A 72,089-nucleotide genomic window follows, 5' to 3' on the forward strand; every position below is an offset into this window, starting at 1 on the left:
AAATAGAATCTGAAGTCAAATAGTGTGCACGGGGGCTATAGTGAGGGAATCTGGATATTATGAGGGAAATTTTACAAAAAAAACTTTACCAGGGGCTAAAAACAAATCTCGCTAATATTACAGGGGGGATTTATATATTTAACCCAAAAAAAATTAGATAGTATAATAAGGTTGTTGAAGTTTGACACATGTGATGTTGCAATAGGATATGAAAATGAAAAAGACAAACATTATTTTATTATTTAAATATTTTTTTAAGATAAATACTCCCTCTGTCCCAAATTATAAGAGAAAATCATTTTTTAGATTCATTGAATAATTAATGTATCTGATCTATATATAGACTAGATACATTAATTATTCAATGAATCTAAAAAGTGATTTTCTCTTATAATTTGGGACGGAGGGAGTAATTTATTATGAAAGAGTAATTTAGGGAGTTTATACAATTAAATTAAAATTTAATAGATAATATTGGTATATACTTTGCATTTATAATTATGAAAAACACATTAATAAGTAATACTAATTTTCATCTTCTAAGCCACATGGCAATGATAATTATTTTAGAACTGATTTCAAGAATTTTTATTGTCTAGTTATAAATAGGTTCATTCTACATTGGATTCTTGAAGTTTAGAACAATGAAACCAATTAGTCTTGTTTCTAAGGAAGGTCTCTGATGTTTCTGTCCCATTGTATTTATCCTCAACTAATTACTTTGGATCCATTTTGCTGTTTATTGTTTTTCATAAAGATTCTATCTATCCACTATACTAGTATTATTATTACGTTAAAATAAATAGTACAATTCTGTGAAAAGTGGCATATCAATGAGGAAAGTGTGTCAGAGAGAACAGCTATCATCAATTTGGATAATAATAGGTCATTTCTTCTCTCTCTCATTCCTATTTTTTTTTCACTTTTTTGTTCTTTATATCATTTTTATTTGAATTATATACTTGAATATTAGAATATAAATGATAAAATAATATTTTATTTTTGTTTTAAAATTTTATTAAATAGTTGAGGGAATTGAGGAACTGCAATGGCACGTGATGGCCAGTAGGAATGAAGAGAAATTATCATAGTACTGGTAAATACAGCAAAGAAGATAAGGGAAATTATTAAATAAGATAATGAAAATGACATTTAGTGACTAGAATTATTCCAACAAGAAGCTTTGAAAGAAGAAATTTATTGTACATTCAAACTGGTCTGAGCTAAGCTCTGAAGATTCTTTCACCAATGGCTAATTCATTGAATCTTATGATGTCATTTCTGGATTGTGATTATTATTGTTTTTTTAGAAGTTATTTGTGAGTTTTACTATCACATCTAATTTTATGAGATTCTTAAGAAATTAAGTAGTAGCATTTGAGTTATGTGTTTGTATTAGGGTGGCACAGTTATTTGATGGGAGGTGAGCTACCACTTTTTCAAACATAAGTTGTTATTTTATGTAACTAAGTTATTTATGAAAATTATAATGATAGTGAAAAAAATTTAATGATATTGGACCGGCAGTGTAAAGAATTAATAATATCAATTCAATTAAAATATTTTAAAGTATTAAATAATATAAATAATTTAAAATTTACAATTTAATTTAGCGTGGTTGTCATTGATTAACAATGTAAAAATTCCTATATTCTCCATAGAAATTCTCGATATTGGACCGTCAGTGTAAAGAATTAATAATATTAATTCAATTAAAATATTTTAAAGTATTAAATAATATAAATAATTTAAAATTTACAATTTAATTTAGCGTGGTTGTCATTGATTAACAATGTAAAAATTCCTATATTCTCCGTAGAAATTTGAGAATGATTAGAATTCAAATTTTGGTTATCAATTTTCATTCATTAACGAAGAAACTAGTTTTTTCATAATAGAATTACTTAATTTTAATGATTATATCAAATTTTTAAATTTAAAACAATAGTGGTATGACGTATGTTATTTATGTTATTTATTGTAGTGTAAAATTTAATGAAATAAAATAAAAGAGTGTGATAGTTTAATTAAAATGTATTATTTGGATTAAATAATTGCTTTAAAATAGAGAAAATTTGAATAAAGGATGTTAATGAAGTGAACAGTCTCAAATATAGTTCAAAATTCAATTCGAGAACTAAATCGTTGAATTAGATTAATTAATCAAAAGAATTTAATAAGAGCAAAACACTAAATTCGTTAACTAAATAAGTTAAACTTGAGTTATATATATTTTTTGGGCCACGATTTGCCACAATCTTTGGAAGTGGCACAACAAGGAGATACATAATGAAACCTTTTATAGACCTTCTGCATGACATCCCACATCATCAAGCTTGTCTCTAACTATGATGATGCGAAGGCTACTAACCGTATACGCATTATGCGTAAGAATGGAACTAGACTTATCAAGTGGGAAGCTCTACCAATGGGATGCGTAAAGTTGAATATTGATGGAGCGGGAGACAAAGATGAAAACTTGGGATGCAGAGGCATTATAAGAGGAGATGAGGGGGAGTGGTTTGGAGACTTCTTTAAGTCCATTGGAATGTGCAACATTTATATTGCGAAACTATGTGGTGTGTATGGATGATTACATCTTGTTAATAAACTTGCCTTCAAATAAACTTGCTAAAATTTGAATAAAGGATGTTAATGAAGTGAACCATCTCGAACATAGTTCAAAATTCAATTCGATAATTAAATCGTTGAATTAGATTAATGATTAAATGAACTGAATATGAGCAAAATACAAAATTTGTTAACTAAATAAGTTAAACTTGAACTATGTATATTTTCTGGGCCACGACTTGCCATAATCTTTAGAAGTGGCACAACAAGGAGATACATGATGAAACCTTTTAAAGATCCTCTGCATGACATCCCACATCATCAACCTTGTCTCCAACAATGAGGATGCGAAGGCTATTAATCGTATAAGCATTATGCATAATAATGGAACTAGACTTATCAAGTGGGAAGCTTTACCAACGAAATGGGTAAAGTTGAATATTGACGGAGCGAGAGATAAAGATGGAAACTCGGGATGAGGAGGCATTATAAGAGGCAATGAGGGGGAGTGGTTTGGAGGCTTCTCCAAATCCATTGGAATGTGCAGCATTTATATTGCGGAACGATGTGGTGTGTATAAATGATTACAGCTTGCAAATAAACTTGCCTTCAATTATATCACTATTGAGAGTGAGATAGTCAAGGATATCGACTCTGATAATCCTGGTAACATTTTGGATAGAAAGCTGATTTCCAAAATCAAATCTTTCATTCGTCAAGACAATAAGCTTACGTTTTTACACATCTTTTGTGAAGCAAACATGTGTGTTAATGCTTTAGCGAAGAAAGGGGTCTTACATCCGAATTCTATGTGTGTTTTTGAAGTTTGTCCTACCTTCATCAACCATGTCATAGCTAGTGATCTGTTTGGGAGTTCAATTTTCCGTGCTAGTTTCATTGTAGCTTTTCTCCTTCTAGACTTCGGGGCCCTTGTAATAAAAATAATGAACAAGTGAGATATTGTGGATTCGAACTCGCGTTCCTGCACTTAATTTCACCTACACAGCTACTATCTGAATTGGTCATAACGAAACTCTAAATCCAATTATTTTAAATAAAAGAAAATTTTAATTAAGTCAAATTATTTTACATAAATGTTTTTTAACAAAATATATTATTTTTATTATATTTAAATATTTTTTAAAAAAATAATATCTAAAATGTTATTTTAGATAGTATAAAAATTATTTAAATATTTTAAATGAATGTGTATTAGATCTAAAAAGTTATTTTCATTTAGTGGTATTTTAAAGTTTTTTTTTTATATGAAACAGGTTTAATCCTCCACTTTTATAAATAGTTTTTTTTGTCTATAATATAATATGCAATTAATTTTTTTTACTTTAAAGAATCATCTTTTTCTACTATATACTAAACTACTATATTTCAAACAAAAACATAGCATGCGCCAGATTAATTGGTTTCTATGTACATTTGCTATATACATGCAGCATGTGTCAATTGGTCTAACATGTAACATCTATGTGTATATGCTATGTGCATGTTGAATTGATCTGGCATCAATGTGTATTTATTTTTATTTTATTTATTATATGCATGCGCCATAGTCGTTTAAGTACAATTATGAGAAAGAATATGCACCAATTGATCTTGACACATATTCTTTATTGTGATTTTTTTAAATATAGATAGTTCAATTTATATTTAGGAAAGATAGTTATTTTAGAAGTTAGGTTTGGAAAATACGGTTATTTTAAAATATTTTATGTAATTTCTTAAAAATATATATATTTATCCTTGGTTTTACTTTTTTGTTTTTTTTTTTTAATTTTAGCCGAAAGTGTGATATTGTTTTGTTGAATTAGCTTGAAGAATAAGCTTAAATCTATTACACATTCAACCAAAAATTTGTTTGATTCATATTGAAGGATAAACTTAAAAGTATTTTCAAGGTAATTAAATTTGGACTCAACATTTAATAGATATATTCTTATTGAATGGTTATAAGTAAATAAATATTTTTATTTATATATACGAATAATAATATTTATAAAAATTATATTTTTGAAATAGTATAAAAATATTTATTAATAATTTTATAATAATTAGCTCTTAATATTTTTTTAAAATTTTTATAGTTTTTTATATTTTTAAAATGATAATTTAATCATTTCAAAATATTTTAAAAAATTAATAAATAAAATAATATAAAAGTATTTAAAATGTTGTGAACCTATTTTTTTCAAAAGAATATACTTTATTCTACAATAAATTAACTACTTTTAATTTTTATGCAAGAAGGTAAGCAAAATTATAAAACTAAAATAATAGGTGAACCGGGTTGGTCTAAAATTTCATTTCAATATAATAATAATAATAATAATAATAATAATAATAATAATAATAATAATAAGTTAATAACTTATTAATATTATAAAGGAAAATATTTATTAGTAAGAAAATATAAAAATAAGAAAAGCAAGAATAAATCTAAATCATTCATTATCATCACAACTTCCGTGATTTCTTTTTTTTTTTTGGAGCAAATAAGAATAATTTTATTCCAAAAATAAACGTTTGATACAAGCCAATCTCAAAACGATCCAGGCAACATAAAAGACTATGCTAAAGCATACAGAAAGCTAACAACAAAAACTACTCCTCAAGCATGTTGCAGTAAGCTTCCGACTTCCGTGATTTCTATTAAAAAGAAAATTATATTTAAAATTTATTAAAAATTCACCTTTAAAATAGTGACATATGTGCATTCCTGTATTTGTTTTTTAAATTGTTTCTTACTAAATATCACTACTCTATTATAAAATTTACTTTCATAGAATAAATAAAGATTAATAAAGAAATTAAAATAATATTTTTTTTTACTTTCTTATTTGGTTGCCTTACGTGTATTAACTACTAGAGTGTTATTGAAAAATGAGAAAAAAATTAAATTAAGCAACACTTTTATTGAAATTAAAACCTATATTATATTTTGAGTGAAGATCCATTTTGGTCCCTCACAAAAATCACACAACCTAAATTAGTCCCTCACAAAAAAAAAAGGATTTGATTTAATCCCTTACAAAATTTAGCCGGACCATATTAGTCCTTCTGTTAATATTTTTTTCAAATCGGTTATTTTTTCATACTTGTAAATCGTGACTGGACTACCACGTTTCTTTTATTTTTTATTTTGAATTTTTTAAATACTAATTATAATTTCATTTTTAAACAATTCTGAATTAATAATATCAAAAAAGAAAAAAAATTAAATGAAATTGAACATATGACCTTTAACCAATATCTTAAGTCCTTACCACTAGTTCAATATACATTCATGACAAATAAATCCTATAAACTTTAGAAATACTAAATAATTCTGAATTTAAAAAAAAATAGTTAAAAAATATAGTCAATTTACAACTAGACAAATCAATTTATAATGATAATATTGTTAATAATGAATACTTAATTTAATCATTCAGAACAAGTATTTACTTATTTCAAATAACAAAAAAATAAATATTTACAAATTTTCAATAATATAAAAATTTAAAAATAAAATTAATAAAATATAAATCCTAAATAAAATTAATCAAATAAAAATAAATAAATTAATATTTAATTGAATTACTATTAAATTAATTGATCACTGTTTAGTTTGAATTAACTAAATAATTTTAAAAATTAATTAATTATTTAATTTAAATTGATTAAATATTTTAATAATTAGTTGAATTACTATTAAATTAATTAATTATTATTTAATTTGATTTAGTTTGAAATAAATAAATATTTATTTGTGTGTTATTTAATTTCAATTACATATAATTTAATTTATTTATAATTGATTAAATATATAGAGATTTTACATTTAATAAATTTTATTTTTAAATTTGTGTATTATTTGAAATTAGTAAATTAATAAGGTTCGAAACCCCATTGATATAAATTTTATATATTTTTTTTAAATTCATATTTATTTAGTATTATTAAAAATCTTAGAAATTATTCGTCATGAATGCAGATTGGCCTAGTGGTTAAGACTTAAGATATTGTTTAAAAGTCTCGGGTTCAATTCCTTATAAAAAACAATTTTGCCTTTTTGATATTATTAAATCATAATTGTTTAGAAATGAAATTATAATTAAAAATTAATTTAGTTTTTAAAAATGAAAAATAAAAAATAAAGGCCAACGTGGCAGTTCAGTCACGGTTTAAAAGTATGAAAAAACCGATTTGATAAAAATATTAAGAGAAGGACTAATATGGTCCGGTTAAACTTTTTATTTAGTATTTAAAAAATGAAAAATAAAAAATAAAAGTCAACATGGCAGTCCAGTCATGGTTTAAAAGTATGAAAAAACTTATTTGATAAAAATATTAACAGAAGGACTAATATGACCCGGTTAAATTTTGTAATGGATTAAATTGAGTCTTTTTTTGTGAGGGACTAATTTGGGTTGTGTGAATTTTATAAGGGACCAAAATGGGTCTTCACTATTTCTGTAAATTAAAAGAAAAAATCGGTATGATCTTAAAAGTCATTTAAATTTTTTTTGATCGGTTTTTTACTGATTTCTCGATTTAAATTCTTTTGCAATCTAATTTTCAAATTTAAACAGAAATACTAAAATTCAGATTTCCAGCTTGATCGATTGAGCCGTATGGACGATGGTATGTATTACACATTAATCAAAATTTTAGATGTCATCCTATCCGGTATGAATCATTCAATCACTTTAATTTAGATATTGTAAATTTGTTAATTGATTTATTATTTTAATTTTGCTTAATTTGAACGAATTCCGTTATTAACAATAATACTCAGTTAAGAGTAATTGATTTAATAACTATTATATCATATAATAAAAATAAAATAATTAAACAGTAAAAAAAATACACTTATTCTAGAATATTTCTATTTCTTTGTAATTTATTATGACATTCATTATGATCGGATTGAGTAACTTAGGATGCCGACAATTACAATGCTTGCTAGCTAGACGACGAAGCTGACGACATTGTACTTTTGTTTTTCTTCACAAAGTGATGACCTTGTACTTTCTTCTTCCATTTATCATTATTTTCCACCTAAATCATCAGAAATTAATTACAAAAAGACATTTTATATAATTATGTTCATATATTTTGTATTTTCCATCAAATATTCAGAAATTAACATATTTATATCTTGTTTAATTTATTTTTTTTACGGATGATTGAACCATTTTATTGATAAAAATAATATAATATACCTTGTCACCTGCCAATTAATATGAACATAGAAAATATTAATTCAACACCAATGAAGCTCCAGCATCAGGTGCCTCTGCATTGTAGGGACAAGCAATATGTATAATTAAAATTGGAGAAAAATGTATACGAATAATGAATCATATGAAATTATTAATCTTTGAGTCCTTACATTTTTTGCAAATGATCATTAATGTTCCCCAGCTCTCTATGACAATTGACAAATCCATGTTATGAGCGCACTCAAACCACTATACTATTGATTTGAGTTAATACAGTAATATTGCCTTTAATCATTAACTTAATTGTTCCCTCTCATGTTTTTATTTTGAATATATATATATATATATATATATATATATATATATATATATATATATATATATATATATATATATATATATATATATATATATATATATATATATATATATATCAAATTATAAGTTGTACATTACATTAGCAATCAATTATTAGTCTTATTTTTATTATATTTTAAATATTTATTATTCTATTTTTTAATTGTATTTTCTTCATAATTTTGTTAAATAATAATTTATAAAATAACTCAAAATTTTTACAATATTAATTTATATTTTTAATATATATATATATATATATATATATATATATATATATATATATATATATATATATATATATATATATATATATATATATATATATATATATATATATATATATATATATATATATATATATATATATATATATGGAATTTTAAAATAATATATATAATAATAAAAAATAAATACAGTAATATCTTTCTCCTCTTCAATTTCTTTATTAATTTTTTTCCAGTTAAATATTTTTTTAATTCTCATAAATTTACCAGATTTCGTTTTAAGTCTCTCGAACAATCCCAAAAACTTTCAACCATATCTCTGACGTCAAGTGAGACTAACGGAGTCTGATGTGGCAGTCCACGTGGATAAATTTTTAATTGTTTTTTAGTTTAATATGATTACAAAAATTATATTTTAATGTACGTGGACAAATAGATTGAATTGCCCCCAAATTTACTCTAACGTGTCATTTTCTCATCTCTTTCATCGTGACCTCATCGTTTTTTGTGTGTGCAGAAAATCAGCTCCCTTCAACAACGTCAAATCCGGCTCCGTTCAATGGCTCCTTCGATGACTAACTCAACACAAGGCATTTCATTTTCTTCTTCTTCTGTAAAATCTCGATTTGGACATTTATGTGGATGCCATAGTTGAATAGTTTCGTACCAATGCAAGAAAGGATCAAATAAATGAATGTTGCTTTTGGAGACATCCCTTTTGGAAGAATGATGAGAAGTGTAATTTGTTCATTTACGATGAAGACATTTGAGAAAAAACTGAGAATGAAGATGAGGGCATTTTGAACTCAAACTTGGAAGCTTTAAGATATTTGAAACAGTTGTATGAGGATACAAAGAAGAAGAAGAATAAGAATCTGAAGTCCAAACTGAAAGTAGAAGAATTTTCTAGAAAATTGAAAATGTTTTATTTTTTAGTTTCCTTAATGTTTAATGTGTATTTTGTTGTGAAATGTAATTGTTAATGTAATGTAGTTTTTATGGAAATCTATGTATAGGTTTTATTGTGTTAATAAAAAGTTGGTTTTCTGTTAAATAATTGTTAACATTTTGGCATAGTAACATTTGGATTTCTGGAAATTTGTAACAACTTGGATCTGTCTAAAATTTTGGCATAATAACATTGTTTATAAACTACTTTGTATTGCCTTAGTTTAGCTTGATTTAGAATCTTTCATCACATTTAAACCAAATAACATTTAATCAAAAAATAGAGGTTTTCAAGGTACACAAAATAGTACATAAGTTTGATTTTATGATGCTACAGAACATAGTAACATTAAGGTTGAAAACCCTTCAAAATACATAATACATAACTAAGTACAATATCGAATGTAATATGTAGATACTACTCTTTGGCATCCCTCCCAATAGAAATCAACAAAATTCCACCATATTTGTTCTTAAGGTAACAACTATTTAATCCTATGAATGGTCTACAAGCCTGTGTCTATGCCTTCTTTGTCCCATCAAAAACACATGTAACATTTTTCAAATATTGGTTGCAATCTAGGTCTTGGTCTGGTAATGTTTATCTTGAATGTGTTTCCTTGAGAAGCCTCCTTAATTCAGCACCATATGACCATCACATACTATATTGTTTGTTGGCATCCCCTTCAATAACTTGTTTAGCCAACTGCCTAGCTTTGAAAGCCATGCAACCAGTTATCTCAGTAGCAAACCTCAACCTTACATCTGCTACAACTTCATTTAAATTCATCTTAGCATTATTCTTAAATTTGTCTACTATCATCCTAGCAACCCAATCAGCCTTGGCACTCTTATTGAAGTATTGTCTTCCACACATATGATTATGATACAAAGCTTTGACCTTATATGTTGTATTCCTTACAACTCTATAGTAAAGTATTGTGTAGTTACATTGTTTTTTGTTCTTACAAATAAACCTACACCTATTGGCATCATTTTTGGCAAATCTTACCTCCCTGCCATTTAAAACATTGTGCTCTATTACAACCTTTTTAAATTGATTCAAATAGGAAAATTTATTCCAACCTTGAATGTGAAATATTTTGTAAGTGTTTCCTCTTCATTGAACCTAACCACTACAAGCCTGTCATCACAACTATCTTCATCTGTCTAACTATCAAGCTCATATGTCATGTAATCTTCTTCAATGACATATTCCATATCCATCTCTTCTGTGGTAAACCTATGGTTGGTTGGTTGACTTGTATCAGCACCATCAGCATTCTCCCTTCTAGACTCACCTTCACCCCCCTTAGTTAAACCCTTTATCAAGGTTTTCATCAAAATCATACATTGTCTCTTCTTCATTGTCTTCAAAGTGTATGTCATTTAAGGGTCTTAACTTGATTCATTATCCTCACAATTTTGATCCTCACCATTTTGATACTCACCACTTTTATGTCCCTTTTGTTTCTCTCTATACCACTCCATATAAGTCAATTCCCCTTTAGATGTTTTGGGCTCGGTATAAATCTTAATTTCACAATTGTTGTTCTCAGCAAGCACAACAAACAATGATGCATCCTCATCACTTCTAAATGGTTTCAGATCTTTTTCCAAATAATCGTATTTATGTTTCCACTACATTTTGACTTCATCAAAATTAAATGCAAAGTTCATCCCATTAATTAGGTCACGGGATTCAAAGAATGACCAAAAATTAGGGTCTTGTCCACTGAATGCATAAACATCCCCACCTTCATACCTTAAGTTTGGGTCTTTTTCAAAATAATCCTTTGTATAAAATACAACTCTAAACAATCGATCATGTACATTACAGATATGGCAAAGGGTAAATTAGGCATTATAGACATTACGACAATTTCTCAGGTGGACCACACACAATGCAAAATCCTTAACTATGTCAGACAAAAATGGAAGAAACTTAAACAAAGAGTACCATAAACAAATCGAAAAAACAATAAAAAAATGTGCAAACAATTACTAGCATGTCTTATGTTGGGACCACAACTTTCAGAGAAAGTAAATCGTTGTATGACACCTAAAAACGTGATAGTTTCGCACAACAAAGTTAATGAATTCAACGAAGTTGCAGACGTCTTCAATGGAACGCAAATGAGAGAGATGATGATCTTTATCAAACATGCATTATAGACATTCGAGGGTTTCCAAAAAATATTAAGTTAAAGACTTTTGGTATTTTGAAAGTGATTCTTGTAGTTATAACCGTATAAGCCACGTATTTCAAAAGCCTCAATATAAATATAATTTGTTAATCAGATTAAAATAAAAACAATCAATAACTTATTCACATAGACTGTTACATCAGAATCCGTTAGTCTCACTTAACGTTAGGGACCAATTGTATGAATGAGAAATTTTTAGTGGACTCGTTTAAAGAATTTTTTTTTAAGGACTAAAACCAAAATCTGATATATTTATGAGGCCCAAAATTATATTTAATTATTTTTCTCACAAGTTTTTTTGTTTGTTAACCCTAATAATCCGGATTCGACCACAAGATAAAAAACATGGGCAAAAATTATTCCTTCCTGAAATTAAATTTGAGTTCTCCCGAAACAATTCGTCCCAAGAGGAACTTATTAACCACTTGAATCCAATTATTTGTTTTCTCACGAGCAGTGGCGGTTCTATAGCCCGGCGAGCCCGAGCACACGCCCAGGCTCAACCCCTATTTTCTTTGTATTTCTCCCAATTTAATAATCAAATTCTAGACAAAATTAGGGGCAAAATTAATAATAATAAGGGTGTCAAAACTAAAATAGATGAGTACCCAATGGTCCAGACAGGCCCAACCCAATTAATTATATATGAATTATAACAAAAAAAATTAAATTAATTATGCTACAGTGTTATAGACCGGCTGGTGTTTCATCTTTCCCCTCTTTGTCTTTGAGGGTTGGTGCTTCGAGATATACATATTTAATCATTATTATTAAATATTATAATAATAAGAGTTTTATATTGTTGATAAAACTCCAATCAGCTAATTATCTTCTTAGTCTTTTTTTCTTGAATGATACCATTTTCATTTTTTAGTCTTCTTACAATTCATGCTTTCAAAATTTTATAATTGATTAGACCTTCCCTAATTTTATAGATTTTTTTACTTCTTTTCTATTATAGTTTTATAGCAACATTATAATTTTCCATATATTATAAAATCAAACAAGAAATCATAAGCGTTTAAATTTAATTAAAAGGTAAGAGTAATACAAATTGAAATGTATGAAAATGATGAGTTTTACTATGTGGTCAAATTAGAGAGTTCAAACAAAATTAATTTGTCAATATGAGAAATTATCTAAGTTTTCCACATAATAAATAACATTAAAATTTTTGGGTTTTTTTTTTTTTAAGAAATAAGTTGAAAATGTCCAACTATTATTTTGTTAGCTTTTGAGGAATTATATTTTATGTCCCTCATTTTTTATTTTCTTTTTTATTGAATAATTTATCTTTAATAAAAATAATATTAAAATTAATGTATAAGTAAATTTATAGTTATAAAATAAAATAAATGCATAATAATTTGAAATTTCAACTCAATTATAGATATTATAATAAACCAATATAAAAACTAAAGTGGAAAAAAAACTATTTGAATTTTTAAAGTTTTTTAGTTTCCTCAAGAGCACACACGTTTACAATTAAACATTTACTATTGTTCACTATAAATAGATCTAACAAAAACTAAAGACAATTGGAATACTCTTTATTTCCTTATCATTTTTTTTAGAGTACAAGTTAGAAAAAACAAGGTCCTCGAAATCATGGGCGGAGCTACAGCCCAGCGAACCCGGACACGCGTCCACGCTCAACCCCTCCTTTCGTTGTATATTCCCCACTTAATAGTTGATTTTTAGACAATACTATGGGCAAAATTAGTAATTTTTAGACAATATTAAGGACAAAATCAGTAAAAATATGGTGTGAAATTTTTGGACAAAATCAAGATATTTTTTTTAGATAAAATCAAGAGCAAAATTAGTAGAGACTGGATCATTGGTGATGGTAGCAAAGTTAATGTTTGGTTGGATCCTTGGCTTGGTGAACCTTTGGTGTTTAGGTTTAACATTCCTGACTGTTTTCATAAGAATTTGAAAACTTTAGCTAAAGACTGGATTGTGGATAAGAATTGGAGCATCCCTGCTAATGTGTTGGCTGCCTTCCCCATTCTGAATACTCTTGTTGCCAATGTTAAAATACCAGAGTTGACCTTAGAGGATCAAATTGTTTGGTCTGATGCTGTGAATGGTGACTTAAGCCTCAAGCATACCTTTGTGCTTCTTCAAAAACCGGTTACCTCCAGGCCTGGTTGCTTAACTCCTTGGAACAAGAATGTTCCTCCTACTCACTCTATGCTCATTTGGAGAATTTCTCACGACAGGATGCCTACGGATGAGAACTTGATGGTTCGAGGTTTTCAGCTTCCATCTATGTGTGTGTTGTGCTGTAAGTGTTCAGAAACAACATCTCATCTCTTCTTCCAATGTCAGTATGTTTTGAACATCTGGAAGTGACTTGGGTAAAGGTTGCAATGTGGGGTTCATGTTAATTGTCTGCAAGAATGCTTCTCTTTGGTTAACTCATCGTGGTCCCAACAGGCTAAGGACGTGGCGATGTTATGCATTTGCAGTGTCTTCTATCATGTGTGGCATGCTAGAAATCAACGTTTGTTTGATGGAAATTTGATTCATTGGAAGACCGGTATTAGCCGTATTATCTCTAGGGCTAAATTGGTTGGGAACTTTACTGCTAATAGCTCTAACAATAACATCAATTGCTTTTCCTTCCTTAAGAGCTTTGATGTCATTATCCGGCCCAACAATCCTTTGTTTTTTCTGGAGGTTTTGTGGAATCCTCCCCCTCTTGGTTGGGTCAAAGTTAATGTTGATGGCTTAGCAAGAGGGTCTCCTTCTTTGATTGCTTGCGGAGGCATCTTTCGCAATCATCTTGCTTTGCACTTGGGTAGCTTCTGTGACTTCATGGGGGAAGGAGATGCGTTCATGGCTGAGTTATGGGCGGTTATGGTGGTTCTTGAAAAAGCTAAAGACTTGGGTTATGGTAAGCTCTGGATGGAGACCGACTGCAGGAAGGTGGTGCAAGCGTTCTCAGATTTTTCTTTAGTTCCTTGGAAGTTTAGATCTCGTTGGCTTTGCTGTATTGATTACACTCGCTCGGTCGAGTTTATGATTTCTCACGCTTTCAGAGAAGCCAATTTTTGTGCTGATTTCCTTGCGAATTTAGGATTGTCTTTAGGTTGTTTTTTTTGGTTCCCTTGTGTTCATTCCGCCATTGTTACAGATTACTTGTTAGACAAGGAAGGCACACCTCGTCTTAGAATTCGCTCCTAAGGGGTTTTGGCTTGGTCCCCTTGTGTATCTGGTTTTCCTTTTTTATTTTATATAATATTTTCAGCGTAAAAAAAAAAGTAGAGACATAATATAAAATTAGTAAAAATAAGGTGTAAATTTTGCCCAAACTCCTTAAAATTTCTGACTCCGCCACTGCTCACGAGTATTTTTCTTCTCAAATACTAGCAAATACTATTAAATATAGATACTTCTATTTGTTGGAATAAGAACACTCATGTGTGACTAATAGAAATTCGTTCGATTGATAAATAATTAATTTATATTCTGCAAATGCATGGATTTGACTTTTGCGGTTGATGAGCGGAATCCAACTCATTGAAAAAAAATTCAATAATTTTTTTATTAGTTATGGGATATCACTTATTTGGCTAGACACTGTTTTCAGTTGGTTCTGTTTAAAATTTTCAAAAGTAATTTAAAAAGAAAAAAAAAGAAAAGTAAATGATGTATTTACAAAGTCTGTTTTGGAAGGGTACAATTGACAAAGTGTGTATTGTATTGTACTATTAGTAACAGTATTCTCCTTCTAGCTTTAATTTGGACACAATGCCACTTTCACACTCCCATGTGATTGTATACAAAAACTGAGAACATAAATAAATTATTCACTATTCATTTATTTCAAATTATAATTATTTTTGTTTTATTTTTGAAAAAGAAAACACTCTAATTATAGTTTACTAAATTGATAATTATCAATATAGATGAAATTTTAATGTTATACAAACAATTAAGTGAATTTATTATTATTATTATTATTATTATTATTATTATTATTATTATTATTATTATTATTATTATTATTATTATTATTATTATTATTATTCATCAAAATTAATATTTTTTTCTTAGGCTGCTTATAGATGTAAGACTTTTAAAGGGAAGAAAAGTGGCAAATATGTTAGCTCCAATGCAATCACTAAGAGGCCTGTTCATATTTATTTATCTATTTATTTATTGGGGACAACTTTTCTACCCATCACAAAAAGTTGGGTAATATACCTCCAACCAATCACATGATTTCATCTCATTTAACACATTTAATTATTTATTAAAATACTATAAATGTTTGTTATTTCCAAAGTATTTTACAAATGAGGTAACCTTACCCAACTTTTTGAGTTGGGTAGATAAGAATTTATCTTATTTATTTATTTTTAGAAATAATGTTCACTATTTTTTTACCTATATTGGAACATAAAATAGGAGTTTTATGGGTCCCTCTGTACCCTGATTCGTTGAAAATCTTCCCTGAAATAGAACAATGGCCCATAATGATTAACTTTTGATGGGCCAATAATGGGTCCATCATGAGAGGCCCATATTTGCACCACTAATTACGATTCTTAGGAACTACTTTGAAAACATGCCTACAATATCTCATTTTATGACATTGAATGATACCCAAATAAGATGCTTTTAGTATTAAAAAATGATAATTTTTCTAAAAAGCATTAAGAAAAATAATATTAAGAAGCTTGACTTAAACGAAAGGTGACACCCACTTTCCATTGTGAAAAAGAATATGCAACATTAATTTTCAAGTTTAGGTCTCCACTATGACACAAACTAGCATAATAATGGGGTCCAATTCCTTTTTCTTTAGGTATAGGCTTTCTTTAATGTCAATATATTAATTTTTTTTTACCAAAATGTCAATATATTAATTAATTAGTGTTATTTCACACACTTTATTTATGCAAATTATATGTCAAGTAGGCTAGTTTAGCCAGCAAAGTTATTGATGCAAGGTTATTGAATGGAAAAGAATGGTGTTGGTTGTTTAACTTTATTATAATATATTAGCAACAATTTGGAATCAAATTTTGTTTATGTGGAAGAAAATATAGATTTTTTTTTTGTTTAAGAAAATGACCTCTGATGAAACTTGGAATAGGAAATAATGGAATATCATATACCTTGAACATCCACAGCATATGTTTTATTATGGTAACATAAACTGGTTTGCTTCAGAATGGGGAGAATGGTTAGAGAATCAATTAAAATTAATTCTGAAGTATAATAATTAAATCATGTCTACAGATTTTTACTTTCGAATTAAAACAAGATTAATATTAAGGCATATTGTGTGTGCTATAAATTTTTACTTTCAAATTAAAACAAGATTAAAATTAAGACATATTGTGTATGTGCAGCCTAGTGATAAAAGTTTGGATCTTAAAGTGTGTTTTTCTCGATATCTTAGGTTTGGTAAATGCAAATTACTTATAACATATTAAAATGACGTGTTATTAAAAACATTTAATTTATAATAATTACTTTACAAACTTGTATACGTAAAGTTTTTTTTTTGGGCTAAATTACAGTTTTGGTCCTTCTGTTTTGGTATTTTAACGATTTTGGTCTCCCTATTTTCTTTTTAAAAAAGTTTTGATCCCCATCCCAATTTTGAACCAACTGTTCATGTACTATTCATGTACGGACCATGCACTGTTTATGAACAAAATTCGGATGGGGGACTAAAACTGTTTAAAAAGAAAATAGGGGGATCAAAATCGTAAAAAAATACCAAAACAGGGGGACTAAAACTGTAATTTAGCCAAATTTCGTAAAAATACCAAAACAGGGGAACTAAAACTGTAATTTAGCCAAATTTCGTAAAAATACCAAAACAGAAGGACTAAAACTGTAATTTATCCAATTTTTTATAGTTATGTATCTGTATAAATTTTACAATCAAAATTAAACTCAGAACTGTGCTATAATCCTTTTTATCTGACATGCTAAAATTTGACAAGTTAATTGTATTTATATTTTCAAATTTTTATCAAAAGTTGTTTTTTTTCCTTTTTGGAGGGTATCTTCTTGCTCTAATTATATTTAAACCTATTTATTTTTTTTATAAAGTTTTGAATCTGTTTGTTTGAACTTTAAAAAAAATTTCAAAAAAAAAAAATTTTTTATAAGAGTTAAAAAATAGTGCATTGACAGTGTAAAATAGTTTTACACGATCATCCAATAGAGAATCATCAATATGTTATGTCATTAAAATTTTTTTAAATAAAAGAATGTTTTAATTGGATACATAGTGGTAATTGATTGACAGTGTAAAAATATTTTTGCATGACTCTTTTTTCTGTTTTTATGAAAATGTTTTTAAAAATATTAAAAGTATTTTTAAGTTGATTTATAAATTAAAAGAGTAATTTTAACATTGTGTAACATAAATATATGTTATTGAAAATTAAAATATAGTCAGAATTATATATATTTTTTAAAAAGATGTATTTTAATAATGATTTCTATAAAAAAAAATACCTTTAAATTTAAGTGATTTTTTATGAAATTTTAATATGTAAAAATAGATAAAATACTTAAATAACATTTTTTGATTTGAATTTTTTTATAAAAAATTTTAAACAAAAATATGTAACATTATAAAAATCATTTATAAAAAAAAAAAACTAAAACAAACAACACCTAATTTCATCCATAATAAGAGATAAATTGATTTGTATAATTCCCACTATTGAAACCATGAATTCAAAAGGCCGCTTAACACTATCATAAGTCATAACTCACTTGTTCAAAGTTCAAACAAAGGCTAATTTCATTATTTTTCAAAAGAATGACGTGAGTTTCTTGTACATATATAAAATCTAAACAAGAATGTCATAAAAATTGGAAAACAAGTATAGTAAAATTATATCATGATTCCTAATTATATGTATTTTTCTCATGCTTTACATAAAGGCTTCCTAAAGAAGGTAAGAGAAAAACTTACAGGAAAAAAAAATTCACATCAAAGTGTCCTCTGTTGACATGAAGATATATAATTAAAAAGATATATTCTAATCATCAGATACCGTAGTTGGACTCTGAATGCAGCTGTCCATTTGATGAAGTTCCAACATTCTCTGTTCTGGATTACAGAGGCCTGTAGGTAAAAACAGCACCCATATGCATATCATTCAGAAACAAGACTTTGCTTTGATTTACACTCATGTATAATTTATAATATTTTAAGATATTTTATAATATTCAAACATCTATCATCATTATTTCCTAAGCTTTGTTTCCATCATTTTCTTCAATAGGTGCTAACCCATAACTCTGATATTGTCATTTCTAGTCTTATCTCGCCTAGTCTTGCTACACATCCAACACAACATCTTATCTCTGCTACACTTAGTTTATTTTGGTATTGGTTCTTGCAGCCTAACATTCGATCTTGTACAACATCGGAGATCTTACAATTGTCCAATAAAATCTTCCGCTTCCGTTTGAGATAATTAATAGATCTACAACTAGGGCATCTATAGAGGGTGGAATAGACAGGCTCCATTTTCATGTATAAAGAATAGGAAATTAGTACAATTTATTTTTTTTAAAAGGGAAGCTTCCATAACAAATATTAAGTTGGAATGTGTATCCCTGTTGTGTAAGGGTTCATGCGACGTGGTGGGTGTATATGGGAAAATGGTGCAAAATGCCAAGAAGGTTCTCCTGCATGAAACTGAAATTGAAAGTGGGCATATCATCGTGTGAACAAGAACTAAGGTTTCAACCAGGTAGTGATATTATTTTATCGCAGGAATGGTAAGGAGCAATAAAATGAGATAGATGGTAGTATGATGTTTGCGATGATAATAGTACATCAAAGATTCAGGTATCTCCATATAAGGGAATGGATAGTCTTCATGGACATGCATCAAAAACCGAAAAATGAGTACAATTTATCTTTAAAAAAATAGATGACTCACCTAGTGTGAAGCTGCAATCCGCATCACTTTCCCGTAAGCATTTGGATAATGTGGTTGGGTATAGGTGAAGATTATCAATTTATGGATATCTGACTAAATTTGGCTTTTAACGAATCATGGGGGATAAGGATTAGAAAATTTATGTTTCTGAACATCAAACTAAAATTTAGGGTATGATGAATGTTAGACATGATGATAATCCATCTAAAGACTCCGTCCTCTATTGGGCCTTTATCGTTGTCGTGTAAGAGTTCTTGTAATGTTGTTGGGTATATGTGAAGATTATTATTTTAAGGATATCTACTAAATTTTTCTTTTTGATAAGAGTTTTGTATAAAAAGCATAAAATTGAAGGTTTAGTGCATCTTTTATTCCGCAGATAGGACGCTGGATATTTCATTCATTGGTACGTCTTAGAGCAATATCGCATGGCAACACCTCTTAAAGTTTTACCAGTCACATAAGTAAGCTCCTAAATAAAGTATTATTAACATATAGTGCAATAGAAATACAAACCTGAACACTTAGGAATATCCCACACCGCAATTGATGTTGATGTACACGCTGGAGCACAAAGTTCGTGAATATTCTCATGTTTGACATTCATTGCAAGCATCCAAGCTCCAATGGTAACATCCTCATTGCTGAACATCCGAAAACTGTTAAAAAAAAGATGCATGCTTTAGATTCACAGTTTTAGAAATATGGAAAAGAGTTGACTGAACAAGGCTCACATCATCAAGTATATGCACTGTGATCTTTGTTCCTTTGTGAAACAAAAATAAAATCTAAAAAAACTTCATGGCAAATTTATAAGGTCTAAAGTATGATACTTTATGAATAGGATGCACAAAAATAGAGAAATAAATCTGCTCAGTTCATGACCTCAAACTCTCCAAGCAATTGAGTGATTCATTTGAAAAAAATAGTAAGAAACATTCACAATTGGATCATTACTTGATATGGGGGCAAAACTAAGATGATAAAGAATTAATGATCTACGGAAGTAAATCGAGCGAAGAGTACAAATGTACATCTTATACAAGATTGACCAATGAACCTCAGGACTGCAATATATTGATATCTTATACAAGGCAGATAGTCTACAACCCAGACAACAAACATAATTCTGACAAGATGTGGAGCAGACGGTATCTCATTCCAGCATGTGAACTAATAAGCAAAATCCAAAAGGTGAAATAGTGGAAAAGCATATATGTAATATGCAAATAAGGCCATATCGATACATCAAATCTAAAATCTAAAAAAGGAAAAGAATATATGAATAAAACTTCAACATCTGAATATCAGAAAGATGTGTTACTAGTTCCTACAGTGAATATCAGCAAAACAAATATACTCCAAAAAGGGTTTGGTAGTTTTTGTGAAGCTTGCCTGTTATTCCTAAGAGCAACCAAGCTTGATACAACATCAGCTGAAAGAGCATAAATAGGACCATAAGCATGAAGAAAATACTCCTTTCCAAGCAAATTAGATAGTGGCTCATACCTGCAAGATTTACAGGTAACATTACTCAATGGAAAAGAAGCCAATATGCTGGTTCTAAAATGAAAACAGAAATTTTTTGATCGTCCCTAAGCATGTGTGTGTGTATAGCACTATGGATAACCCAAAAAGGATAAACTAAAATGACAAGATGTGTATATATATATATATATATATATATATATATATATATATATATATATATATATATATATATATATATATATATATATATATATATATATATATATATATATATATATATAGCACTATGGATAACCCAAAAAAAGGAGGAAAATAACAATTTAGGCCCCGACAAATATTGGATGTAGCATGATTTGATCCCCAATGTATAGTACAATGTTTGGAAGGTATGGGAAGTAATGAAATCAAAAAGGAAAAAGATAGAAAATAAATGGGAAAGCACAAGAGATAAAGGGGTGATTTTCCTTCTCTTTAAAGCTGAGACGGTTAATTAAAATCCGATCTTGTAAAATTTCCTACTTTGATCTCTTGAACTAGTAATAAATGATTCATAAATCCCACGGATAATAGTTGAAATTTATATTTCATTTTGAAGACAAGAACAACATAATGTAAAAGTGCAAAGTTCTAATATTTATGGTATGTGATGATAGAAACAATTTAACAATCGAATGTTCTATTCCTATCATAAAGTGAAATGGGTGAAAATTGAAAACTCAGGAAAACTAAACCAGGAAAGGTCACAATTAAAGTGCTGGAAATGAAATATACTCGATTTAGATAAAGCTAACCATTTGAGTTTCGGATCAGTGAAAACGGGGCCCTTTTTCATGCATCCTATGTACGTCTGGGAATGAGATCTCTCTTTTGCAAGTAGTAATGAAAGCCGATCTAACAATAAAGATTGCAAAGCTATTAATTATTGGCCTCTTAAGAAAAGGTAATCACCATATATAAACTAGAATAAAGCCTAGAGGATATTACACCTGGCCTTAAATATATGTCATCATCAGCTTTAACATAAAATTCGGCTTCGAAAAGAGCATAAGCAGCTTTAAAGAAAGCCAACCTGTAATATTTGACCATATTAAGCTTAGCAACACATTACAGACATCAAGCTCATAAGTTAATTAATTCTCAGAACACACGTTTTGTATGGGAGCTTACTGTACTCCTCTTCAATATCCAATTGAATGAAATCGTCGTATTCAGCTATTTCGCTCTTAAGCGCAGACATCTTCGACCTATCATTTGTTCTACCAATAACAAACCTAAAAGCCAAACCAGTGGCTTCTTCCAGGCTGCAATCAATAACTCAAGATGAGAATAATTACATTACATCGTTTTCAGACCCCAAATTGCACCAGTAACAGAATTACATCAAATAGATAATAGTTCAATAGTTAGATACAGAATGAGATCAAATAAAATCTTATATGAAACCATTAAAAAAAGATTTGGATTTAGCCTGTCATTAGTGATAGAGGATATTATGATACAGGGAGAAAAAACTTTGCTGTTTTACATTTTCAAACCCAAAATCAATCAAACTCACTAACATACACACACTGCAGTTTGAGTACTTAATGCATACTACTAGCTGCTACAGATAAAAACTAGATCACAGATGGGAAATTTTCATTTCTTGCAATACACATATACACCTCACAACTTAATCAAACATGGTACTTCAAATCAAACCCCAATGCAATGCTACGATATAAACAATCACAGCATATTATCCTAAAATCAAAACATTGATGATAATTTGATACAGTTCTGCACAATTGGATACTGATACAACCTCCGATTAGATCTGTTTGGACGGTTTATATCTAGTTAAAGAACTTGATTTATTTTTATTTCTATTTTTACAAATCCCCCCGATTAAATCTGATCAAGGAACTTATTTATTTTTTAGGAACCCTCTGATTATATCAAATCGACACTAGATCTAATCGGATGATTTATATCTGATCAAAGAACTTGATATATTTTTATTTTATTTTTTACAAACCCCCGATTAGATCTGATCAAAGAACTTGATTTATTTTTATTTTACTTTTTACGAACTCTCTGATTAGATCTCATCGGCGTGAAGGTAGGGCTTTAATCTCAATCTTCTCCCTCTTCCTCTCAAGATTTCTATCGGCTTTCAACTGAAGTAAAAAAAAAAACTAAAAATGGAGATAGCTTATTTGGTTTCAAGATAATAAATTCACATAGGCTGTTAATTACAGCTTCTGGCTGCTAATTTCATCGGTATCATCATAGTGCTGTACCTGCAACTCTTTAATCCTAAACTCCATCTGGAGTCGGGCCATTTCTGAACATGTTCTATGTCATTGCTAATGTGTTTTTTCTATATTCTATTTTGGGCACCATCTTCGGCACTCCAAATAATCAGAGTGATTCCTATCATTCTTAATAGTCTCTTCATACTATATGTTGAAAGATCGTCGTAGCAATACTCTACATATGGAAAACATTTGCCCTATTGGTATTCATAGTTGCTCTGGAGCATTCTTCAATGCGGTGAAATCTTCTTACACCATTTTTATTTAGATTTCTATTTGGTTGGGTTATGGGTACGTTGGGATTTCTACCTATCATGTTGCAGCATCATAGAGTTTCAGTAGCCGAATTTGCGGGTGCAGCAGTCGTATCTGCTCGTAATATCATGATTTCATTCAACACGGAAAGCCAATGCACGAGCCTTTGCGTCTTCTCTATTCGCGAGCACATCTTCCCAAAATGCACCAATCTCAGCCGATGCCTCCAAATTATCAAACTAGAATGCCAACGTGATTAAAGACGACGCATACTTCTGGTGAATTTGCGCATTAGAAACGGTCGCATTATGAGCAGCATTATGAGCCAATACAGCCGCGGATTGTGCCGCTGAAATTTTATGATGCACTGCTGCATCATGATTGGCAACATACTTACAACCAATAGAAATCTAAATCGAAGACAAAATGCTACGAATATTTCACCGTATTGAACAAATGTATACTCCAGAGTAACCATGATTACAATAGAGAAAATGTATTCCATATGACAATCATCTTCAGCTAGAACAATAGGAATCACTATGCCATTATTTGGAGCAGCGACGATGGTGCCCATTTTGGATGGAGTTACGGCCAGAGGTAATGGACTAGAGAGTTGCAGGTAGAGTACTATGATCAGCCAGAAGTTGTAATTCACAGTTCTGGTTTAAAAAGTAAGAGTTTGTAAAAAATAAAATAAAACCTAAAAAAATAAGGGTTTTATATATGATCAATGAACTGGTTAATTTCAAATCAAACCCCAATGCTACAATATAAACAATCACATCACATTTATGCTAAAATCAAAACATTGATAATAATTTGTTACACTTCAATAACATAATTATTTTTTATTGACTAAAAAAACAAAATTCAATTGGATAATGAAAACTAGAAAAAGGAAGAAGAATAGAACCGTTGCAGTCCATCAGGATCGGAAGGAAACCAAGTCTTCCTCAAAGATTGCCGTCTACCAACGGATCCAAATCCGGTCTGAATTCCAACAAAGGCCATTACCTTATGCCTATCTTCAACAACCGCATTTCGGCCACCGGTACCGTGATCCCATAGGACGCGAACAGATCTAGGGTTTCTATTTAGGCAGCGATGGTTGTTTTGAAACGGTCTGAGAAAAAGAACGATTCCGAAGAAGAGGACAGAGATGAGGATGAGTAACGAGGATCTGCGAGATGAAATGGATTGACGTGCGTTGAAGAATGATTTGGGGGGAAAGGAAGGCATTGTTTTAGAAGACCGGAACTTGAAGAAGCTCCGGTTGTGGTGTTGGAATTGAGTATTGGATCATATCATCAAAAGCATTGATATTACTTGTTAGGTGTGGAATTGAGTAATGGTGGTAGTGAGAGAGGGATTGAAGGAGATGTAGATTAGGTAGCTAGAGAGAGATTTGAAGAGTTGGTGAAGGTGAAGGACAGTTGAACTGAGAAAGATGACAAACTTGAGTTATACGTTTCTTATATATTTAATAAATATAGAAACGTGTAAGGAATATACGACAACCTCCAATGTTCCAATCTAAAATTGGTGTATTTGTGGGAACCACCGTGCCAAGATAATCGAGATCTTGAAGAGCTTAATTTTATTCGTCTATTTTTTATTCTAATGGTGTAACTTTAAAAAATTAAGAATGGATTTCATAGTTTTAATTTACTCCCTATATTCCAAATTATAAATTACTTTCTTTTTTTTTTTTAAGCTGAAAAGTATCAATAAATAAAAAAAAAAAAGGAAAACAAGATACACAAGGGGGACCAAGCCAAGACCCCTTAAGAAAGCATTCTTAGCCTAGGGGTACCAACCTTGTCTAAAAGGTAATCCTTAACTAAAGAGGAATGCACATAATTAAACCAAACAAAACTACCAAAAGAAAGACCTAAGTTCGCAAGGAGATCAGCACAAAAATTGGCTTCACGGTACACATGAGAGATCATAAACTCAATTTTGCGAGTATATTCAATACAACTGAGCCAACGAGATCTAATCTTCCAAGGAACGATAAAAGGATCCGAAAAAGCTTTAACAACCATACTACAGTCCGTCTCAATCCAAACTTTCTTATACTTTAATAATTTGGCGTTTTCAATAGCTAAAACAACCGCCAAAATCTCCGCCGTAGCAGCATCACCTTCACCCAAAAAATCACAGAAACTTCCCAAATGAATAGCTTGACTATTTCTGAAAATGCCCCCGCACGCCATAATTTTAATATATCATTAATGATTTTTACCTAATATATCCAAGAAAAAGCTGTCAAGTTATTTTATAATTTTAATATATCATTAATGATTTTTACCTAATATATCCTCTCAATATATATTTATCTTTTTTCTTTCAATTTTTTTAATTTTGTTTTTTAATATAATTATTGAAGGGCAATTTTGTAAAGTGTATTATAGTAAATTTAGCACAATAATAATGTTGGTATTAGTATTCATTATTAATCAATTGTCTCGGTACAATTTAGCGCTATGTTAAGCAATTTTAGATGTAGTTAGGTAGAAGTAGCATCTATGAGACCGGTAAATAAATTTATATACCATACTTGTTAGAGAAATGATTCATTTTCCTAAAACACGTAGCACAAGTAAAAACCAAGGGTGGATCAAGCCAAAGACATGGAATTTGGTCCACCCCTTTTAAGCCCGTTCAAAAGCGAGGTGGGGCGGGCCTACTTAGGTGTCCGAGCTCAAAAGTCATGCTCGTCCCGTTTACTAACGAGTTGACGGGTTGGCGGACCGGCCCGCCAATTTTTATTTATTTTTTTATTTTACAATTTAATTTACCACATAATTTACAAAAAAAAAATTAATTATAACCAAAAAGGTCGATAAAATATTTTTTTTAAAAATGCACAATAGAACTTCAACATATCTTAAGTCCAAACAGTTCAAACAATAAAACAAATAAAGATCAATTATAACAAAAAAAAATAACGAAATAAACCCAACCACAATAAAAAAGCGTATCAAAATAAATAATACATATCACTTTAATCCTATTTAAAACCTAACTACTAAAAAACCCAATTAAGAGTTTACATAAAACAGATAGTGATAGCAATTACACCGCACAATACATCATATATGGTGCATAAAATAGTAGTGCATAAAATATCAACACCTAACTTTCTCACTAATTACTTCATATAAATTTTTATATTAAGCGATTCCTTAATAGTTAAATCTAAAATTTGTCACACTTATAGACTCATCAAATCCCTCTTTTTCTTAAAATCAACATCTATTTCTAAAGAAAACATGTGAGCTAATGTATTAATAACTTAATAATTATGCATGTTATACAACTGTTCTTTTATTTCAAGTTTTTCTAATCAACACATGTATTAGAAAGTTATAGAAAGAACGTTACAATTATAATTCAATTTGTATGTATAATAATTTAGAATACAATTTATTCAATATAATTCTAAGAGAATAGTGTTGTTTTTATAGTTAAAGTTATTTTAATTCTAAATAAAAAATAATTTTTTTAACAAAAAGTCCGCGGGCAAAACCAGCCCCGCCCCGCCTCGGCTCGGTTTTTTAAGCGGGTTAGGCGAGGCGGACCTACTTAAGGTACCGAGCCGAAAACCTCAGCCCAGCCCGCCCAAAATGGCGAGTCAAACGGGCCGACCCGGCGGGCCTGGCCTGTTTGCCACCCCTAGATTACCTAGGACAAACTTATCACTAATCCAAAGTACCTCAAATGATCAATGCTCAATTGAAAGGTAGATTTGAAATGATGAAAGTTCATCAAGCACCATTCCAAACTTCATGAATAAGATGGACTTCTAGTCATCCAATTAATCAAAAGAAGAAAAGAAAAAAAAATGAAGAGAGAAAGAACAACCCAATGGGATTGCAACATTAGATCAAGCTATCATCAATATCAATCACTTTTCTTGGTTCAACAATTGTGAAAACAAAATATCACCCAAAGTCCATTGATATTGATGAAGTATTTATCAATCAATCATGATCCAAGGCAACTAACAATCAAACAACATATAAATAAATAAAATAAAATAAAATCAAGCATTAAAACATGTTTTAAAGGATTTTTAAATGGAAAACAAAAAGGAAAATGCATAAGAAATATCTAAACATCAAATAAAAACTCAAGAAAATCATGAAAAGTCAGAAATGACTCCAATCATCTTTAGGAATTTTTGGAGATTTTTAATGCCTAGAAAATATTTTTAAACTAATTAAAATGCATGCAAAAGGAAAAAATTAATAAAAAATAGCAAAACATAAAATAAAGTTGTGAAAATTTAACACAAGGTGTAAAATAATAAAGGATAATTTTTTGATTTTTTTTGGGATTTTTATGATTAAAATTTTATTTAAAATTAATTTTAGAATTTAAAACAAAATAAAGAAAATAAAATAAATCTAAAAAAGCCAGAACCATTAGATCTGAGTTAATCAAGCCAGGTAAGCGCATCAGATGGATGTGGACAGATGGAACACAATGGACCTTAAGTAAAAGCGCACATCGGATCCAATTTAAATGAACCAATCAAATTAAAACAAATGTCAACATGTGATTGGTCCAAGCATAAAAAATGATTTAGTCACCACTGTTACAACTTTGGTCATCTTCTACGACGTGTGTCACCGGATTTTTGGAAAATGGTAACGTTAGAGAACAAGGCCACCACTATTGTGACCGTTACCTCATCATGAATCCAACCATATGCTTCACTTCTATTTATTGGAAGTGAGTAGAGAGAATTTCAGAGAAAATTGTGAAATAAGCAAAAAAACGAAAATCAAAATTAAATGATGTAACTCAACAATCAAAGCAAGCAGATGTATGGGAAAGAATCAGGGAGTGATAAGCAACACATTAGTATCTTATTTCAGTCAAAAAGATGCTCCAAACTACCTTGTCTAAGTGTGATCAGAAGTGCTTGAAAGATAAACTTAGTCGTGGCATTTCAGATGGTATTAAGCTTTAGTTCTTGTTGCTATGACTTCATGAGATGGCAAGGTAGCTAATGGAAACAAGAAATCAAGTTGAAAGAGCTTAGAAATGACTCACGGTCTCTGAAAATTTGTTAAGGAATTCTGAGTTTGAGTATAGCTTAGAAATGAGTCACTACTACAATTTTCACCTTTAATAACATCAATGTAATGTTGCTTTTCTATAAAGGGAAATTAAAACTTTCAAATAGAAATATATGATAAATCTTGTTTGTTAAACCCTATTAAAGGGTGACTCTAACAGTAGTAACTTTCCTAAAAATTCTATAATAAGTTATTAACAAAAAAGTTAAAAGTAATAAGTAAATAGCACAGAAATATAATAGCACTTTAATGTAAAACGCTAACAAAGATGTACCCTATAATAGCATTTGTCTAAAAAACTGTTGTTGTAACGCTTTCTATCAAATTAAGAAAAATGATGAATAATCTATGATCCACAATCACTGTATTTATTAGTTTATTGTAACAAAAATTGTAAATAATATTTATAGTTTTCTTTAAAAGAATTGCATAAAAAATACACTATTTTTTCTGTATTATAACTCAACTTCTCATTCTCAATGCGTGACATTCATCCTCATTGAACTCCAAATTCTCTCACCTTTAACTTCACATTTATTAAACTCCGAACTTTCATAATAATTCTCACTCCAAATGAACTTTGCATTGTGAGTTCTCAAATCCTTCTCGGATAAACCCTTGACCTTCTCTGCAAGAATACCAAGAGACCATTGTGTTTCCACAAGACTACCACCATGAGAGTCGGTAAACACAATCTCAATAGCTTTCACATCACAATTCTAAGACTTATTTGCACATATACTCCCTTAAACCGATAAATATTTCTACCTATCTCAGTCTTACTCCAAATTTATTTTCGAAGTCACAATTTTTCTATAAAGAAAAAGTTAGTTTAAAGTTTACCTCAATGAGACTTTTAGGATCTCATTCTTTAATAGTTCAATTTCAAAGACAAACAAAATTAGGTATAGAAATTATGATTTTAGATATTTTTCCCATTCTTTCATTACTCTCTATCTTTCTCTTAATTCACTCGCTCTTAATATCTTTTTCTATTTTAAAAAAGAATTCAAATCAAACCGCTATAGTTTATGCATTTTATAAGTAATTAAAATTCGCTTATAAAAAAAATAATAATTAAAATTCAAATACTATGATTATTCTTACTTTTATTTAAAGGGTAATGCTAACGAGTGTCTTAGGGGCACTGGTTAAGAGTTTAAAATGGTATATTTTGCTTATTAAATACTTTTAACAAATGTAGTTAAAATTAAAATAATTGACTATTGTAAGAAATAAAAGATATGTTTTTCTTAAAAACACTTGTATTCAATGCATTGAAAGTTTAAATAATTGATTTATTTAAAGAATATTTACTATATTTGAAATTCTTATTTAAAAGATACTATAATTTAGAGTTTATATTATTTCTTTCTTCCTAAATTCTTTCTATCATAAATCATTTTCAAGTTTCTGCAATTAGTGTCATATATGTTAAAGATTGGAAGTTCATTTTCTATCTCGAATCCAAACAAATCTTAGAGTATTGTCAATTTTGTGGTAGGTAGTAAATTTGGAATTTGATGGCTATATGTTGAAATATGGTGAAGGGACCAGCTTAACTCATTTAAGAGTTATAGGACCAAACTAAACTTAAAAACTAAGTTAAAGGACCAAACTAAACTTAAAAACTAAGTTAAAGGACCACAAATTAATTAAACAAATAATCTTTCTGTTAACAATTTTTATAGACAATTTATTTTGTGTTTATAGACAATTTCAACATGAAGATATTATTAGAATTATAATCAGTTTAATCTAAAGTTTTTCTACACAACTTTTTAAAAAATTTAAAATTATCTATTTGTTAAAAAAATAGAAATGCTTATTTTACTTTCATATTTGTATAAGCTAATTTTATTATAATTTTACCGAAAGCTAGCATCACTATAATAATATAAACTATAAATCTATGAATTAGCAAACTATATAAAATGAAGTCTAATCAATTATTAGATAGTTCAGTGGTGATTGACTCTGAATTTGACACCGAAGATCACTATTTGATTCTAACTTCCAAACTAAATTAGACGGTCCAATAAATCGAATATTAAAATTGATTTAAATTATCATTTGAGTGAAGACCCATTTTGTTCCCTCACAAAAATTACACAATCTAAATTAGTCCCTCACAAAAAAAAACTCGATTTAATCCCTTATTTTTTAAATACTAAATTAATTTTAATTTTTAATTTCATTTTTAAACAATTCTAATTTAATAATATCAAAAAAGCCAAAATAGTTTCTTATAAAGAATCGAACCCAAGACTTTTAAACAACATCTTAAACCTTTACCAGTAGGTCCATATTCATTCATGAGTCATGACAAATAATTTTCATGATTTCTAGTAATACTAAATAATTCTGAATTTAAAACAAAAATTACAATTTTTTTATCAATGACGTCTCGAACCTAAGTTCGTTAAATGATAATCACTATACAATTAGACAAATGATCAATTTCTATTTTTTTAAGCCAATTAATTTTTACTAATATTGATGAGGGGAACAAAACAAATGAAAAGAGAATATAATGTCATGACAATGATTATACCAAAATAAACTCCAACTACATTCAACATTAAGCAAAACAGCAACAGAAAAACAATACCAACCAGAATCTACTTGATCTTCTTCTTTGGCCTCAACTGATTGTTGTGTCCACACTTCTTCTTGCGGCAGTTAACAGCCCTATGATGTAGACTAGCATAGCATTTGCGGCAAATGGTTTTGTTTTGGTTGTATTTCCTCGCCAAAGCCATCAAAGAAGGTTCAATGATTCCACCACGAGGCCTGAGAGCAAGATGAAGAGTAGATTCCTTATGGATATTGTAATCAGCCTAGGTGCGTCCATCTTCAAGCTGCTTGCCGGCGAAAATCAAACGCTGCTGATCCGGTGGAATACCTTCCTTGTCTTGGATCTTTGTCTTGACATTGTCAATGGTGTCGCTGCTTTCGACCTCGAGGGTGATGGTTTTTTCGGTTAGGGTTTTCATGAAGATCTGCATTTTGCGGCTTCTTTATTTCTTCCTATCAATTTCGATTGTTAATATTATTAATCATAAATACTTAACTTAATAATTTAGAACAAATATTTACTTATTTCAAATAGATATCATACAAATAAATATTTACTAATTTTAAATAATACAAAAATTTAAAAATAAAATTATATATTTAATTAAATAAAAATAAATTATATTATATTTAATTAAAATTAAATTACACATAAATAAATATTTAACGGATAGACTCTATTGGTACAAATTTTATAATTTTTGTTTTAAATTTAGAATTATTTAGTATTACTAGAAATCATGAAAATCATTTATCATGAATGAATATTGGCCGAGTGGTAAAGACTTAAGATATTGTTTAAAAGTCTTGGGTTCAATTTTGGTTTTTTTTTATATTATTAAATTATAATTGTTTAAAAATAAAATTAAAAAATAATTTATTATTTAAAAAATAAAAAAATTCAACGTGACAGTCCAATCACGGTTTAAAAGTAGGAAAAAACCAGTTTGAAAAAATATTAACTGAATGACTAATATGATCCGGCTATATTTTATAAGGAATTAAATCGAATCTTTTTTTTGTGAGGGACTAATTTAAATTGTATAATTTTTGTGAGAGACCAAAATAGATTTTCACTCTAATCATTTTAACAAGGTGATAGTGTAATTCAACAAACTTTATGTGATACATGTAATAATATTTTATCCCGTTAAAAAAATGTAATAATATTTTATATTTTTAGAATAATCTATACTTAAATACCTTAGTGGTCTCCTCCTTAACTTAATTTGTAAATTTAGTTTGGTCTTATAATTTTAAAATATGACAAGTCTGTCCTTTAACTCACTTAAAAGTGTGTTTGAATTGGCGGTGAATAGAATTGATTTTGAGAGAATTAAGTTTGGTAAAATTGATTTCAATAGAATTAAATTTAAAAAATTGACTTATGTTTGGATACAATAATATAGAAGTGATTGTTATCAATTAATGTTGTTTGGATAGTTTTAACAAAATTGATTTTAAATTGTATTATTAGCAAAGTGATAATAAATTTTAATACAAACAAAAAAGAAAAGAAGTAATTGATGAAAATTAAAGAGGGTAAAGAGGAAAAGTTTAAAAGAGTTGTAGTAAATAATGGGGCCGTTTGTTTTGTCTTTTTTTAAAAATGATTTTTATAGTGTTATATAATTTTGTGAAAAAAATTTTACAAGGATTTTTTTATAAAAGCTTCAAATGAAAATTTTGTTTGAATAGTTATTCTTAAAATGTGATTTTAGGTATTTCATTTATTTATGAAAAAATTGGATATCAAAATTTCAAGAAAACACTTAATTTTGAAGCTATTTTAAATAGATTTTCATAAAAATCATTTTTGAAATATAACTTTTTGAAAAAATTGGGATTTTGACTAAATTGTGGTCTTCAATAATGTATGTTTATGTTATGGGGATGTCAAAATTAACATTTCATTTTAGAAAAAACGAATACAAAAAAATTTCTAATATTTTGAAAAATAACTTTAAAAGATCTATTTTAAAACATACAAAGAAAAAATTCATTTTTTTTAAAGCTGAAACAAATAGGCCCATATAATAAATGTAGAATTGATTCTACTAAACTTAAAAGTTAGGAATTGTAGCTTCTATTAAAATTTGTTTTGGAGGAGGAGAATTGATTTTGAAAAATATCCAAACAAAAAAACAACCAATTTTCAAGTTGAAGTGGACTAGAAGTGCTTTTGGAGCTTGTTGAAGTCAATCCAAACATGCACTAAGTGGACGCAAGTTGCTATTTTCATAAAATGTGATTTAAACTGTATTAAGGCTTAAATGGAGTTTTGACCTCCCAAATTTCTCAATTGCTTGATTTTGGTCCCTCATGTTTCGATTGCTTGATTTTGGTCCCCTTAAATTTTTTAATTGCTTAATTTTGGCCCCTTAAATTTCAATTGCTTGATTTTGGCCCCTCAAGTTTGTCTCCTTTTGCATTTGATAGTCTTCAAATGACATGTAGACTATTTTTTTTTTTAATTTTCTTTTTTACAATTTTATTTTTCTTCTCTTTTTAATAGTTATGTTTTGAATGGAATATTTTGAAAATCTTAAATATTTCGTTCAACTTAGATTATACGGACAAGTATGCAATATTTCTTATAAAAAATTGAAATTTTATATGACTAATAGGATTGTTAGACTTTGGGACTTTATGCTTAACTATGAGAGAGTTATTGGCCAAAGAGTTTATTATTTTAATTAGGTAGTGGTCTATTTTATTTTGTCAAAATAATTCGCCATTACGCATAAGTTGAATGAAATATTTAAAAAATTTAAATATTACATTCAAAATTTAACTATTAAAAAGAAAACAAAAATAAAATTGTAGAGAAGAAAATTTAAAAAAAGAAAAGATAAAAAGCAAAAAAATAAAAACATAGAAATTTAGTCCACAAGTCATTTGGGACTATCAAATATAAAATGGGGCAAATTTCAGGGTCAATATCAAGCAATTGGAATTTGGGGGGCCAACATCAAACAATTACAAAATTTGAGAGATCAAAATCAAACAATTGAAACATGAAAAACCAAAATCAAACAATTAAGAAATTTTAGAGGCCAAAACTCCATTTAAGCCCTGTATTAAAAGAATGATGGTGTGGTATATGGTGGGTATTTAGTGCAATATAGGCTCCGGCCTTCATCTATTTACCTAAATTAGTTATTTCCCAAAATCCATATATTTAGCCGTTGGAATAAATTTATTTTCTGTAACCCAATTCAACAATTTCACTAAAACAACATTGGCATAGAGAAAAAAAAAAAGGCTAAATTACAGTTTTGGTCTCCCTGTTTTAGGTTTTTCACGATTTTGGTCCCCCTATTTTCTTTTTAAACAATTTTGGTCCTCCATCCCAATTTTGTCCATAAACAGTGCATGAACAGTACATGTCCGTACATGAACAGTACATGTTCGTACATGAACAGTGCATGAACAGTTGCATCAAAATTGGTATGGGGGACCAAAACTGTTTAAAAAGAAAATAGGGGGCCAAAATCGTGAAAAATCCAAAACAGAGGGACCAAAACTGTAATTTAGCCAAAAAATAAATAAATAAAGAAAACAAAATAGTAGCATTGTTTTAACAAGTTTTTCAATGTTACCCAACTAAGCAACTTTTCAACTCCCACAACTAGTAAAGTCACTCTAAAACTCATCTTGTTTCAACTATTGAATTTGTGACAATATTGACAGAAATGTTTTCTCCGTGCTTCTAGAGAGACTTGAATTTTCTCATAGAGAAAACAATCCAAACTTGTATTGACCATGAAGTCATAAATAATCATTTTCTCATCTCTCTCAATGCAGCAGCCAAGAAGTCTAACTAGATTATTGAGTTTGGAGTTTTACAATCAATGAGGCAGTACAACAATAATAATATTGCTAAGGAAACGAATGAAGAACCCAGTGCCATATATGATGATAACTCACAGTGCTCAATTTCAAACTCTCTTAGCATAATATGTTGATGATAATTTGTTTGAGGAGGCTTTGAAATAGTACATCTTCCATTTCAGCATCGTTTTTCCAATAAATTATGGTAAAATAAGTTTAAAATTTTAAGTGGATCAAATTTTTAGACCCAAACTCTACCATTGACCATATAAAACTTGAAAGATATAATAAAACTGGCTCAAATTGATTGGAAAGATTAACTACATAAAATTATTGGTTAATTATGTACTCTAAAATTTATTTTTAATAGAATATATGATTGAAGTGTTAGATTAATTATATAATTAATTAATAATAAATTGAAATAATTAGTTATTAATTAATTATATTATGGTCAATTGTTATAAAATACTAATTTTTTATGAATTAGTTAATAGAATTTTTGTGTATGAATGAAATAAATTGTGATGAGTAGGATTATTCAATTAAACTTAATGAAAAGTCATACCCATAAATTTTAATCTGTTTAAACTTATTCAATTAAACTTAATGAAAAGTCATACCCATAAATTTTAATCTATTTAAACTATTTAAACGTTGTCTCATTAAACAATTATTATACTTTTGTAAAAGCTAGACAGTAATATGGGTTGAAGGTTTAAGAAACACAAAAAATGGGGTTGAATTGGGTTTCTATATTAAAACTTTTTCTATACCCAAGAACACAAACAACTACGATTCAACAAAATTAAAGAACACAAATATTTTTATCCTGGTTCACGGTTAATTAAGTTAGCCTAGTCCACCCGCCAAGGTGATTTTGCCCTCTCAATAAAGATTTAATCCACTAATCAAAGACTTGATTACAAACTCAATGACAATATGTCAAAGATTTCTTGAGAATTTTGACTATACTCTAGTCTCTCAAGGAATATAACCAAAAGGTTAATACAAGAAGATTGTGTTTACAAGCTGCTTCTCAAAAAGTTGATACACAAGTTTAATACAAAAGAAATTTTCTAACAAACAAAGAATAAAAGAGATAAAGCGTTTTAAAAATGGTGTTCTTCTTTGTATATTATTTCTCTATTTTTCGTTCCTAGTTCTTCCACACTTTTTTCAAACTTCTAAGACCTCTTTATCTAGATGAAGAATAGATATGTTGAAAGGTGGATTTGTAATATCCTCTATATCACAACTTGCATGAAGGTGCTTGATTATACAATGGAGAGTGGCGCTTGCAGCATAGAGTGAGTGAGAGGATGAGACAAGTGGAAATAATGTTGGTACAATAATACAATCCTTTTCCTGATATTGTGGGTAGTATAAAGGATATTTGATTTTGTATTGATTGTGGGTAGTATAAAGGAAGAGGGCTAACGAGCATAGGGTCCAGCTCCTGACTCAATCTTTTTGGAATTCCGCTTCTGACCTTTAGAGTTATCAGCGAATTTCAGCTTCAAGCCCCAACTAGTCACAAGAGCATTAGTTAAGCCCACATTCTGAACCTTCTTAAGTATCCCTTTCTGAGAGAAAAGTTCTGAAAGAACTTTTCCATAATGAATGAAAAAAGACATTTTCTCACGAGAGTCAATGATCTTTGTCTTCAGGAAGTTGAAGATGGTGAGAGGTAGGTTAACTTTCACTCTTGTTAGCATGTAGTACATAAAATGATTGTCATCAAGAGTGAGCACTTTCTGGTTTTCTTCCCTTGGAAGAAAATTTACCACCAGTAGCTAATGCCATTTTTTTCCATAGGTACAAGAGAAAGGGCACTTCCAGGTTTCAGCTAACGGTCATAGATACAACGGAGAATCAAAGCAATGAAAGGGTTGTCTCTTTTGTACTGCTTAACGTAAACACCATTTTCTTTACACTAGATTGCCTTAGAAATAAGTTATGAGGTAATGGTGATGAGAAAGCCATGGACTTTGGACTGGATTTCCCCAGCATCATGTCATATGAAAGCATTTACCCAGAAATCTTTTACAAGGGCAGGGTAAATAGGACCATAGAGCATGTCAAAGTAATTTACCCATTATTTACATGCAGTAGTTCCTTGAAGATTGAACCCTTGATCTTTGAGATCATCAAAGTCGACAAATTTCTCATTTAGAACAAACAAGAAGTTTTTATTGCCCAGGAAAATTCTAGAAGACATATTAGGTTAGGGTTTGAGAAACTGAAGATGGGAGAAACTTTATGAGAGAAGAGAATTTTTCAGAGAAGTTTTAAGAACACAGCTGAAAGGTTATGATATGAAAAATGAATCGTTGAGATGATATTTAGATATGGTGGAGGAAAGGAAGTGTAAAAGACGTGAACGAATGAAGGTTCAGATGAAACGAAAGAGAGTTCAAACAACACCTTGAAAACCAAAAATATATTGTACAACACGACACGTTTGAATTGGGATAATAATTGCTATTCTAATACATTAATGACATAGGGGGCGCCAAAAAATGATTTTTATTCTACCCAAAAATAAAAAATTCTCAAAGGTATTTCATACGTTTTTGACGGCTTAAAGATATAGTGGAATAATTGTCACACATCTTGTAACACCTCGTTTTTCTAGAAATTATTTATATTAATTAATTATACTTTTACGTGTGCATTAAATTATTATTTGTGAGATGATTGAGATGTTTTGGGAAAACAAGGGTGGGTGACCCTTAGGTAGAGAGTGTGGAGAGTAATTAGAGGCTGATTTGTAAAGTAAGCTTTATACAACACCATGATCAACAAATATACATAGGTTCAGAGTAAGCTTACAAACAAATAGAGAAATACATAAAGAAGAATGAAGAAGAACCAAACATCTCACGGGTTGTTAGCTCCGATTGATGAGAAATCCGACTCCGGATCATCCATATGCAAGCTCCAATGTTGTTTTCTATCTTCTCTATCAAAAGAATGAAGGTGATGGTGTTGGGACTCAAAAATACTCAACTCATGACCTAAAAAATGTGATTTTTCTTGACCAATTCACCTGAGGGAAGATCGACACTTAGGCCAATAAATATTCCAGTGAAAGAGTGGGTAGAAGAAAAACATGCACATGTGGACTTGACTAGGATTTTACCACTAGCGAGATTGATGACTATAGATTTTACTGTGAGACTGGTCGTGTTCTAAGCCTCTTTAACTAAATTGGTCAAATATGAGAAAATTTATTTTGACAATCAACATATTTTCATACAATTTGCGTTTGTCACTTTTGACTTCCTTAAAACCAAAGACAAAAGTAACGATACAACTTATAGTGGTGCTTTAGTTTTTTCTCCTTTAAGGCTTAAGCCCTCTTGTATTAATTTTTTTTTTAAAACTATAATCGAGTAATCCTTTTCACACAATTAGTCATCATAATTAAACATCTTTAAATATCACATTATTACACAATTATATTTAAATTTATTTTCTTCGATAAAAACGTATTTCATCAATAACAAGAGATTCAATTGATTTTTATAATTTCCACTAATGAAGCCATGAATCCAAAATCCTATGATAACTATTTTTTTTAGCTTACTTGGCTTCATGAATACTAGAGCAAATACATATACTATTTATCAGATTCCATAGTGGGACTATGAATGCAGGTGTCCATTTGATGAAGTTCCAACATTCTTTGTTCTGGATTACAAAGACCTGTAGGTAAAAACAACATCCAAATAATTCAAAAACAAGATTTTCTTCAATTTACACTTCATGTATATTATATATATGTCTGACCAAAAATCATTAAATGCTGGTTAAATAATCTAATCATAAATAACAATTATCAAAATAACACCCCAAAAAACGAATCCCCTTCCTTCCCATTATATTAGAAAACGAAATAAGAGAGAAAAAGATAAAAAAGACTATCTAAGAAAAATAAAGACTTTTTGAATGATTTCCAAAATAGAGAAAAATTAAGGAAATGCTGAAAAAAAATTCTAAACTAAGGAAGAAGATAAAAAAACTTTCTAAAAATATTAATGACTTGTTTCAATTTGATTTGATTTCCAAAATAGAACAATACCTTTGATATATACTACTCTAAATAAATCAAAGCATTGCAAAACACTCAATAATGATTACCCATATGGCTTTCTAGTTTATTTCATTTGAAGTTTCTGATTTGTACACTATTTTTGTACCTGATTTCCCTATCCTTATTTACAGTGTTGTAACAATTCATCTTTATTAGTGTCATATGTAAACTCCTAAACAATATATTATTAACATTTAGTGCAATAGAAATACAAACCTGAACACTTTGGAATATCCCACACAGCAATTGATGTCAATGTACACTCTGGAGCACAAAGTTCGCGAGCATCCTCGTGATTTACATTCATTGCAAGCATCCAAGCTCCAAGGGTAACATCCTCATTGCTGAACATCCGAAAACTGTTTTTATAAAAAGATGCAAGATTTAGTATCACAACTGTAGGAACATGGAAGATGCATAATAAGACATATTACAAATTTAGGTATTAGTTCGTAACTAGAAACACGGACACCTCTAAGAGTAGGTGTGTCACCGTGTCTGACACGTATCAGTGTCTGACACTTGCATATGACACTCGTATAACACGTGTCGGTAAAGTTAGATAAGTGTTAGAAAAGTCAGAGAAGTATCTCTCAAAAATAGACTTTTTCATTATTTCGATACTCTTTAAATCGGTGCCGGACACTCGTGTGACATTCATATTTTTTTTAATAGAGTGGTATCCTTCCTTCCGTGCCGACTAATCCACCCGAGAGGAGTTTTTTAAGCTCCCCCACGTAGCCTCCGAAAGTTGGCCCCGGGCTCCTTCGAACTCAGGACCTCAGGACATTCATATAACACGTGTCGAACAATTCAGACAAATTATTTTAAAAAAAATAATTTTCATTATACCTTACACACCTTTTGGACATGTATTGAAACAATATTATCAATGAAAAATTAAAGATATTAATTTTCATTATAATTTTTTAATTTTTTTTAATAATAAATAGATAAATAAAGTTTAAATATTATAATATATATAGTGGTGTCGGTGTCCTAAGTTTTTGATATAATCGATGTCGAAGTGTCAGTCTCGTGTTGTGTCGCGGTGTCCGTGTCAGAGTCCGTTTTTCCTAGGTAACTAGACACCTTTTATTTAAAAAATGAGTGTCAAGTTAAAAGAATATTTAACTTATAATTTTACACCTGTTATAAGTTAAATTGGGTGTAATATATATTTTTTACTAAAATGAATGTAAATTATATATATATATATATATATATATATATATATATATATGTGCCGATGAATTTACACATTAAAAAAGATGTAATATCTCTAAAAAAAAATAGTTGTAAAATCTTCTTCCTTCAAGTTATGAGGGCAAAGAAAAGCTTACCTGTTATTCCTAAAAGCAACCAAGTTTGATACAATATCAGTAGAAAGAGCATATATAGCACCATAAGCATATAAAAAATACTCCTTTCCGGTCAAACTATATAGCGGCTCATACCTGCAAGATTTAATGGTTACATTACTCAAAAAGGAAAAGAAGCCTATACCCATGCTTGATTTCAAAATATTGTCTTTTAAAATGGTTAAATTTTCTATTTTTCTTTAAATTCTTTTTAATATAAAATTATTCATTAAAATATAATTATTTGTGAACAAAAAAAGAGATATGGTTGATGTATTCAACCCTAAATTTCGATTTATTCATTATGTCATCAATCACATCCTTTTACCCATAAGAAGGAATTTCAGTCTCTTAACCCGAGTTTATGTAGATTCAGTCTCTTAACCCAAGTTTATGTAGAAATAATATGGTTGATAGAAAATAAAGTTAAGGTAAACGGGAAACAATAAGTAATTGAATACATGATTGAGAGAAATAAAGGAGATCACACATTTCATATGGAAATCTAGTCACAAAGATTCTAGAAGAAACATCATACGACTTTGGAGATGAAGTGTTCAAGGAAGAAACAGCTACATGTACAATAGGTAGTTCTGTCTTACCTTTAATGAAGTTCGAGTTGATAAATAGAAAGATCACGGAAAAAGCACCATTAAATGAGAAGAAACAGAAACTCAAAAGTCATGAAATATCTTTAGAGATAGAAAGCTTAGACAATTCTCCATAAATACTTAAAACCAAAGATTTCTTGAAAATCATAAGCGGAAAAATAGTTGTAACCAACGACAAAATCGACTTCATAGTATGCCACTTCATCCTTAACCAATCCAAACTACCAGATGACCTATTATTCTAACATGATTTTAATGAAGAATAATCCACTTGAATCTTTGCTTATTTCCTTTTTTTTCTTTGCAAACTTTAAATTCAGCAGCTTTCCTTCATGTACTTTCAATTAAACAATTTTTTTTGTAATTTGAATTTCATAAATAATATGAGTGCGATGGAGGCCCACTATGACAACACTGAAGATGTATAAAGATCTTAATAGTACAACTCTAGAAGAACTAATAATTTCTCTTAGAAGTCATGACATAGAGCTGAAGATGAGCCTCCGAAAAAAGGAAAGTCAGTGGCCTTGAAGTCTAAAAGCAAGTCTGCAAAGACTAGTGCTCCTCAAGCAGAAGAAGAAGAAGAAGAAGAAGAAGAAGAATCTCAAGAAGATTCTGATGAAGAGGATGAGGTGACTTTGCTGTCCAGAAGAGGTAACCAACTTTGGAAGCAAATACAAAAGAAGTTCAGAGGCTACAAAAGATCAGGTGAATGTTTTGAGTCAACCTCTGGGCATAAGAAGTATGAGATGTCAAAGAAGTTGTATGCTTTGAATGCAACAAGTCAGGCCATTACAGGAATGAATGTCCCTGGTTAATGAATCAGAAGCCAAAGAAGAAGTTCTTCAAAGATAAGAAGAAGGTTCTGATGGCAACGTGGGACGACTATGATTCTTCCGAAGATGATTCTGAAGAAGGGAAAGCAAATATGGTGCTGATGGGAAGTGCAAAAGCATGTAACTCTCAATCAGAATCAAAATCATACTCTGAAGAGGTATTCTCTAACTTAACCCGTTTTGTGTTAGAATCATGTATGAGTAAAATTCTTGAAAATTATTAGAGGATTCGTATAAGGTACAAGAATCTGAAACATATTCATGTAGCTGAATCTGAACTTCATAGTGAGAAACTGAAGGAAATACCTATTTTGAAAGAAATATTTGCTTTCTTGAGAAAGAAAACTCTTCCTTAACAAGCAAGAGTATAGTCTTTGAAAAAGAAGTTCTTTCAAATGCTCCTATAAACTCTGAATCTGTCATTGAGAAATATGACATATATTTTCAAAGATTTATTGCACAAAACATAGACAAAAGCAAAATGGCTTCCATGATCTATAGAGTGAGTAGAAAAGGAAAAGAGATATTAGTTATGTGTCAGCTAAGAAGTATAGAGTCAAACCTAACTCTAAACTTAAGGCAAATAAATCAAAGGCTCTGAACTTCCATTTCACATATGGACATACTCATGATATGTATTGTGCACAAAAACCATGGGTTAGAAAAACCCTTAGGAAAACTAACAGAAGAGGACCCAAAAAGATATGTGTACCAAAAGATAAAATAGTTTATGTTATAGATATCTTTAACAGTCAAGTTGAGACACTAATCTTGAAACTTGGAATATGGATGCTCTCAACACATAATGGAAGGAAGGCATATGTGCCAAGATGTGGTCTTGAGCCTCGTGGCTCTGGTGGCTCTAAAGAGAAATCAGAAAAGAAAAAAATCATCAGCACGTGAACTATAACGTAATTGTTCCTTTCCCTTCACTTCTTATATATCTATTTTATATTTAACACTAACAAGTTTGATTATGAAAGTTTTGTAATGTATCATGTTAAAATACTTTTGAAAGGTCAAAAAGCTACAAAAGTGTATAACATTGAAATTCACATGATCAACCAATTCTTTCTAAAATTGATGATAAGCTTGAATCTGAAAAGTCAAAGTTAGTTTATAAGTCTGCAGATTTGACGTCTGGATAATCAAACACTGAACGAAAGAAGTTTGAAGTAATTTTTTTTAAAACACTCAACGCAAAACTGTTAAATTAGAATTAAAAGAAATTGATTCACTAACACCTCTGAACAAAAAAAGGATAAAATCATTGTGAAGATATGATTCTAGGTGAAAATTTAGAACATATGCAAACCAGATCACTATCCAGAATAGAGATACGCCTATGGAATTGTGACTCATTGGAATGATATATGAATGGTTGAATGTTTGTGTGGATGTGAAGATCAAGTTGTTCATTTACAACAAAATTACAATTGAATTGGAAAATCATCCAATGAGCCATGGTAGGAGTAAGAACATAAAAAAAAGACATCATTTTCTAAGAGACCGAGTTGGTAAGGAGAAGTTTGAAGAGTGAATATTGCAAAACTCAACTACAACTTGCAGATGTTCTAACCAAACAATTATAAAAACTAAGGTTTAAAGGTCTCAAAATATTAATGAAAATGATAATATTAGTTGATGTGAATTAGGAGGACTATTGACAATGTAATTCAATTATAATAACACACTACAACAAATTTGTCCTTTAGCAGCGCATCTACGAAAGCGCTTTTGGGAAAAGCGCTGCTATAGGTTGCGCAAAAAACAAAAATAAAAAACAAGGGAAAAAAGCGCTGGCAAGGGGGGGGTACGAGAGCGCTTTCTAAAAAGCGCTGGTAAAGGGGGGGGGGGGGCTACGAGAGCGCTTTATAGAAAGCGCTGGTAAAGGGGGGGGGGTACCAGAGCGCTTTCTAAAAAGCGCTGGTAAAGGATGGATACGAGAGCGCTTTCCAAAAGCGCTGGTATAGGGAAAATTAGGTATATGGTACGAAAGCGCTTTTAGAGAAAAAGCGCCGGTATAGGTATACCTATGAAAGCGCTTTTGAAAAGCGCTTTAGTAGCTCATTTTAAAATTAAATTTTTTAAAACAAATTAAAACAAACGCGCGTTCTGTATTTCATTCTTCATTGTTTCTTCACTGTTTCTCTTCACAAACCCAGTACCGTCGCCGCCAACCTCCACACAGCCGTCATCGTTCTTCTTGCCAACCGCCGCCGCCGTCGCCGTTCGTTCTTCTGCTTCGTTCACAGCTTCGTTCTTCAGCTTCGTTCTTCTGCTTCGTTTGCAGGTAAATCTTCTATCATCTTTCACTATTTTGTTGTTTCTTGAAACCCTAATTCTGGAAATGTGAGGTTGAAGATGAAAGTGAGGTAACAAGGATGAGAGTGTGAGGTTTCAAACCCGGCCCTGTTTTGCTTTGTTTGTATATTAGGGTCTGTGGCATATGTGAGTGAGGATTGAGCGGATTTAATGGGATTCCAAGGGTGGAAATTGTGTGCACCATGTGAGATGCTTAGTAATTCTTTATGGCCATGTACATACATATTAAATATGAATGTTAATGAATTCATTTGTTTTTTCAATTCAAATTTGTTTTATCTTGCTTTCAATTGTGATATAAAACTATGCAAATTGTGTGGATGCTAATGCCATGGATGGATATGTAGTAGTGATCATGTAATGGTGAATCATAAATGAATAAAGTTACATGTGTTTGGTGTGAATCAAATTCTGCATTTTATTAACTTGTTTTATGTATGGAAATGTATGCATGTGATTTCATTATGCCATTCCCAAATGCTAGTTCACTTATGCCATGTGAATAAGTAAAAATAAATGAGCTATTAGAGTTAGTTAAAAGTGGTTCTGATAAATAGAGTTTGTTAGTATGAAAATATATTGTGTTAGTGGTGGTGTATTTAATTAACTGCATCGTGTGTGTTTAATTTTACAGTTACTTTGAAGTGTACTTTATAGTTACTTTGAAGTCTATGGTTTCTACTTCTAAAATCATAGTAGTTTGTGCTACAGATTGCATATAGTTCCTTCACTTTTATGATATTTGTATTTAACTGCATCGTGCGTGTGTGTTTAATTTTACAGTTACTTTGAAGCATTGTTCTCTCTGATTCGAAGCTTTCTCCGATTTCGTGGAGATGATGTTGTTGGGTTTTGGTGATGGTGACGCGATTTCAGAAGCAGATGATGATGATTTTACGGTGAGATCTTTCTGGTTTTTTGTTCGTTGAGTCTCTCTTCTTCCCTTTCAACAATTTCTGGGTTTTTTCTAGGTTTGATGCTTGATGAATATGATGAACAATGTTCTTTCTTTTTTTCTTCAAACGATTTCTGAAGGTTTTGTGTATTTGGATGATGATGATGTTTGAAATTTTTTTAGGGTTTTTGTGATGTTGGCTCAGCTTTTGCTTCTCATAATTTGTTGTTTTGGTATAATGGTTCATACTCAATTATTTTAGTGTTTGGCCTTTTATTTGCTCAGTCACGTAAAGTTCCTGAAACTCCAAAAGAGCTGATTGAATACTTACTTGACAATGAAGCTCAGGATTTTGAATTTGAGATTGCCAGAATGAGACCTCGGTTCGTATCGTAGTACTTTTCTGAGTGAATGTGATTTGTATTGTACTTGTATTCTGTTGTGATGGAGTGTTTTGTTATGCAGATTAAACGAGGAATTCTTTTCGGAATTAAAATCTGAGTTAGGGCAGATTCTATTTGCGGTTAACAAAACCCCGGTTGGTTGGATTCTATTTGCGGTTAACAAAACCCCGGTTTGAATATTCTCAATCAAATTAGTCATTGTAGATTTGTCATTATGAATGTCAAGGACTATTTTAAAATATCAATGTAGTTTCACATATTCTAGCACTTTCACATATTCATGCTCTATAGTTTTTTTTTCACAGTTGCAAGGCAAAGGTTCTGCACCTTTAGCTCCAACACTAATTACGTTTTTCTATTGTAGGTTGAGCTTCAAAGTTTACTTCTAAGTTTAATGTGAATGTTGTGTAAATAATCATGTTTTTCTATTGTAGGTTGAGCTTCAAACAGTGGATGGATTGGTAAAGGATAGAACACAATGTGCTCCTTCCGATTATGTTCCACAGAATATGAATCAAGTAATGTACCCCGAAGTCGTCTTCTGTGGCAGGATCGTTCGGGGTACAGTTATTTGATTCATATTCTGTGACACAATACAACATAGCTCAGGTGACTACTGGTTCTCCACTAAAGCATCAATACAACATAGCTCCAGATAATACAGGAAGCGTACATTGGTTGCATAAGAACTCGGAAGTTGTTTCCCATTTAGTTGTTTTGGTTTAGAAACATGTGAATTGGTTTAGTTGTTTTGGTTTAGAAATATGTATATATGTATTTTGATTTACATTAATGGTATGTAATATAATACTTTTTTTGTATATAATCGATATCGATTATAATGGTATATATCGATTTGAAATGATAAATTATAGGTTCATGAAAAAATACTGCCAAAAAATAGTAAATTACAGGTTCTAAAATATTGCTGCCAAAAAGTGCAGGTTTAGAAATAATAAAAAGCATAAAAAAAAAAAACGCAACATACGAAAGCGCTTTTGAAAAAAGCGCTCTTATAGGGGTGCCTACCAGAGCGCTTTTTCCTGAAAAGAGCTCTTAAAGGGGGGCCTACAAGAGCGCTTTTTCCATAAAAGCGCTCTTATAGGGGGGGCCTACCAGAGCGCTTTTAAAAGCGCTTTCGTAGCCTATAGCAGCGCTGGCTTTGGCAGCGCTTTAAAGCGCTGTTAAAGGCCAATAAAAGCGCTTTTAAAGCCCTTGAACGGCGTAGTAACAGTTTGATTGTGTTGCAAGAAAGTGACTTGCAACACAAATAAACTATCACAACGTGACAGTTTGAAAAGTTAATTAGTTTTGGTTCTTTGATATATATATATATATATATATATATATATATATATATATATATATATATATATATATATATATATATATATATATATATATATATATATGGGTCATGCTAACATGTGCCCTTAGGGCACATGTTAAGGATACTATAAATAAAAAAAGTTAAATGTAATTAAATACAATAAAGTCATATTAAAAATTTCGATATATTAAATGCACGTGTTTCAAAAAAAAATTCTATAAATATCTCATTAACATGTGCCCCAAGGGCACATGTTAGCTTTTCCATATATATATATATATATATATATATATATATATATATATATATATATATATATATATATATATATATATATATATATATATATATATATATATATATATATATATATATATATAAGCTAGGATTAAATGACACCGAAATGTCAAATTTATTATTATGTCACATACGATAACTATTTTCGAGATAGTTATATAACAAAATCAACAGTTGGATTGGAAGCTATTATCTTATAGATTATATTTACAAAATTTTATAACAATAATCATTTGACATGTCAATGAGATGAATCAAAATTAACCGTTTTGATGAAGTTTTGTAAGTCATTAGTTTTTATGCATCTAATTGATATATCAAATGATTACTGATTGATGTGGAAATTTGTAGATTTCAATCAAACAGTTGATTTTATTATAAAATTTTGGGTTAATACCTATTTTCACCCCTGCCATATGGGGTGTATTTGAAAAACCCCCCTGGGGAAAAAAAAGTTGCAATTATTACCTTAACAAATTTTAAAAGTTTCAATTTGAACCTTTAGCCAGCCACATCATCCAAAAATCTGACGTGGCAACTTTTTTTTTAATTTATTATTATTATTTTAATTATGTGGCTGGCTTATGTGGCATTCTTTTTATTTTTAATTTCATTTTATTCCACATGGCATTTTTATTATTATTATATTGTTTAGTTTTAAAATGTTAAATATCAAACCTTAAAAACTGGTCCCATGAGGGATCGAACCCAGAAACCAAATCAAGATACGTCCAACACATTACCACTCAGCTGGGCACCACATTATGCTATGGAGTTAACTTAGCTATTTTATAATAGTTGTTGTTAACGTTTCATTATTAATTTTAGTTTAATTACTATTTTCATTATTATTTAATATTAATATTATTAGTTAATAATTAATAGTTAATATTATTAATTAATATTACTAAATTATAAAATAATAATTAATATTTATTTTACTGTTAAAGTTAATTAAATTATAAACTAAATTAAATTAATATAAAATAATATTAATTAATGACGTTAATAGTAAATTAAATTAAATATAAATATTAATATAAATTATTTAAATTAAATTAATTAACTTAAATATAGCGTTAATATTAAAATAATATTAAATAATTTAATAAAAATAAATTAAATTAAACATAAATGTTAAATTGATTTAATCTAATATTAATTAGAAAATATAAACTAAATTAAATTAATATAAACATATATTAATTAATAATGTTAACCGTAAAATATAAACTAAAATAGTATTAATTATAAAATATAAATTAAATTAAACTAAATTAAATTAATATAAACTAATATTAATTAAAATTAGTTATTTTAGTTTATATTTTATAATTTAATTATGTTAAACAGTAAAATAAATATTAATTATTATTTTATAATTTAACTAATATTATTTAATAACATTAACATTAACTCATAAATATTAACTAATAACTAATAATTATTAACTAATAATATTAATATTAATTAATAATGTAAACATTAAGTATTATTTTTAATAACGAAAAGAATAGTTAGTATATAGTTTTTAAGGGAGCTTTGAAACATAAAACAAGTTGTAGCCCAGTGGTTAAGTGTTTGCGATGGATGATATGGTTCTTGGGTTCGATCCCTCATGGGACCAGTTTTTTAATGTTTGATATTTAACATTTTAAAACTAAACAATATAATAATAATAACAATGCCATGTGGAATAAAATGAAATTAAAAATAAAAAGAATGCCACATAAGCCAGCCACATAATTAAAATAATAATAATAAATTAAAAAAAAGTTGCCACGTCAGATTTTTGGATGATGTGGCTGGCTAAAGGTTCAAATTGAAACTTTTAAAATTTGTTAAGGTAATAATTGCAACTTTTTTTTTCGCAGGGGGGTTTTTCAAATACACCCCATATGGCAGGGGTGAAAATAGGTATTAACCCTAAAATTTTTTTTGAAGGAATTATCGAAAAATGTCATAGTGATAAATTTGACACCTTGTATCATTTTGATTATGAATATATATATATATATATATATATATATATATATATATATATATATATATATATATTTTGTTTCTTAAAATATAAATGTGAATTAATTTTCTTGAAGATTATATAGATTACTAATAAAGAAGACTATGGAAAGAGTAATCAATCTTGTTCATTAATTTCCATAAATCAAAATTTAATGGTTAAGATTAATTGTTCTCATTTCTCACATTAACAAGTGTTTTCACTTGAGTCGTCCCTTTTATATATATATAGGGGATGACTCAAGTGAGAACACTTGGTTATTATGAGAAATGAGAACAATAAATCACGACCATTAAATTTTGATTTTGTTGGTTTTAATGGACTGAATTGGTTTCTCTTTCTAGGATCTTTAATATTTATTTTAAATCAACATAGAAAGAGAAACCAATACAGTCCATTAAAATCAACAAAATCAAAATGTAATGGTCATGATTCATTATTCTCATTTCTCATAATAACCAAGTATTCTCATTATAGCCAAAGTTCTCATTTGATACGTCCCCATATATATATATATATATATATATATATATATATATATATATATATATATATATATATATATATATATATATATATATATATATTCACTCTCAGTCCTTTGTAACTCATTTAAATCATTTCAATAAACATTCCCTTCGCCTTAATTTCATTCTATCCCACTCTAATTTCATCTATTCTTCTTTTTATGTTTAATGTCTTGAGTGACAAGTTATCTCAAAAGTAAGTTCACAATTAAAGGGTAAGAAATGAATTTAGTCAATCTAGATAAAACTAACCATCTGTGTTCTGGATCGGTGAAAACATCCCCCTTTTTCATGCATCCAATGTACGTTTGTAAATGAGACCTCTCTTTAGCAAGTAGTAATGAAAGACGATCTAACAATAAAGATTGCTAAAATCTTAATTATTGGCCTTTGAAGAAAAGGTAATCACCATATATATTAAAACTTGGTTAAAACCTAAAAGATATTTCACCTGGCCTTATATATATGTCATCATCAACTTTGACATAAAATTCGGCTTCGAAAAGAGCATAAGAAACTTTAAAGAAAGCCAACCTGTAACAAATTATCATATTCAGCTTAGCCATACATTACGGACATAAAGCTCACCAGTTTACTAATTCTCAGAACACACGTTTTGTATGTGAGCTTGCTGTATTCATCTTCAATATCCAATTGAATGAAATCATCGTATTCAGCTATTTCTCGCTTAAGCGCAGACATCTTCGACTTATCATTTGTTCTACCAATAATAAACCTAAAAGCCATACCAGTGGCTTCTTCCAAGCTGCAAGATGAGCATCATTAAGTTACATCATTTTGAGACTCAAAATTGCATCAGTAACAAAAGTACATCAAATATACAAATCTGAAAACTTGAAAATTAGGAAAAGTAGTACCGTTTATGTCCATCAGGATCTGAAGGAAACCAAGTCTTCCTCAAAGATTGACGTCTACCAACAGAGCTAAACCCAGTATGAATTCCCACAAAGGCCATTACCTTATGCCTATTATCAGCAACCACATTTTGGCCACCAGTGAGCACGGTGCCGTGATCCCATAGCACGCGATTAGATATAGGGTTTTTGTTAAGGCAGCTAAGTTTTCTAAACGATGTGAGAAAAACGATGACTCCGGAGAATAAGATTAATGTGAGGATGAGGAATGGGGATCTGCGAGATGAAATGGCTTGACGTGTGTTGAAGAATGGTTTGGAGGATAGGGAAGGCATTGTTTTATACCAGAACTTCATGCTTCATGTTTATATAGGCTTCATGTTCAGTATACATACATTTGAATTTTTGGCTTTAAGGGGTTTTGACTTTCATCTATTTCTCCAAATTCAAATTCATAATTCCTCAAAGTCCTTTTAGGGTTTATTTCATGATATATAATTAATATTTTATGGCTTATATTCTTTCTTTCAGAAATCATTTTTATGTTTATGCAATTAGTGTCAAATGTTAAAGATATATAGTTTATTTTCTACCTCGAATCCAAGCAAATATGAGAATATTGTTAATGTTGGTTTGCATGGTTTTTACAAAAGTATGTTTCTAATCTTATATTTTTAAATTTGTTGACCTTTATTTAGGTAATGTTTGGATTTTTTATTTATCTTAAAAGTTTGAATTTTCAATAACAGAAGCCACAGCACGAAACACCTAACGTGTTATAGGGTTTTGTAAGAATGAAGAAAGAAGGCTATGTTGGAATCTATATTGAGTACTTGACCCAACTCTATCTAATTAATTAATAATATTATTAATAATATTATGAATTTATGATCTTGGTTAAAAAAAAAATAAGTATTTTTTATCTCATCTATTTCTAAACATGTATTTTTCGGTGTTATTGTTTTTCTTAGACTATTTAGAATGGAGGTGTTGAATTTTTTTTCAATAGTTGAATTGGTACAATGGTGTGTTGAATCATATGTTGAAAGTGATGTGGATTATTTAGTGTTGAAAACATTCAACATGTTGAATGAGAAATTAGTGGGGGTCACATAATATTTTTGGCAAATTATTATTGGTTGTTGTGAGTGTTTATATTTTTATTTCATGATAATTATTTAATGTCATTTATTTTATAGTAAATAAATTTTTTATTTATTTTTATTTTCATCAAAATTCATCATTTTTTTTGTCTATAAATAGAGACTTGGTTCATTTGATTTGGACACACCAAAAAATTCCACTTTTTTCATAATTTTAATTGATAATAATATTAATATATAATTAATAATATTAAAATTCATCATTTTTCATAATTTCAATTGATAATAATATTAATATATAATTAATTTTAATATATAATCATAAAACAAAAATATAAAAGAAAATAAAAATATGAAATAAAAGTAGTGGGGTAGGGTGTTGAATTTTATTAAACAAAACTATTGTAGTGAGTAAAAGTTGAATGTGTATTGAATTATTAGGTGGAAGAGAGAGAAGATAATGTGGAGTATAAGAAGTGAAAAAGTAGGGTGTTGAATTTGGAAACCATTGTAAATAGTCTTAGTCTCAACTTGTGTCACATTTAATTACTATTATTTTATGGTAATAATTAAATGTTGAAATATAGTAGCTATTAAGTTTGGAATTTGGTGGTTATATGTTGAAATAGCGAAGGGACCAACTTAACTTAGGACCAAACTAAATTTAGAAACTAAGTTAAAGGAACACAAATATATCTAAGCCAATGATTTTACTCTTAATAATATTTTATTGATAATTTTTAATAATATTTAAACACAATATTATTTTAATTTTGTGTTTTTATTGTTTGATTCAATCACTATTTCAACAGGAAGATATTACAATTATAATTGTAACAATTTTAATCTAATACGATATATTTGTAAAGTTTTTCTTGTAACATTTTAAAATTTTTTAGAATATCTATTCGTTAAAAAAATAAAAAATCAATCTTATTTAATTTTCGTAGTGAGGTATAAGCTAATTTCGTTTATTATATTTTAATGGAGAAATAACATTTTACAACAATAATTATAAATTAATATACACTTTAGCATATAAAACCCATTTGTGACGTTGTAAAACGGTGGGAGAACTGACTTTTTAAAATGTTGCGGATATCAAGAGTCGCCACCGACTTTTATTTTATCTAATTAGGAAAGGCAAAAAGAACAGGAAAGACCTTTTAAAAAGACTTGAGTTCGGGGGTAGGTTATACAAAGGGAAGGTATGAGCATCCTTTGTATCCATGGTTATCCATGGGCTCTTAATTGCTTAGCTCACTTTGTTTGTTTGAAATATTTGAAAGGAGTGCGGTGTGTGTTTAGTAAAACAGTTTGAAAAAAGAGCTTTAACTTTGTAATGATCTTCGTACGGATGTATACAAAGTGTCGTCTTTGAAAATGTTTTGAAAAGGAGGTGTGAAAAGCAATTTTGAATTTGTTTGAATTGAGCAAGAAATTTAAGAACTACCTACCCTAAGTTTAATGTCTTTCTTGTTCTTAAAGTCTTTCGTTTAAGGGAAAGAGACTATCCACACCATTAGTTAGTGGGAAGTCCTTTTGTGAGATATTAGAACGAACTCTAGTATGCTCGAAGGATAGTTTCTTGGTTCGACAGGATTAAGCATGAAGTCGAAGGTTGTTCACATGCTTGTGTCGAAGATGCTAGGGTCGTTAGCATGTTAAATTAGGTTTTAGTGTTTAAACCCTAATTTGTTAAGTTAGCTTGTTTATTAAGTTGACTTGTGTAATGAGCCTCGTGGAAAAAGCCCATTAGTTAGTATGTTAGGTTTTATTATAAATAGCATACTAGTCTCTCATCATTGTTAAGCTGCAAATCCTAATTTATGGTGAGAGAGGTTATTTTTTATTCTTGTAAACTTGTAATCTTGTTTTAAGAGAAAGTAAAAGAATAGCAGTTATAACCAATTCTGGTATTCTTCTCATCTTCCCTAATTCCCTATTATACTTTGTTCTTGACATTGTTTTTCACAACAAATTGGTGCGGTGAGCGTGGAGAAGATGCCTTCAATAAAGTATGAGATTGAAAAGTTCACCGGAGTGAATGATTTCGGTCTGTGGCGCTTGAAGATGAAAGCCCTACTGGTTCAACAGGGTTGCTTGGAAGCGTTGAAGGGAGAGGCAGCCATGAATGCAGAATTGACGGTAACGGAGAAGACATTGCAGAGTTGCAAGTTTTTCCACTGTATGCAGTTGATAAAGCTGCATGAAGAAAGCTAGTTTGTTCCTTTGATGTTGTAGAGTTAGATCCAAGGTGGAGATTTGTGAGATATTGGATCGAACTCTAGTATGGTCGAAGGATAGTTTCTTGGTTCGACAGGATTAAGCATGAAGTCGAAGGTTGTTCACATGCTTGTGTCGAAGATGCTAGGGTCGTTAGCATGTTAAATTAGGTTTTAGTGTTTAAACCCTAATTTGTTAAGTTAGCTTGTTTATTAAGTTGACTTGTGTAATGAGCCTTGTGGAAAAAGCCCATTAGTTAGTATGTTAGGTTTTATTATAAATAGCATACTAGTCTCTCATCATTGCTAAGCTGCAAATCCTAATTTAGGGTGAGAGAGGTTATTTTTTATTCTTGTAAACTTGTAATCTTGTTTTGAGAGAAAGTAAAAGAATAGCAGTTATAACCAATTCTTGTGTTCTTCTCATCTTCCCTAATTCCCTATTATACTTTGTTCTTGACATTGTTTTTCACAACAAATTGGTGCGGTGAGCGTGGAGAAGATGCCTTCAACAAAGTATGAGATTGAAAAGTTCACCGGGGTGAATGATTTCGGTCTGTGGCGCTTGAAGATGAAAGCCCTCCTGGTTCAGCAGGGTTGCTTGGAAGCGTTGAAGGGAGAGGCAGCCATGAATGCAGAATTGACGGTTGCGGAGAAGACATTGCAGAGTTGCAAGTTTTTCCACTGTATGCAGTTGATAAAGCTGCATGAAGAAAGCTAGTTTGTTCCTTTGATGTTGTAGAGTTAGATCCAAAGTTGAGATTTGTGAGATATTGGATCGAACTCTAGTATGGTCGAAGGATAGTTTCTTGGTTCAACAGGATTAAGCATGAAGCCGAAGGTTGTTCACATGCTTGTGTCGAAGATGCTAGGGTCGTTAGCATGTTAAATTAGGTTTTAGTGTTTAAACCCTAATTTGTTAAGTTAGCTTGTTTATTAAGTTGACTTGTGTAATGAGCCTCGTGGAAAAAGCCCATTAGTTAGTATGTTAGGTTTTATTATAAATAGCATACTAGTCTCTCATCATTGTTAACCTGCAAATCCTAATTTATGGTGAGAGAGGTTATTTTTTATTCTTGTAAACTTGTAATCTTGTTTTAAGAGAAAGTAAAAGAATAGCAGTTATAACCAATTCTGGTATTCTTCTCATCTTCCCTAATTCCCTATTATACTTTGTTCTTGACATTGTTTTTCACAACAAATTGGTGCGGTGAGCGTGGAGAAGATGCCTTCAACAAAGTATGAGATTGAAAATTTCACCGGAGTGAATGATTTCGGTCTGTGGCGCTTGAAGATGAAAGCCCTACTGGTTCAACAGGGTTGCTTGGAAGCGTTGAAGGGAGAGGCAGCCATGAATGCAGAATTGACGGTAACGGAGAAGACATTGCAGAGTTGCAAGTTTTTCCACTGTATGCAGTTGATAAAGCTGCATGAAGAAAGCTAGTTTGTTCCTTTGATGTTGTAGAGTTAGATCCAAGGTGGAGATTTATGAGATATTGGATCGAACTCTAGTATGGTTGAAGGATAGTTTCTTGGTTCGACAGGATTAAGCATGAAGTCGAAGGTTGTTCACATGCTTGTGTCGAAGATTCTAGGGTCGTTAGCATGTTAAATTAGGTTTTAGTGTTTAAACTCTAATTTGTTAAGTTAGCTTGTTTATTAAGTTGACTTGTGTAATGAGCCTTGTGGAAAAAGCCCATTAGTTAGTATGTTAGGTTTTATTATAAATAGCATACTAGTCTCTCATCATTGCTAAGCTGCAAATCCTAATTTAGGGTGAGAGAGGTTATTGTTTATTCTTGTAAACTTGTAATCTTGTTTTGAGAGAAAGTAAAAGAATAGCAGTTATAACCAATTCTTGTGTTCTTCTCATCTTCCCTAATTCCCTATTATACTTTGTTCTTGACATTGTTTTTCACAACAAATTGGTGCGGTGAGCGTGGAGAAGATGCCTTCAACAAAGTATGAGATTGAAAAGTTCACCGGAGTGAATGATTTCGGTCTGTGGCGCTTGAAGATGAAAGCCCTACTGGTTCAGCAGGGTTTCTTGGAAGCGTTGAAGGGAGAGGCAGCCATGAATGCAGAATTTACGGTAGCGGAGAAGACATTGCAGAGTTGCAAGTTTTTCCACTGTATGCAGTTGATACAGCTGCATGAAGAAAGCTAGTTTGTTCCTTTAATGTTGTAGAGTTAGATCCAAGGTGGAGATTTGTGAGATATTGGATCGAACTCTAGTATGGTCGAAGGATAGTTTCTTGGTTCGACAGGATTAAGCATGAAGTCGAAGGTTGTTCAAATGCTTGTGTCGAAGATGCTAGGGTCGTTAGCATGTTAAATTAGGTTTTAGTGTTTAAACCCTAATTTGTTAAGTTAGTTTGTTTATCAAGTTGACTTGTGTAATGAGCCTTGTGGAAAAATCTCATTAGTTAGTATGTTAGGTTTTATTATAAATAGCATACTAGTATCTCATTATTGCTAAGCTGCAATTCCGAATTTAGGGTGAGAGAGGTTATTTGTTATTCTGGTAAACTTGTAATCTTGTTTTAAGAGAAAGTAAAAGAATAGCAGTTATAACCAATTCTTGTGTTCTTCTCATCTTCCCTAATTCCCTATTATACTTTGTTCTTGACAGTGTTTTTCACAACACCTTTCATTGGATGTAAAGGGACATCGAGGGTCATCGTATTGCCATAGGGATATCCATACGATAAGGAGGGTAGGAAGTCCTATGAATTGATGAGAATAGTCATAAAGGCAACAAGTAAGGATACCTTAGCAATCGAAAGGACTATCATCATTTAATCGAGGGACAAGATCATTTATATCGTATGCAACATCGAAGGGACTATGATCTTTTTGATGATTTTTGTTCGTAAGCAGCTGGCTGAGGTATCCCTACATCCAAGGGACTTGACTATTTAATCGAAAGGCAACATAAGAGAGATTACTTTAAAGGTGAGTGTGTGAAACAAAAAGTGATTGATTAATTTAATCCTGAAAATTAGGGTTATTCTAGGTTGTTTTTAGTCTTGCCATACAATCCTATTAATTTCTAACAGTTATATATATAGTGTAGGAAATTAAAGGCAGAAAATAAAGGTCCTACACTACTACAAGACTTCGGGGAGGGGGTTAGAGAACCAAAACGGGAGAGGCAGAAAATAAAGGCAGAAAAATAAAGCCCTAATTACTATTACATCAAAAATCGAATGAGCGGCCTATACACCTTCTAGAATTTAAATGGCAGAAATTAAATAACAGAATTCAATAAACAATCATGTGCCAATCATAGAGTATGAAATGACAAGAGAAGGTCGCGCATTGGGAAAATTAAAGGTTGGAGGTATTTGTGGTGATAAACCCTAAATCTTAAAGGTTAACCTAAAATTAGATTAAGGCTAAATAAATTATAACCTAAAAATAATATTGAGGTTAAAAATTAATAAACCTAAAATTAAATTAATTAGCCTAAAAATAAAGTGAAAAAGAATGTGATAAAATTCTAACCCTAATTCATGAAAATGGACAACATTTACCTAAGAAAAAAATTTAAAATTTTGGTTTTTCAATTAAAACTAACATAATTAATCAAATTAAATAAATAAAAAAACTAACCTAACTAATTAAAAAACTTAAGTTTACTATTTGTTAAGTTAAAACTAATATTAATTTTGTGTTACTAATTAAAAAGTTAATGGCTAAAGAAAAAGAGAAAGAATTAAAATAAGTAGTAAAAAACAAAAAAAAAATGGGCGCAGGAATCCTGTGTGTTGCGTCCCTGAGTGTCCATGGTGGGTGAGCGCTTCTGGGGCGTCAGATCTATGTCCATGGAAGATCCACTGGTTGATGCAAAAGTTGTGGCGGAGAGGGGATGTACATGCAAGGTTAACACTCTGACCCTCAAGTCAGTATATGAATGTAGAAGGAAACCAGAAGAATCCAACGTCTCCATTGAAAGGTTCTATATATTCTTCCATCATGTCTGTTTTTGCCAAAAGGAGAAACATAAATAAAACTTTTTTTAAAGTAGGGGAACTGTCGCATTGGGGTTTGACCATCCCTACTGAGGATGATAAAATATGTAGTGAGTATAGTAGTTGCATCATCCCTCTCTATGAATATCTATTCTCAACCCTAAATGTTCGCTTACCCTTTATTGTGTTTGAGGTTGGTGTTTTTAATCGCATGATGGTGTCTCCTTGACAACTCCATCCATCAAATTGGGCGTATGTGAGGCTCAGGGACAGCCTTGGGACAGGGCAAGCAGGCCCACAGCCCAGGGCCTCAAAAAAAATAAGGCCTCAATTAGGAATGTATAATTAAAAAATTATAATACTGTAATAATAAAATATATATTTATGACTGAAAATTATAAATAACTATTGACTTGTGACCAAGTGGTTAAGACTTCTATTTGAAATTTTATTGTCACCAGTTCGAAACCCTCTACTATCATTTTTTTTCATTTCATTCTTTCATTGCAGCCACATTTTAATTATCATCGGTAAATAAATATAGAGGTAATGCCAAGTAGTGCCACATATGCCATATTTTTAATTATCATTGTTTTTTTGTTTCATTCTTTCATTGCATCGGTAAATAAAAATAGAGGTACTTGTGATAAATAAAAAGAGGTAATGTCAAGTAGCGCCACATATATGACAATTAATATTTCTTAAATTTTAATTTTAAACTTTTTTTTAAACAATCAATTAAAATTGATATTTTTAATCAAATTCATTTTCATATATAAATTTTAGAAATTACTTATATGTTATAATTAAATTTATTTTACTATAAATTTTAGAAATTATTTATATATTATAATTAAATATTTAAAAGTTTATGATACAATTAACTTATTTATTATATGATGAAATCAAATTCATTATCATTTGTGTTTTGATTTATTATTTTTTGTAATCATAGAAATAATTTTTTTATCAGTCATAAGGTAAACCAACGAATTAGGGTCAAGACGTTGTTTAAACAACTGAAGTCATATGATTTGGTTTTCCGCAACTGAAGTAAGAAAAAATACCACTTTCTTTTCTTTGAGACAGTGTTTGTTGTCTACAAATTTTGATCTTATTGAGATTTTTTTGCGAGTAAAAAATCAACTTTTGTTAGGGGTCCATTTTTTTATTTGCCTTGGGCCTCTAAAAAGTCGAGACCGACCTTGATGAGACTTTACCAATACTGGAGTGAATATATGAACAGAAAACCTTACATCACCTTGTTTTTTTTATCTTTTCCCCTGCCACCATGGTACCTCGACTTAACCAAGAGACCGGGAGTTAATTTTCTTGTTGTTGACGATACGATTCTTTGAAGACTTTCCTGAGTTGTCGCCCTTTGTTGTTTGGTTCTTTCTGATTACTCCCTTCATCCCCTGGCTCGTGATATGATTTGCAGGATTTAGCAACATAATTAATACAACATTATCATGAAGTGAAAACATGCATACCCAACTTCAAGTAAATGCACTAATTTTAGATTGATTTACGAGTTCCCTCAAAAGGGTTTTGCACAAACAAAATTGTAATATGCATATTGAGAAACTCAAGTAGATTAAATAAATGAGTCAAACACATTAACTCGCTGGGCACAACTCAATCAATCAATGATCAAGACTTACTCAAAGTTTCATAATAATCGTACTAATTAGAATTAATTAAGATTCAGACTTGTTCCTTACATTATCCTTTATGCATATTTGAATCCAATCAACATATTACTAATCCACGAGTACTCAAAATGTGGAACACATAGCATATATAAAAGAGCATTGACTACTCTGTTATCTATGGAATAAAACAACTACCTAGACATTAAAGGTATTTTCAGAGTAAGATGTTACCAATATTAATTGTGCAGGTTTTGTTTTTACTTTGATTAGGGATTACTTAGTTAAGTCATTAAGTGTAACTAAAATGTAAGAGGGAATTACTTGGTTCATATTTAACAAAAACCTATTTTGAAGTTTCTAATAACAGTGACTAACCTCACAAGTATATTAATCACTTCATTCTATCAAACCAATTGGCTTCATATTTAATACTTCAACACACAAGGATATATTTATCTTAGCATAGTGTCATTAATGCCTTCTAAATAAAAATGAACATGGTATTAATTCAAACATTTTTATAGCATGAAATACACCATTAAAATTATATCAAAGATATGTTATTTCTGTTGAAAATCTAAGCAAATACTATTGTCAATAGCTAATGATGGTGTGTAATCCCTTATATGTTCATAACCCATCTTGTATAGAGATTGTAAATATGTTGAGCACAAACATAGTATTGAAGTTATGCAAAAACCTTCAAGCTCAGATAAATACCTGATTAATGGTTATTAAAATACACAACTTAGAAATCCTAAAGCATAAACTACATGAGGAGTGCCAATTGTTTCTAGCTATGAAAAACTAAAATTGGATACTGTTTTATTTTGGAACCAGAGTTGGATGTAAACAATTTATGTGGAATTTCGAACAGGCGGTACTGATTTGTGATACAGCGGCGCAGGGAGGACCTACAAGTTTAGCACACTAAAGACCAAGTCAATCCAATATTCAAGATGAATGTAGTGGAAGTGGAGATCAGAAAGTGTGCCTTGCATTTCATGTGAGATGACTTTTATACCTTGGATCATAAGTAGTGAATTTAAGTTGGCTTGAGTCTTAGTCACTTTGGGCCTTTGGGCTGCCCAAACCAATTGCTCCCAAGGCTTTGTTGGATAATAAGGGAGCCTGGAAAGTCTTCATCGGTTGAGGTCGGCTTTCACAAATGTCGTCTTATTCGAACTAGAATTGAAACACTTGGAGTCAATGGAAAAAGTAGTGGAGAATAAGCGCATTAAATTCATTTTCATCGTTGAAACGTTTCATTGCTTCCTCTTGACACGTGGGCCGATGTGACTAGTTAAGACATGACACTTCTTGTAATGCACTCGAGTTTATTTGCATTTCCAAGAGAAAATTCAATCGTTGATTTTGTAATTCCCTTTCACGTATAATTTGGCTCCTTCAATCATCTTTGCATATCTATAGGAGGAATTGAGCACTGGGGGAATTTTTCACAATCCTTGGCATTCAAGTTCATTCATAGCCGCTCTTGTTTGCAAACATCTTCTTTTCTTCCTTCCTGAAAGCATTTTTCAAAGATTGTAGCCTTTTTATCAAAGTTTTTGTCTTTCTGCATTACTCCGCTTTATCAACCTCGTATAACTAGGTACCATTCTCTACTCAAGTTTTTCCTTCATCATTTACTGTTTTCTGATCAAGATAAGTGATATCCCTATTAGCATAATGAGTGATTCTGAGAGTGACATTTCTTTGGCTGTAAGAACGAAGGTATTCCCTTATTCTCATTTGCCTCCCCTTGCTCGAGATCACGTGGGCCACGAAGTTATATCCATGTCCGACGATTCTAATTCAAAAAGGATATCTATGGACTTTATCAACGGCCATATAAGCCCACGGTATTTACCGTCGACCTAAGCATGGGAAATCTTTGTTTTAAGAACAAGGGTTAAATATGTTAGAGGTCCCTTTAAATATGGCAACTTTCAATTTTAGTCCCTATAAAAATTTTCATCAAACAATGGTCCTCGTAATATTTTCCGTCCCTCCTGTTAGATTCCACTAACGGAGGCTTACGTGGCACGCCACGTGTTACGCCACGTCAATTAAAGTCAACACTAAAAAAAAAAGAGACAGATTGCGGGGGTTTTAAACCCCCTTTAAATAACTTAAAAAACAATAAATTTTCAGCACCTAAAAACTCCTTCAAAAAAGGTTCCACCATGTTCCTCGGATTCGCAGTGAGAACACAATGATCTTCTATGAACAGTATTTAATTCTTTGAATTGTTGTATGCTTTATAGGCATTTTTGGATCTTTAAAGTATGTTATGTTAATTTTGGCCATTTATTAAAAGTAATGGTATATGCTGATAAACAACTAATCATATTACTTTGTTTTATTCCCAGAAATTTTATTTGCTACATGTCTTATATGTCTTATATGCCAGGTCATGCATTTTAAACTTTACAAATTTTTGAAGATGTCATTTGAGATCATCCTATGATTTAGCTTATAGTAAGTGGGATTTCCTTGTTTTGCAGCTTCTGTATCATACAAATTTCCAGCAAGGAAAACATAAATAAAGAAAGTACCTAACAAAGTGTTCAGAGACATCACCAGCACCGAGACGGCTGATAAAATTGCAAAAGCTGAAGACTAAAAGCAATATGGTTGTATCTTCTACACCCAAAGAAATTCCAATTTGAGCCAAATTATTGAGAACAGTTATTTTCGAGCCAACGCCTAAAAATTAACGGACTTGTTTGTGTTGAAATTGAAAGATCACTTCCATCTAATGGAGCATTGGTTTTTTGAATGGCAAGAAATATAGTCATTTTCAAAGGAATTGCAAAGGGAGTTATCATAAATATGATCATTATGGAAACTAAAATATAGGAAACAGAATCATTGATCGAAACCAAGTCGCTTAGTATTATGGTTGTAACAAGATAAGTAGCAAGTAAAATATTTGAAGCTTGTGTGAAAATAAAATGGACATGAACAGAAGAGTCTTCACCAGAAGGAGGAGTACAAGGCCTAATGAAGTACATCAAAACTAAACAAGTGTACTTCAAGTTGGTAGTTCTGAGGTGGCACAGAAGCTTCTTCTCAAGTGTGAATCAAAGAAAGGAAAAAACAAGAACTCTCTTATCCCTGTTGGCTATGTATCAGTAGGTGAGTTATGTTGCTTCTAGGAGAATGATCCGCTGTCGCGCGCGGGTCAAAAACGAGTTAATTTTATAAAACTGTAGTACGACGGTAACGGTAACTCGAATATCGTCTCACAAGGATTCTTGTTTATTAACCAAATGTAAATTCGAAATTGGGGGGTTGTTTGGTGGTCGAAAAAGTGATTATCAAAAGCAATTATTGAAATAAGCTGTTTTAAAAAAGTGATTATAAAATAAGCCAATCTACCGATTCAGTTCCTACCAATCATCGATTATTATAACTTCACTATCCTAAGCGGATTCTAATCCTATTTGGATGCAAACTCAATGACAAGCGCGGTGAGGTTTGCGAGACGTGCGATCCTAATGTCCGAATTAAGCAAACGGGATAAATTATCATGAATTAAGCAAACACGATCGATCAGACACGGTACGAATTAAGCAAACATAACGCGTCTATGTTAGGATCATACAATCAACCAAATTGAATCAATATATTTCATACAATTGAATTAAGCATACAAGAATACAAAATATCATTGAAAGGAATAGAAATTAAATTGTAAAGTTATAGTAATCTCATAGTATTAGAACCTGAACACGGTAGATCGACTCAGACGGATTAGTTCTCCATGAAATCGTACAAAACTCTCAAAATTATTTCGTGAAAAGTGTAAAGTATATTTGGCTGTACGGCCAGACCTTGACTAAAGAGAAAACAAAAGGAAATTCGGGTCATAACCCAACTGGGTCAAACAAACATCATCCAGGCCCAAAACTAACGACCCAAAACTTATAAAACTAGTGCTTCAGCTTCCAACGCAAATCTGGAAAATATAGGTTCCGAATCTGACTTCGACTCCAACACGAAAGTTGTAGCTCTCTTTCTTAGCTTTCCGGCGATTATTAGAACGCCTCAATCGGATTCCTGGAACTCCAGTTATGATTGTTTCAGTGAAAGCTGTCAAAGCTGAAAATAAAATACGAAAATTAAATAACGATAAAAATAAACTGAAATATAAAAACATTGTAAAACATAAAAATAAATAAAGAAAAACATAGAAATGCTTAGTACAGATATGAAAGAATGTGCATTAAAATGCACTGATCAAATTCCCCCACACTTGAACTTTTGCACTCCGAGCAAACTAAAATCAAAACAAAGAAAGCAGAAACACATCAACAGTTACTCATTCCAGGCTAAAAGTCTTCTTCGATTAAGTTTGCATTGATAGGTACTAATGTTGCACACTAAGGATATCGTAGGGACACTAATCCATAATTGTGCAGACATAAGCCTCCTGAATACACAAATCAAATCGAATCATGTTATTATGTTAAAGCCTAACTTACTCATCCTCCTTTTTGCTCTTTTTTATTCAGGCGCAATCACATTAAGCCTGTTATCTCCACACACTTATAGCAAGCAAACCGGTTAGTGACTCTGATCCTTTTCTGCATAGGGTTCTGGTACTTACGTGGCATAACCCTTTGTTTACTCATTTGTAGTTGCGGGGGATCGGACCGTAATCCTCCCTACCAAGTTCAGCACCAGAAACCGCTGAACCAACTAACAAAGAGTCTTGCTTTCAACTTTTTCTTTTGAAGGTTCCACAACCGTTGGGTTAAGTGACCGGGTGAGGATCACCAAACTTAGAAGGTGTATTACCTTTTTCTTTTCTCTTTTTTTCGGAACACTCACTTATATTCATCGGCTTCCCTGCGTAAAGTGTGTGAGAGATGGTGCCGACTGCTGAAATAAACTACTCAAGAGCTGTCAAAGAATGAGAAATTAAGGCTAAAACATAATAACAAATTCAAATCAATTTCCGTATGCAGGAGACTTACGGTGTTAGAACAATACCGATCTTGTGAATTTTTCCCAAGTCTCCGCAAACCCGACTCAAATCAGTGTGTAGCCTAAAACTTTCAAGAAGATGCATTTTTTTTATAATAACTGAAAACAAAACAAGACAAAATAGTAAAACAAGTAAATAAAACAAAGGTTTCCCTCCCCCCACACTTAAAACAAGCATTGTCCTCAATATAAAGACATAAATATTAAAGTAAGCGGGAGAGAAAGGAAAGAACACACCCGAGCAGTCAAGGAGGATAGGTGATCACATAAGCAACCTTTGCTAGTGAAGGCTCTTCTATAGTCTGTCCTTCCAAAGTGGGGAGTAGCTTCAGATAATGTCCATTGATCTTAAAATTTGGTTTAGTACCTTTGCCTTTTATTCCAGGATCAAAGAACAATCTCCGATAAGTAAAAGTGTTGAATGGGCACGTGATCTTCTTTTCCACAACATCGGAGATCAAAAGATTGCGGGGCTGCCCCACTACTTTTGTTTCACCTTCCACTTCAATTGAGACCCTATGCAAAATCATGGACGGACTAATATTGGAAATGTCAGCCAATGTCCACCCAATCGGTTTCTTATGCTTCTTCGAAACCTGCAAAAGCTTATTTTCGTGATCAAAATCAAGGTTAGAAGAAATTATAACTGGTAGCTTCTCATTCATCTCTAAATAAACATATTTTAGATTTTCAGGAACTGGTTTCAACTCTTGGGAATGTGGTTGCTCAATGGAAGGAGTTCTTGGGGCAGCCGGGATGTCAAGAGTATCAGCTGCAAGAACAGATTCATCGATAAGAACTTCACCTGTAGTAAATATGTCACCCTGCAAGGCAGCATCAATCTCAGCACATACAACACAAATGTTAGTGTCAGTACAATCAGAACATGAGTAAACATCATCAAAATCAGACAATGATGGAAAATCATATGCAAGCAAATCATTACGCGTATCATCAACATTTTCAGAAAGCGACTCTATTTGAAAAACAGAATGCTCTTCCAAGGGTTGTTGGTTTGATCCTTGAGCTTGCTGCATGGCATTCATCAAAGTGGAAAGCTGTCCAATCTGTGTTTGCAAAGTCTGAAGAGTAGAATCTATTTGTTGTTGATACTGGAGATTATTCATAGCCATTTGCTTGACAAGGTCCTCTAGTGAAGGTCCGAAAGATGCAAAATTGGTAACTTGGCGAGGGAAGAATCTTTCTAAGAACACTTTTTTGAGATCATTCCAGTTTGTAACAGAGTTCGGCTCAAGGTAGTATAACCAATCTTTTGCAGCACCTTGAAGTGAGAACGGGAAGACTCTCAGCTTGATATGGTCTTCTGTTATTCCTTTAGGTCTCAATAATGTAGAACAAACAATCTGGAATTCCTTTAGATACTTATGTGGATCCTCACCTGCAAGACCACTAAACCTTGGCAACAAGTGTATTAAACCAGATTTCGATTCAAAGGGATCAACAACATCAGCATATTCAATACATAAACCATTATAATTAACATCAAACGCAGCTAGCTGCCTTAGTGTTCTTTGATCAACCATATTATCAAAATCAAGTTCAGAATCAAAATCAATTAAGCAATGCATCAACAAATGCGGAAATGCCAACAATGTCCTATAACAGCCATAAACAAATAGAATGAAAGAACACGATTAAAATAAGTTCAGAAAAATATAAAAACACAAAATTTAATCTAATTAGATGAAATGAGAATTTTGAGAATTTTTTTGAATTTTTTCGACTCTATGAAAACAGTAAAAAATTCATTAAAAATAGAAAAACGATGAATTTGGCAATTTTGGCTCGAATTCCCTTACTCTTCTAGAGTAAGGGAGTATTAATCGCACGATTTTTCTACTTCCAGTAGGCAAAAACTGATTATCGATCAGACTCAATTTCCAAAAAAAAACCTTTTTTCGACTCAAAAATGCGTTATGGCCGAAACCGCGAGGAACCTATGGCCTAAACGCACAAACACTAAACCTATGACTCTAATATCAGTTAATAACGACAAGAATCCCCGGCAACGGCGCCAATTTGATCCGCTGTCGCGCGCGGGTCAAAAACGAGTTAATTTTATAAAACTGTAGTACGACGGTAACGGTAACTCGAATATCGTCTCACAAGGATTCTTGTTTATTAACCAAATGTAAATTCGAAATTGGGGGGTTGTTTGGTGGTCGAAAAAGTGATTATCAAAAGCAATTATTGAAATAAGCTGTTTTAAAAAAGTGATTATAAAATAAGCCAATCTACCGATTCAGTTCCTACCAATCATCGATTATTATAACTTCACTATCCTAAGCGGATTCTAATCCTATTTGGATGCAAACTCAATGACAAGCGCGGTGAGGTTTGCGAGACGTGCGATCCTAATGTCCGAATTAAGCAAACGGGATAAATTATCATGAATTAAGCAAACACGATCGATCAGACACGGTACGAATTAAGCAAACATAACGCGTCTATGTTAGGATCATACAATCAACCAAATTGAATCAATATATTTCATACAATTGAATTAAGCATACAAGAATACAAAATATCATTGAAAGGAATAGAAATTAAATTGTAAAGTTATAGTAATCTCATAGTATTAGAACCTGAACACGGTAGATCGACTCAGACGGATTAGTTCTCCATGAAATCGTACAAAACTCTCAAAATTATTTCGTGAAAAGTGTAAAGTATATTTGGCTGTACGGCCAGACCTTGACTAAAGAGAAAACAAAAGGAAATTCGGGTCATAACCCAACTGGGTCAAACAAACATCATCCAGGCCCAAAACTAACGACCCAAAACTTATAAAACTAGTGCTTCAGCTTCCAACGCAAATCTGGAAAATATAGGTTCCGAATCTGACTTCGACTCCAACACGAAAGTTGTAGCTCTCTTTCTTAGCTTTCCGGCGATTATTAGAACGCCTCAATCGGATTCCTGGAACTCCAGTTATGATTGTTTCAGTGAAAGCTGTCAAAGCTGAAAATAAAATACGAAAATTAAATAACGATAAAAATAAACTGAAATATAAAAACATTGTAAAACATAAAAATAAATAAAGAAAAACATAGAAATGCTTAGTACAGATATGAAAGAATGTGCATTAAAATGCACTGATCAAATTCCCCCACACTTGAACTTTTGCACTCCGAGCAAACTAAAATCAAAACAAAGAAAGCAGAAACACATCAACAGTTACTCATTCCAGGCTAAAAGTCTTCTTCGATTAAGTTTGCATTGATAGGTACTAATGTTGCACACTAAGGATATCGTAGGGACACTAATCCATAATTGTGCAGACATAAGCCTCCTGAATACACAAATCAAATCGAATCATGTTATTATGTTAAAGCCTAACTTACTCATCCTCCTTTTTGCTCTTTTTTATTCAGGCGCAATCACATTAAGCCTGTTATCTCCACACACTTATAGCAAGCAAACCGGTTAGTGACTCTGATCCTTTTCTGCATAGGGTTCTGGTACTTACGTGGCATAACCCTTTGTTTACTCATTTGTAGTTGCGGGGGATCGGACCGTAATCCTCCCTACCAAGTTCAGCACCAGAAACCGCTGAACCAACTAACAAAGAGTCTTGCTTTCAACTTTTTCTTTTGAAGGTTCCACAACCGTTGGGTTAAGTGACCGGGTGAGGATCACCAAACTTAGAAGGTGTATTACCTTTTTCTTTTCTCTTTTTTTCGGAACACTCACTTATATTCATCGGCTTCCCTGCGTAAAGTGTGTGAGAGATGGTGCCGACTGCTGAAATAAACTACTCAAGAGCTGTCAAAGAATGAGAAATTAAGGCTAAAACATAATAACAAATTCAAATCAATTTCCGTATGCAGGAGACTTACGGTGTTAGAACAATACCGATCTTGTGAATTTTTCCCAAGTCTCCGCAAACCCGACTCAAATCAGTGTGTAGCCTAAAACTTTCAAGAAGATGCATTTTTTTTATAATAACTGAAAACAAAACAAGACAAAATAGTAAAACAAGTAAATAAAACAAAGGTTTCCCTCCCCCACACTTAAAACAAGCATTGTCCTCAATATAAAGACATAAATATTAAAGTAAGCGGGAGAGAAAGGAAAGAACACACCCGAGCAGTCAAGGAGGATAGGTGATCACATAAGCAACCTTTGCTAGTGAAGGCTCTTCTATAGTCTGTCCTTCCAAAGTGGGGAGTAGCTTCAGATAATGTCCATTGATCTTAAAATTTGGTTTAGTACCTTTGCCTTTTATTCCAGGATCAAAGAACAATCTCCGATAAGTAAAAGTGTTGAATGGGCACGTGATCTTCTTTTCCACAACATCGGAGATCAAAAGATTGCGGGGCTGCCCCACTACTTTTGTTTCACCTTCCACTTCAATTGAGACCCTATGCAAAATCATGGACGGACTAATATTGGAAATGTCAGCCAATGTCCACCCAATCGGTTTCTTATGCTTCTTCGAAACCTGCAAAAGCTTATTTTCGTGATCAAAATCAAGGTTAGAAGAAATTATAACTGGTAGCTTCTCATTCATCTCTAAATAAACATATTTTAGATTTTCAGGAACTGGTTTCAACTCTTGGGAATGTGGTTGCTCAATGGAAGGAGTTCTTGGGGCAGCCGGGATGTCAAGAGTATCAGCTGCAAGAACAGATTCATCGATAAGAACTTCACCTGTAGTAAATATGTCACCCTGCAAGGCAGCATCAATCTCAGCACATACAACACAAATGTTAGTGTCAGTACAATCAGAACATGAGTAAACATCATCAAAATCAGACAATGATGGAAAATCATATGCAAGCAAATCATTACGCGTATCATCAACATTTTCAGAAAGCGACTCTATTTGAAAAACAGAATGCTCTTCCAAGGGTTGTTGGTTTGATCCTTGAGCTTGCTGCATGGCATTCATCAAAGTGGAAAGCTGTCCAATCTGTGTTTGCAAAGTCTGAAGAGTAGAATCTATTTGTTGTTGATACTGGAGATTATTCATAGCCATTTGCTTGACAAGGTCCTCTAGTGAAGGTCCGAAAGATGCAAAATTGGTAACTTGGCGAGGGAAGAATCTTTCTAAGAACACTTTTTTGAGATCATTCCAGTTTGTAACAGAGTTCGGCTCAAGGTAGTATAACCAATCTTTTGCAGCACCTTGAAGTGAGAACGGGAAGACTCTCAGCTTGATATGGTCTTCTGTTATTCCTTTAGGTCTCAATAATGTAGAACAAACAATCTGGAATTCCTTTAGATACTTATGTGGATCCTCACCTGCAAGACCACTAAACCTTGGCAACAAGTGTATTAAACCAGATTTCGATTCAAAGGGATCAACAACATCAGCATATTCAATACATAAACCATTATAATTAACATCAAACGCAGCTAGCTGCCTTAGTGTTCTTTGATCAACCATATTATCAAAATCAAGTTCAGAATCAAAATCAATTAAGCAATGCATCAACAAATGCGGAAATGCCAACAATGTCCTATAACAGCCATAAACAAATAGAATGAAAGAACACGATTAAAATAAGTTCAGAAAAATATAAAAACACAAAATTTAATCTAATTAGATGAAATGAGAATTTTGAGAATTTTTTTGAATTTTTTCGACTCTATGAAAACAGTAAAAAATTCATTAAAAATAGAAAAACGATGAATTTGGCAATTTTGGCTCGAATTCCCTTACTCTTCTAGAGTAAGGGAGTATTAATCGCACGATTTTTCTACTTCCAGTAGGCAAAAACTGATTATCGATCAGACTCAATTTCCAAAAAAAAACCTTTTTTCGACTCAAAAATGCGTTATGGCCGAAACCGCGAGGAACCTATGGCCTAAACGCACAAACACTAAACCTATGACTCTAATATCAGTTAATAACGACAAGAATCCCCGGCAACGGCGCCAATTTGATCCGCTGTCGCGCGCGGGTCAAAAACGAGTTAATTTTATAAAACTGTAGTACGACGGTAACGGTAACTCGAATATCGTCTCACAAGGATTCTTGTTTATTAACCAAATGTAAATTCGAAATTGGGGGGTTGTTTGGTGGTCGAAAAAGTGATTATCAAAAGCAATTATTGAAATAAGCTGTTTTGAAAAAGTGATTATAAAATAAGCCAATCTACCGATTCAGTTCCTACCAATCATCGATTATTATAACTTCACTATCCTAAGCGGATTCTAATCCTATTTGGATGCAAACTCAATGACAAGCGCGGTGAGGTTTGCGAGACGTGCGATCCTAATGTCCGAATTAAGCAAACGGGATAAATTATCATGAATTAAGCAAACACGATCGATCAGACACGGTACGAATTAAGCAAACATAACGCGTCTATGTTAGGATCATACAATCAACCAAATTGAATCAATATATTTCATACAATTGAATTAAGCATACAAGAATACAAAATATCATTGAAAGGAATAGAAATTAAATTGTAAAGTTATAGTAATCTCATAGTATTAGAACCTGAACACGGTAGATCGACTCAGACGGATTAGTTCTCCATGAAATCGTACAAAACTCTCAAAATTATTTCGTGAAAAGTGTAAAGTATATTTGGCTGTACGGCCAGACCTTGACTAAAGAGAAAACAAAAGGAAATTCGGGTCATAACCCAACTGGGTCAAACAAACATCATCCAGGCCCAAAACTAACGACCCAAAACTTATAAAACTAGTGCTTCAGCTTCCAACGCAAATCTGGAAAATATAGGTTCCGAATCTGACTTCGACTCCAACACGAAAGTTGTAGCTCTCTTTCTTAGCTTTCCGGCAATTATTAGAACGCCTCAATCGGATTCCTGGAACTCCAGTTATGATTGTTTCAGTGAAAGCTGTCAAAGCTGAAAATAAAATACGAAAATTAAATAACGATAAAAATAAACTGAAATATAAAAACATTGTAAAACATAAAAATAAATAAAGAAAAACATAGAAATGCTTAGTACAGATATGAAAGAATGTGCATTAAAATGCACTGATCAGAGAAACAAGTGACATTTTCAAGTTAGTGTTTGATTTTGCAGAGTCTCCAAGGTTTGTCACTAAAAATCATTCCCTCAATTGAGAACAAACAAAATTTACAATATGAAACAAACAAATCAAACACAGGAGAAATAAATTAAAAGTTGATTATTGGATGCAATAAAATGGTGGGAACCATGCATCCATCCCTCACCACTGCATGCCAAAATGTTGTGTATATTTTTGGTTGTCATAGTGATTTTCATTCAGTACCAAGCAACAGAGAGTACCACGCCGTGTGCAAGCTGTATCGAAAAATTCTACGGCTCATGAGTGTAATCAAGGTTTCTAGTTTTTTAAGTTATTTAAAGGGGGTTTAAAACCCCCGCAATCTATCTAATTTTAATTAATATTGACTTTAATTGACGTGGCGTTACACATGGCGTGCCACGTAAGCCTCCGTTAGTGAAATTTAACGGGAGGGACTAAAAATAGGGACGGAAAATATTGCGAGGACCATTGTTTGAAGAAATTTTTTGCAGGGACTAAAATTGAAAGTTGTCATATTT

At 30.9% G+C, this 72,089-nt stretch overlaps 3 protein-coding genes and 1 pseudogene across 3 annotated transcripts; all 4 read right to left on the reverse strand.

Moving 5' to 3' along the window:
- Positions 1-18,295: 18,295 nt before the first annotated feature.
- Positions 18,296-24,969, reverse strand: LOC131653430 (probable beta-1,3-galactosyltransferase 14). The gene is made up of 7 exons (XM_058923564.1): positions 24,426-24,969; positions 22,106-22,258; positions 21,944-22,026; positions 21,749-21,848; positions 20,862-20,975; positions 19,983-20,125; positions 18,296-18,640 (listed from the first exon to the last, which is right to left on the reverse strand). The coding sequence occupies exons 1-7, from the start codon at positions 24,749-24,751 to the stop codon at positions 18,555-18,557; spliced, it is 1,005 nt and encodes a 334-aa protein (XP_058779547.1). The 5' UTR covers positions 24,752-24,969; the 3' UTR covers positions 18,296-18,554.
- A 327-nt stretch (positions 24,970-25,296) lies between these two features.
- On the reverse strand, positions 25,297-25,728 carry LOC131650994 (uncharacterized). The gene has a single exon (XM_058920687.1). The coding sequence runs from the start codon at positions 25,726-25,728 to the stop codon at positions 25,297-25,299; it is 432 nt and encodes a 143-aa protein (XP_058776670.1).
- Positions 25,729-31,222: 5,494 nt separating this feature from the next.
- On the reverse strand, positions 31,223-31,610 carry LOC131647813 (ubiquitin-ribosomal protein eL40 fusion protein-like; annotated as a pseudogene).
- A 7,028-nt stretch (positions 31,611-38,638) lies between these two features.
- Positions 38,639-50,911, reverse strand: LOC131650996 (probable beta-1,3-galactosyltransferase 14). The gene is made up of 7 exons (XM_058920688.1): positions 50,600-50,911; positions 50,335-50,487; positions 50,173-50,255; positions 49,974-50,073; positions 40,456-40,569; positions 39,329-39,471; positions 38,639-38,724 (listed from the first exon to the last, which is right to left on the reverse strand). The coding sequence occupies exons 1-7, from the start codon at positions 50,695-50,697 to the stop codon at positions 38,639-38,641; spliced, it is 777 nt and encodes a 258-aa protein (XP_058776671.1). The 5' UTR covers positions 50,698-50,911.
- Positions 50,912-72,089: the final 21,178 nt, after the last annotated feature.

Source organism: Vicia villosa, linkage group LG2 (assembly GCF_029867415.1).
Source record: "Vicia villosa cultivar HV-30 ecotype Madison, WI linkage group LG2, Vvil1.0, whole genome shotgun sequence".
NCBI lineage: Eukaryota > Viridiplantae > Streptophyta > Magnoliopsida > Fabales > Fabaceae > Vicia > Vicia villosa.

Excerpts from the sequence above, each read along its gene's own strand:
- LOC131653430 (XM_058923564.1), bottom strand. The coding sequence starts at position 24,751 with ATGCCTTCCTTTCCCCCCAAATCATTCTTCAACGCACGTCAATCCATT. Across the intron at positions 21,849-21,943 it reads TGACATATATTTAAGGCCAG|ATCGGCTTTCATTACTACTT; the intron begins GTGTAATATCCT and ends CTTTATTGTTAG. Across the intron at positions 18,641-19,982 it reads GGATATTCCTAAGTGTTCAG|GCCTCTGTAATCCAGAACAG; the intron begins GTTTGTATTTCT and ends TTTTACCTACAG.
- LOC131650994 (XM_058920687.1), bottom strand. The coding sequence starts at position 25,728 with ATGGCGTGCGGGGGCATTTTCAGAAATAGTCAAGCTATTCATTTGGGA.
- LOC131650996 (XM_058920688.1), bottom strand. The coding sequence starts at position 50,697 with ATGGCCTTTGTGGGAATTCATACTGGGTTTAGCTCTGTTGGTAGACGT. Across the intron at positions 50,074-50,172 it reads TGACATATATATAAGGCCAG|ATCGTCTTTCATTACTACTT; the intron begins GTGAAATATCTT and ends CTTTATTGTTAG. Across the intron at positions 39,472-40,455 it reads GTTGCTTTTAGGAATAACAG|TTTTCGGATGTTCAGCAATG; the intron begins GTAAGCTTTTCT and ends TTATAAAAACAG.